Below are 72089 nucleotides of genomic sequence, written 5' to 3'. Positions count from 1 at the left end.
AATCAGACCTGGACAGTCCCCTTCTCAGAAGCCCCCAGTGGCTTCTTCTCATTTTCAGGGCCCGATCCAAAGTCTTTCCCAGGCTCCCCATGCCCTGGATGACCCTAGGGCTCACTTTACCCTTTGGCTCTTGCCTTCCAACCTGCTCCTTCTTGCTGTTCCTTAAATACCAGCTCAGTCCTGGCTTGGGGTCTCAGCCTCATTGGCCCCTCCACCCCAGAGAGTCTCCCCTAGATCTCCACATGGCTCCCCTCTGCCCACAGAGCTGCATCTCCACTCTGTTTCCTCACTGGCAAGGCTTGTCCTGTGACTGCCTGTCCACCCCATCATGAGTCTGCTTACCCTGAGTTCACACATGTGCATGGTGGTTTACATTATATACAGCGTACTAGACGCCATCCTCCACTGTCTCCTTCACCAGAATGTCCATCTGAGGGCAGGGACTTTGTCGGCCTGATTCATTTCTGCATTCCCAGAACCTAGAATTCTGACACACAGTAGGCACTCAATAATATATGTTAAATGATGAATCAAGGATAAAAATATATATTATATACTTAAAGCATTTTAGCTTAAAACACATATATCATATTTATTTCTTTAAAGTAAGCTCTATGCTCACATGGGGCTCGAACTGAACCCCAAGATCAAGAGTCACGTGTTCTATCAACTGAGCCAGCCAGGCACCCCAGTTTGCCAATATTTTGACATAGGGCCAAAGTCTTTTCTTTGAGCCTGGTGCCCTCACTGGGGATCCTTGCTGTCTCTTTTTTGCATAAATCACACCTATAATGTGTTATCCACAATTTTAAATTTCAACTTCTTTAGAGTGGCATGAAATCTTAGAGTCTTAAAAAGGACTTCCAGTACAGAATTCTTCCATATTCTTCTCATTTTCCCCCAATCTCCCCACACTTAAAGCAAATCTTTAAGTCAATTTGCCTTTATTGAGTCTTTCCAAATAATTTCACTTAGTTCTCAAGGAAATAACCTTTTCTTTTCATACTCATCGTATTGGTTTACATAATATTAAGTTGATTGACATAGTAGGTAAGTAAGTCACTTAATTACTATAACATGTACTGTGGACATAAACTGGTTTAGGAACAGACACCGCTCAACTCAAAGGGGTGCGGGTGAGCTGGAGGGCCGCCATGTTCATCGGGCCTGGTGAGTCGACTTAGAGGAGGGAGGAAAATAAAACCTGTTCTGCAGTGTAAAAAGCCTGGCGCCAGCACATGGCCACTCTGATGGAAACCAGTGTGGACCCCACCCAAGAGAATGAGCAAAGCAAAATTAGGTCAGCTCAGTGAAACAAGGATCCAAACAGAACCCGGGCAAGAAATTTCCTTCTGCCTCTCCTGGCCAAAGAAATAACATGCGAAGGAACAGGAATTAAGTTTACAGCCGTGATGAAAGTTGGGTTTTGATAAATGTAATTATCCCGTACCATCAGCTAATAAACTGAACATAGTTCTCACTCTCTGGTAAGAATGACTGAACAGTGATTCTCAATTCTGAATAAATTATTCCCTACAGGTATTTAGACTTCTGAGTCCAGAGTGACCCTCACTTTTGACTCTTGCTTTCTTCACCTGGTAACATTTTATACCAAACCCAGACGTCTCAACCGCCCTGTTGTTCTGCCCATTTGTCACCCCCATGCTAATGGGGGTGTTGGCCTTGGCTATGGACCCAACCACACTCCCCATCCCATCGTTCACTGAGACCCTCTCCCTACTGGCGAGCAACTGTGGGATCAGTAATGGGCTCTAAAAGCAACGTCAGATGTTTATGATCCTGCAGGCGTTTTAGCTACAGCTTTCAAATCCTCCTGTGGAATGAGAAGGATGAAGGTCAAAGCCAAAATCCTTTCCTCTGGGGCATTCCCACGCATGTTTATGACCCTCGCTTTCATCAGACCGTAGCTGAGGTTCACACCCTGCTCTCTGGTGCATTGGCAAGTCAGTTTGTTAGATGTAGATGTGAGCTAGTTCTACTGCTCTCACATTACGGGGCCCACTTCGCAATGACCTGAGGATGGTGGCATGCAGGAGAGACCCTGAAGCCCACAGAAAGGGTTGTTCCAGCAGCAAACCCTGGACGTGCCCGTAAACCCCATTCACGGGTGAGAAGGGGCCACGTGGGAAGATAGCGCCACCAGCCTGCCTGAAGGGCACATGCCCTTGCTGGGCCATCAGGCCAGATGCCAGGCACCATTTAAACTGTGTAACCACTTCCTCTGCTCTGAGTCATTTCTCCATCATTTGGCTTCCTTTGGAGTCTGCTTAAAGGGAGAATACGCTATTCAGGCCAATGCACGTACTTGGTCTGTTTGGCAGGTATATTTTTAATTATAAATTAAAAGCCTCTCCATTTCCTTTTCAGCATGTGTCTGAGTCCGTTCACCTTGAAGGTCTAACAAGAGGGTTTCTGAACTTGGGAGGCCAAAGGCCAGCTCCCTGATAGACATCTCTGCGAGGCTTCCCGGCGTGTGGTCTGCCAGCCCTAGCTGGTGAGGACGCGGGCAGGGTTCTCAGCCTTGGCACTGCAGGGCATCCTGACACCCAGCCTCAGCTCAAATCAATTAGAAGCAAAATCTTTGGAGGCAAGACCAGGGCAGTGGCCTTTCTTAGAAGCTCCCCAGGAGATTTTGAGCTGCCGGAGTTGAGAACCACTGGCTAAGCGTTTCTCTCTTTCTAAGATGGAGACAGAGCCCTCGGATCCTGGAACCAATTTAGTCTTTTAATCTGTATTCTACTAAGCACTTGTAGTCTTGCCCTAGACCGCGGGCCTGGTACGTGCCAGATACTATGTCATGTACATTCATATACAGTATCTGAAACCTAAAAACAATCCTGTAAGGTAGATACTGTTATTCCCCTTTTTAAGTGTTCTATTTTATTTTTAAGCTAAGAAGACAGACTCCGAAAGGTGAAGTCGAACAAAACTCACACAGCTGGGTCAGTAAGGAAGCCAGAACTTCCATCCAGGTTTATCTGATTCCGAAGTCCAGGCTTTCCCCATTAGGCCATGCTGTCAAGAACCGTGGTTCAAATGTTCGGATTCGAAGGGCTTTTTTTCCCCCAAATTCCATCCATAGAAAATCTGGGCTGGGAAGACTGTTCCTCCGGAGGCTGTTGACATGAGAATAACTTTCTGTTCAAGAAGCTCAACACATTTGTTATTGTAATCTAATTTTGGAGAACAACAAACTAGAGGATAATTTGGAGATAAATCACATTTGTGTTTTTAATCAAGGGGCCAATGTTATTGATTATGTAATAACCCATCCTCTTTGCTTCTTTTAATCCTTGAGAAAACAGTAACCTTCCCCATTAAACTCACTCTGGCCCTGATGTTGGAGACTTATTGCAAGGCCTGGATCTGACCACCTCATGCGTGGAATTAGGCGCATAAAATATCGAAACAGAGAGCCCTTCTAATTGCAGAAGTAACTCCTGAGGGATAAAGAATCCATAGCATTACCCTAGAAGAGCTTGTGGGGAGAGGCCTCCCTTCACTCTCCACACCCCCAGATTGACAGCCCTGTTTGGATTCATCCCAGGGTTGGCTGCACCAGCTCTGGGTTCCATAACAATTGTGAGGAAACCAAAGAGCTGAGCTGAGTTACCCGAACACCAGCCCATGTAGAACTTTGATAAAATCACACATTGCTTATGAAGGTAACATCACCTTGTAAACTGGACAATGAGGCTTCCACAGTCAGGCTCAACGAGGAGCCCAGTGTTGGGGATATGATCCACTCTTGGGCTACTCCCAGCCTGAACCCTGAAATACTATTCCATAGAAACAACTGATAAATATAACGGTTAGCGCAGAGCCTCGAGCTTCATGGGAGGTCCATAAATATTTGTTGAGTAAATGAGGGAGTTGGAGGCGGAGATGGCATTCCCTGGGACTTTTTGTATTTATTGCATTATTGCATTGTATAAATCTCACAACGATTCCCAAGTGAGGAAGCCGAGCTGCAGGGAGCACACAGCTTCTACGTGGTGGAAGCAATTTTCAAACCGGTTCTGTTTGCCTTTGGGCCTCATACTCTTTTCTGCACCACTTACTAGGAGTATCGCGAGAGAGGACTTGTCGTCTGTCGGGGATGATGGGCTCCGACTCTTGCCCAGCTTTCCTCCCTACACAAGGTCTTGGGCTTGGCCCCTTGAGCTCAAAACATTCGATCCATACCCGTCTGTCTGCGGGGCATTGTGCCACGTGTGGCCAGGGATGAGCCAGATGTGGCCCCAGCCCTTGCGGAGGCTGAAATCCAGTAGCCAGGCTAGCCCAATTACCAAGTACAGCAGGTCAGGGGAGATGAAAGAAAGCAATTTCGTCCAGCTGAGCCATCAGTGAGGTCTCATGAAGCGGCTGGGGTTCCAGATAGGCCTCGAAAGAGAAACGGAGGCCCCAAAGCGGAAAAGCTCAGCACTTAGGGGATGGCCCACTGTACCATGGATGGACTCCAAACCTGCTTCTCCTGGGTCCAAATCTCAGCCTCGCCACTTCGTGAGCACTGTGACTCTGCCAGTGAGTACATTAACTGTCCCCATCCTCATTTCCTCACCTGCAAAATGAGAAGTAATCTGCCTCCCTTCAAGCTGGCTACACTATCTTCCACGCCACTTATGGACAAGCTGGAGTTCCCACGGGAGAAAACCATCCCGCGGTGGGAGGGTAGGATGAGATAATGCATGTGGAGGGCGAGGCCCGATTCTCGCACATAGAAGTGCTCCACAAACATCAGCTATTATTTTTAGTGTTTGCGGGTCCATCAAGCAGTCCGATTTGACTGCAGTAGGATATGGGCAGAAGTGTCTTTCCATCCAGAGCACTTGGCCCACTGCTTGGTATCTATTAGACATCCTTTAGAACACAGCCCCTTAACCTCGTAGACCCTTCCTGGTAAAACAGGAGCCGTAATAGCTACTCCAAAGGGTAGAGGTAAGGATTAAAGGAGATGATACACCCAAAAGCATGCTGTACAATGTCTGACACGTGTAAATGTTGTGCGAATGTGGCTTCTTCCAGAGCCAACTCCAGGCCTGCCCGTCCTTTCCGAAGCAAGACAGTACAAGCTTAGTATTTCTCAAACTGAGATCCAGGGAACACACGCATTCCGTGGGATGCTAATAGTGTTCTATGACAACCTATCAAAAACCCCAAACGCTAAGCACTGCTATATGGTAGTCTATGCTAGTTTTCAAGAAGGTGCCGCTGAGACTGAGGAGCACGGCGATTCCATCAGGATGGTCCTGGGATCAGGGCCAGACAGGCAGGTGGATGAAACTGAAGACAGGACCCCAAGGAGCCACAGATTTGTGTGGGATTTCAGTACGCGACAGAGACTGTGTTCTATCAACTTAATGGGGAAAAGACATTTTACCCAGTGAACGGCATTGAAAAAAACTAGCTGGCTGTTTCATTTCCTCCTTCGTTCCATACACCAAAGATTCTACGATGTGCACGGAAAACAGATGTAATAATTTTTAGGTCATTTTTTAAATTCCCACCTAGTGACTAGTCAAACTTTCGTGCTCCGCAAAAAAAACTCGCTGTTTAAACACAGCAGTAAAGCCAATCGTGGCTTTAGGATTAGAATTAGGATTCCCAATGAATCAGCCGCATGACCTCGTCCTGCACCGCAAACTTGTTGCCATTTCAGGGCTTGTGTGTTTGCCGGCCACCACAGGGGCCGGGATGCTCTCCACCCAGCACTTGGCATAGCTGACTCTTTCTCACCCTTCAAGTTCAGCTCCTCAGAGAGGCCTTGCCTGTCACCCCATCTATGGCAGGCCACCCCAGTTCAGTCACTGTAGCACACGGCCCCGTCCATTTCCTTCCCACACATAGCAGTATCTAATGCTCTGTCTTGTTTGCCCCCAGTAGAGCATAAACTTGAAGACAGCCAGTCTCATTCACTTCTTTATCGCTTGGAATAATGCTGAGCACACATTACCTGCTTAACCATATTTCTTGAATGAAGCAATGAATGAATGACCCCTTCTTCGGTTTAAGTATCTGTCCAGTGTCTGAGTAACAGTCTCCTTCAAGGAAGCTGACATGTTTTTCTCTTAACCATAATAGAACCCTTACTAATAAACCTGTTTTCAATCTTCTGTTTTATTTTTAAATGCCTAACCACCTGTGCTTGGTTTCTCTCTCGTATATCTTGAGTTGAAGAAATTCTACTTATTGGAGCACTAGGTCTTTGAAAAGGCACGGATTCATAACTTCGGCAACTAACATGTTGGCTGATTTTATTTAATACTTTGACGCCAAAAGATGACAGATATTGCCTCCAAACCAAAGCTTCTTTGTTCACTTTCTGACGCATCCTTAGCCTGCTGTCCCCACACTCAGGAGTTCACGGTGGACTGTCATAGGGCAAAGGGGCTCCATCGGTCAGCGTTCTGTCTCCACAGACTGCAGAAGGGGTGTGACTGTGTGTGCTGCTCACTGTGTACAAGACACACACCCTCTCCCTGCTTCTTTGTCATGTGCTCACAGCAGCATCAGACCCAGACACGTATCCCCCTACATGATGTGACCTGCTCCCAACACCTTTCCCTATTGGCATCTCCAGGCCCAAAACTCCTTTCTGCTCTTTCGCTCTTTCCTCTGCACCTTGAACATCTATGAGGGGCATAACCAAAATGTTTCTACTCAATAAATATGCTCTCTAGATGACAGCTCTCCTCAGCAAAGTCAAACAGAGAAGAAACGGGAGATTGACTCTGGCAGACCGGATTTCCCGAAGATGGCCACAGTATCTCCCATCCCACCTGCTCTTCCTGGGGTGTGACGCTGACACACCTCCCACCACGTGATGGGATTTATGTCTGCTTCCTTTCCATCTGGGTGACGCTGTGGGGACGACTCAACCAATGCTGTAAGACTGAAGCAATGCTAGGTGACTTCCGAGGAGAGATCATTACAACGCCGTGTGCTTTCGCCCTGCTCTCTTGGATCCCAGCTGCCATTCTGTGCGTTGAGTTTGAGGTGTCTGTGTAACACCTTGGTGGAGCTGCCCAGGAGGCACCTGGGCTAGAGGTGAGGCTCTGGTAGTCACTGGCATCAGGTGATGACTGACACTGTCCAGAAGTGTGAAGAGAAGGGGGCAAATAACCTAGAAGAGAACCCTGGAGAACACCAACCCCCGGGGCCCAAGCAGAACCCTTCCCCATGCCGACTTCCCCAGCTAATTCTTCCAGCAGGTCCTTTAGGTTCTACCTCAGTATCTTGTGTCCCAGTGCCCCCACCTCCATTCCTGACACCACCTTGTCTAGGCGCTCGTGCCTTCTTGATAGGACTACTACAAGCTTCTCACTGGTCTTCCCCTTCCAATTTACTTCCACACTGCAACTAAAATGATCTTCCCAAAACGTCATTCTGAGATATTAGTCATCTACTTGAAATACTTCAGAAGTCCCCTATGTCCATTTTCATAAAACCCAAACTTATTAGCTTAATAAATCAGGCCTTTTGGATTTAGAACTCTACCTTTCTTGCTCCATGTTGCCAAATGTAGTCTGCTGTAGCCACATGAAACCCACACTGCCCAAATACGCACTGCCCTTCCGTGCCAGGTGCCCTCCCACATCCTGTTTCTTTAAACCTGATGCTTCCCCCTCTCTCCTTTCCTGGATCCGAATAACCTTCCTTCTTGAAAGCTCCGTTCAAGCAGCATTTCCTCCGGGAGGCCTTCCCTGCCCAGCAATCCGACTTAGATGCTCTTCCTCTGTGTTCCCACATTATCTTATTTATGTTCCCATTATGGCTCTCAACACTCCGTATCACTGCAATCAATTATTGATTTGTCTGTTTCCTTCGCCGACCTGAATATGCAAACTCTCGTTCAACGTTGTGTTCTCAGCAACTGGCGCATAGTAGTAGACATTCAATAAATATGCACTGAATAAATACATCATTGCTAACATTTATTGAGCACCTTCAAAGGAATCCTCACTCCCTGAATCATCGTCACACTATGCGCTAAGTAGACACCCACAAAATTTCTCTATGTTATAGACGGGGCCTGAAGCACAGGAGTTTGCTCAAGCGAACACAGGCAGTGGTGGGGCTGGGCTCTGAGGTGGTCTGCTTCCAGAACCTGCGCTCTTAACCACACTATGCAACCGCTAAACTCCTTCTGAACATTTTACTTACATTTCGTTTTTTTTTTTTAATGAACTTACGTTCTACACTGTAAGCTCCATGAGAACAGAAGCCGTGTCTTTGTCATCTTTACGTCCCTTGCAACAATGGATACGATGCTTTTCCCATAATGCCTCCTCCCCCTAGGTCATTAAGTACCTAAGAAATCAGTGCAGGGGGCGCCTGGGGGGCTCAGTCGGTTCAGCGTCTGCCCTCGGCTCAGGTCATGGTCCCGGGGTCCTGGGATCGAGCCCCGCATCGGGCTCCCTGCTCGGCGGGGAGCCTGCTTCTCCCTCTCCCACTCCCCCTGCTTGTGTTCCTGCTCTCGCTGTGGGTCTCTCTCTCTCAAATAACTAAGTAAAATCTTAAAGAAAGAAAGAAATCAGTGCGGGGTTTCAGCCCAAGTTTCTAGACAATGCTATTCGAGCAGCTGTTGCCTGAAGCGTACCAAGTGTACCTCGAGCCCCTTCACGACATTCCTACATGATACCGTTACTTCTGCCGTTTTACGAATGAGGAATGTGGGCTCAGGGCGCTGCGTCACTTGCTCGAGGTCCTGAGTCTGGAAGGATCGGCTCGCTGTTGGAGCGCGCGTGAGGACGTGACAACGCAAGGCAGGCAGGAGACATCAGGGTCCCCGAGCGAGCAACAGTTCAGGCTCCGACTGGTGCTGGGAAAGACACAAGAGACGTCTGCCAAAGACCCTTGCAGAGATCCTCCTGGAGAGCCCTCCCACCTCCCGACGGGACTGCACCCTCTGCCTCCCACAGAGGCCAGCAGCCGCCTGCGGGGGGTGGTTTCCTCAGACCTCTCGGGACCGGGCTTTCAACTCTCCAGCATCACATTCACTTCGCAAAACTTCCTTCCCAAAGTTTTCAAGTTGCCCGTCAGCTGCATTTTTTTTTTCTTTCTTATCCTCAGGCGTCTCCAGGGTCCTTAAAATGTATCAACTGTCCATAAAGGAAAGGAAGCTTTTTTAATGCCAGAGCAAATGATACAATTATTTCCAGTAAAAGCTTTCAAAAGGCACCCAGCATTCTTCAACTTGAGGCTGCACATTTTATCAGTCTGTCCTCGGTTATTAAATGCCTCAGAATCACTGCGGACTCTGGGAGACATTCGGTGAGTTCACCCAAACAGGGTAATTACCTCCGAAGTACAACAGGCATTTCAGCTTTTTACCAAATCTTAACTCCTGAAGTCACAGCTTTGTACGTGTGGCGCGTGGGGGACAGCCTGAGCACGAGAATTCCTCGTGGCGCACACACCTCCGTGGCCGGGCCTGCCCACCCTGCCGGGCAATGTCCGTCTGTTGAGGGCAATTGCTTGTAAAATTGGGGTACCTCCATACCATGGAGCACCGTGACCTGACCCCCAAGCCTGGTCCTCTTCGTGGGCTCCCAGCAAGAGGCTCCTCTCCTCCCCGTTGTGCAGGCTAAGAGTCCTCCCTGACATGCCTCTGCCCTCGTCCCCCGCCAGCTAACTTAATGCCAAGTCTTGTCCCCCTGAGGCCTCATCACACCCACTCTAGCTCCTTCCACACCACAGCCAGCAGTATGTTCTGGGAGTACAAATCTCCCCACCCCTGCCTGCTTTGGCAGAGGATCATAAACCCGATCCCAGTTTGTAACTAGCTTTGCATTCAGTAATGTAATTTCACACCAGTTCTAATCACTAGCTGTATATAGAGTATACAGAGCATAGATGACGTACAGAAATCAGATACTATGCTGCCCCTACTGTGTTCATGACAGGAATTTAAAAATACATCTGTTGAACAGAGTGCAACAACTGGTAAGACTTTTAGAATGATAGCTCTATGTAACACTGGGGAAAAAAATATAGTTATATTTTCTGAAGCTTCCATTATTACATCTAATAATCTAACCCACTGACATGCGATTTTGCAAATTTACCTTCCTCCTCATTCTATCGTCCCTGTTTTTTTCCTTAAAATCCGTGCAAAAACTCTGGCAGGTTAAACAAAACTAGCCATAGAAGTCCAGCCAAGAAAATGTTCGTTTCTGCAGCCGAAAATAAACGCCGTTTGGAAAATGGTTTCTACCTGAAGGGAAAGGCTCCCGGCAAACAAGTTTCAGTTAAAAACAACAAAATCATTGCATTTGTCCTGAACTGTGCACAGACAGCATGATTTTACTGTCTTGTTTCTGGGCCTTGCAGACGGTGGAGAAAGACTTTGTAATGACATGGCTGAGTATAGTAAAATCAAGATTGTACTTGGCTCTTCTGCAGTTTTACTTAAAAATGACCTAACATGCGATTTCCCAGATTTGTTGGGCGAGCAGGATGTCCCTCACGGAAGGTGAGCCGGTCACACCTCAGTCCGTTTTGAACATGTCTTCTGTTAACGTCAGCCACAATTCAGAGGTCCCTAAATCCAAAGGACCTGAAGGTTCTTCAAAAGAAAGCGTTTGGAGAGAGAGTGGGAAGCGCTGGATTTATGAGGGTAGATTCGCCCAAGGCATCCTGCCTGCTCCAACTGAAGGCAGAATGAATTCCACGACTGCCACGTTTGAAATCTCCAGACTGGTGTTTTATTCAACCCACCTCCCTCCTTTCAAGCTAGCAACTGGGGACGGGCTGCTTTCCATCCTAACGATGAGTGGCAACCTGAAATCTCCCCACAGTAAATCATAGCACCCTATGTCCAACTACGTGTGGATACAGAACTGAGTATGAGCCCTGGAATACAAAACCCGGCTAGCTGCTCATCCCCCGTCTCCTGTCTCATCTGGGAGCACGGGGTTCTCTGGCCCAGCCTCCTAGCCAGCTCAGAGCCCTACCTACAAACAGGCAATGGCAGTAAAAGCTTGACTCTTCATTTCTTAGCTTGTCGGTTGCTCACTGCTGAACAACCAGGCTTTTCCTTGTACATTAATATGGCCTCTGCCCTTTCCACTTCTCTGTCCCACTTGAGCCACAACAGCAAAACATCCTCCAGATGGCAACCTTTCAAATGCTGTAAAGACAAATGTCCCATCCCCACCCCTTCAATTGCCCATGACCATTCCTTAAGTAATTTGGTTTTTTGATAATGCTCCAGGTCAACTCCAGATTGGCAGTGACCTTACAGAAAAATGATACAGAACTTGAGAAGAGTTCTACCCCAGCGAGTCCCGAACCCGGATGATTAGAATCACCTGTGAACTTTCCAGAACTAGATTTCTCCTCCCCAGAGAATCAAAATCGCTGGGGATGGGTCTCAGGCATCTGAGTATCTGTACAACTCCCCAGTGATTCTGCTCATCACCCAGATTTGGGAATGACTCATCAAATCAGTAGAGTGGGACCATTTTTCTTGAACTTAAAACAGAATTTTGCTTATTTGAAAACAATTAGGAGGTAGAAAGTTTTAACTAAGTCTTAATGTCAGGGTTTAATTATGGGGCAAATCACAACAGGTGAGGAAATTCAAAAAAGGAACCAATTTTTAAGGTGAAATATAATAAGCAACATATGATGCAGAATAGCATAAGCTGGTTTCCTCAGGGAATCAGTCCCATAGTAGCTGCCTGGGTGAATTCCTGTGAGTAAGTTAGAGCCTCTCCTTAGGGAACAAGGAGGGAAAATAAGTATTTGAGTCAGCCTTAGAAATTCTATTACTGAAGAGTATTATGAGTTAATATTCTTAATTTCTCATTACACTTAGTATCTCCAATCCCTTTGACTGTTTTTGATTTCCCGATCTCTCTGTGGGCCTAGCAATCTGACTGCATCTGTGTGGACGTTAATACCTTTCTACTCATTTTTTCTCCACCTGTTCTGTACAGTTGTGTATATGTTGAAGCATACAGCAGACTTTCCTAGCAAGCTGTTTCCTTTGACTCTTTCCTAGGTGGTGGATTCCTTAAGGGCAAAGACTACACCTTCACCCCTCTTAATGACCTACATAATGACATACAGTGAGCATGTAAGTATTGGTTATTTGGAAAAATCTTTGATATTCTCCAACTCTTCCAAAAAGTTGAAAAGGATGGAATACTTCCTAACTCATTCTGTGAGGCCAGCATTACCCTGATGCCCAAGCCCAAGATAATTTTAAAAACTACAGACCAGTATCCCTTAAAATATTCATGTAAAAATCATGTACAAAGTACTGACAAAGCGAATTCAGCAGCATATTACAGGGATTGTATACCAAGACCACATGGGATTTACTCCCAAAATGCAAGGATTGTTCAACATACGAAAATCACTATAATACAAACAAAGCAAAAAACAAAAACAAAAACAAACCCCACAGGATCATCTCAATGATACAGAAAAAGCCATTTCACAAAACTCAATACTTTTTTTTTTTAAGATTTTATTTATTTATTTGAGAGAGAGAATGAGAGAGAGAGAGCACATGAGAGGGGGGAGGGTCAGAGGGAGAAGCAGACTCCCCGCCGAGTGGGGAGCCCGATGCGGGACTCGATCCAGGGACTCCAGGATCACGACCTGAGCCGAAGGCAGTCGCTTAACCGACTGAGCCACCCAGGTGCCCACAATACCCTTTCTTGATACAAACACTCAAACTAGAGAAAAGAGAGAAACTTCCTCCACATGAAGGCCATAATGAGAAACGCACAGCTACCATCACACCCAGTGGTGCAAGGTTAAAAGCTTTTTCTCCAAGATCAGGAACAAGGCAAGGATGCCTGATTTCACCACTTTTATTCAATGCAGTATTGAAAGTTCCAGCCAGAGCAGTAAGGCAACAGTAAGAAATAAAAGGCATACGAATTTGAAAAAGATGAAGTAAAATTATCTATTTGCAAATGACGTGATCTGAGATGTAGAAAACCCTAAAGATTTCCCCCAAAACTGTCAAAACAAATTCAGCAACATTGCAAGATATAAAATCAATATACAAAAATCAGTTGCATTTCTATACACTAACAATGAACAATCCGACAAAGAAAATTAAGAGAACAATCCATTTATAATACCATCAAAACAATAATTAGGAATAAACTTAACCAAGGAGGTGAAAGATTATTACATTGAAAACTACAAATAAAATATTGCTGAAAGAAATGAAAGGCAACACAAATAAACAGAAGACATTCTTGTGTTCGTGGAAGACATTGTCAATGCAATCCCTCTCAAAATCTCAACAGCAACTTTTGCATAAATTTTTTTAAAAATCCCAAAATTCATAGGAAATTTCATGGGACCCCAAACAGCCAAAACAATCTTGAAAAAGAACAACAAAGTTAGAGGCCTCATACTTCCTGATTTCAAAACTTACTACAGTAATAAAAACAGTGTCGTAGTGGCCTAAAAACAGACATACTGACCAGTGGAACAAAATAGAGCCCAGAAATAAACCCTCACATATATGGCCAATGGATTTTTGATAAAAATGCCAAGATCATTCAATGGGGAAAGAACAGTCTTTTCAACAAGTAATGCTGGGAAAACTGGATATCCACACGCAAGACAATGGAGTGGGACCCTTACCTAACACCACATTGAAAAATTAACTCAAAATAGATCAAAGACCTAAATGTTTAGAGCTAAAGCTCCAAAACTTTTACTAGAAAACACAGAGGGGAAGTTTCATGACAGTGGGTTTGGTAGTGATTTCTTAGATATGACACCAAAGGCAACAGAAGAAAAAAATTGGTCAACTGGACTACATAAAAATTAAAAACTTCTGTGCATCAAAGGATACGATCTGTAAGAGTGAAAAGAAATGGGAGAAAATGTCTCTCTGAAAACGGATTAATATTCAGCACTTATAAAGAACCACTACAAAGAAACAACCCAATTTAAAAAATAGACAAAGAGCTTGAATAGACATTTCTCCAAAGAAGTTACACAAATGGCCATGGAGCCCAGGAAAAGATGCTCAACATCACTCTTCGTCAGGGAAATGCAAATCGAAACCACAGTGAGATCACCTCACACCAGCTGGGATGGCCACTACCAAGAACACTGCACAAAAGGTAACAATCGCTGGCAGGGACATACAGAAACTGCAGTGCTGGTGAATCACTGGTGGGGAATGTAGAGGAGTACAGAAAACAGGTCCTTAAAAAGTTAAAACAGGGGCTTCTGGGTGGCTTAGTCAGTTAAGCGTCTACCTTCGGCTCAGGTCATGATCTCGGGGTCCTGGGATCGAGTCCCTCGTCAGGCTCCCTGCTCCTCGGGGAGTCTGCTTCTCCCTCTGCCCCTCCTCCCACTTGTTCTCTCAATTTCTCTCTCTCTTGTCCTCCCTCCCTCCCTCCCTCTCAAATAAATAAAATCTTAAAAAAAAAAAAAAAGTTAAAACAGAATTACCACATGATCCAGCAATCTCTTGTATATACCTAAAAGAACTGAAGTCAAGGACGCAGATATTTGTACGTGTTCATAGCGGCGTTCCTCACAAAGGCTCAAAAGTGGAAACCACTCAAATGTCCATCAAGAGATGAATGGATAAAAATGTGGCATATCCATGCAGTGGAATATCACCGAGTCCTAACGAGGAAGGAGATGCTGACCCGTGCCTCAACATGAATGAAGCTTAAAAATGTTATGTAAGCGCAATAAGCCAGATGCAAGAGTACAAATACTGTAGGATTCCACTTACAGGAGTTACCTAGAGCAGTCAAAGTCATAAAGACACAAAGCAGAAAAGGGGTTACTAGGAGCCGGGGAAGGGGAGGAAATGGGAAGTTATTATTTAATGGGTACAGAGTTTCTGTTTGGAAAGATGAAAAATCCTAGAAATCAACGGTGGTGAGAGTTGTACATTGCAAACGTGCTTAATGTCACTCCACTGCACACTTAAAAATGGTTAAAATGGCAAACTGTGTGTCATGTGTATTTTCCACAATACTTTGATAATGACAGCCACAGTGAAGGGCTGGGCAATGAAGTTTTACCTACTTGAAACTTGGGATCTACTACGTCCCAGCTGAGTGACTTTGGGAAAATGACTCAACCTCTTAAGAGTTTTAGTTTCTTCTTGTAAAATGAGGATATCACACATTCAAGAGGTCAAAGTCAAGATCAGCATTAAAAAGGAAAAAGTAAAATGCTGAGCATAGGGCCTATCATGCCATCAACCAACAAATGATGTTTAGCAGCTCTGGAAATAAAAAAAGGTAGTATGTTATCATAGAAAACATAAATGAACAAAGGTTAAAAAAAAAAAGCTTCAAAAGAAGAGAAACAGGTACTGGGTAACAAGGGAACTTGAAAATCAAGGGACGGGCAGTCTTGGATTTGCAACAGTTCCCAAGAAGCTCTCTCGAGTACAGAGAATTTCATTTATTAAAATTTCAACACGAGGTGTGTGATACAGATGTTTGAACGAGACAATGCCGTCTTAGGTCCCCAGTGACAGTCTAGTTCACCTGTTCTGCACGGATTGTAAGAACGCTCCTTCAGAGAGATGAATACACAAGAGTGTTTCCAGGCCAGTCTCCCAAGAGTGAGGAAGGTGGATTACGAATGAAGGCAGTATTAGCAACTACTTACTGAGTCACTCAGCAGGGGAGCAGGGCTTCAAGTACTCCAGCACAGGGGGAATACCCCCAAGTTACAGATTTCGCTGGAGCAATTCACTAGGCTGGAAGGGACAAGGAGCGCTAAAAATAATGCCTTCTAACATATTTGCTCCTCTAAGATTCTATGATCCTAAATTTACATTTTTAAAGACAGTGCTATGTAAAGACAGATGCAAGGTACGAGAGGATCCCATGCGGGCATGGGATTGCAGGTGCCGGGGTACACATGGAATGCTGTTCTGGGACAATCTCTGGATAACAGAAGCGGTAAATTCGCAGCCAAAGCAGTACGGCAGTTGCCCAAGCGTATCCAGTTGAACTGCAACAACCCAGGGGTAAGGGGCACCGTGTCTGGGCAGTCAAAAAAACCTCATCTAATGTTTGACTCCCCAAAACGTAACCATTAAGAGCCTACTGTTGTCCTGAAGGCTTACCGATAGCATAAGCAGGCCATTAACACAGTGTGTCTATGTTTTATATACTGTGTTCTGACAATAAAGCTAGAGAAAAGAAAATGTTAAGAAAAATCCTAAGAGAGGGGTGCCTGGGTGGCTCAGTCGTTAAGCGTCTGCCTTCGGCTCAGGTCATGATCCCAGGGTCCTGGGATGGAGCCCCGTATGGGGCTCCCCGCTCGGTGGGAAGCCTGCTTCTCCCTCTCCCACTCCCCCTGCTTGTGTTCCCTCTCTCGCTGTGTCTCTGTCAAATAAATAAATAAAATCTTAGAAAAAAGAAAAATCCTAAGAGAAACTACGTTCACAGTACTGTATTATCAAAAAAGATCCACTTACAAGTGGACCCACACAGCCCAAACCTGTGTTGTTCATGGGTCAACCCTTCTTCTAATTCGCAAAGACATTTTACGCAAAAAGGAAAGAACACACTTAAAACCCCACAAGCACAAATAAACCAACTTTAATAGATATTATTTTGTATTTATATAGCGCCTTCTTCAAGAACCTTAGATGCTTTACAGACATTATACCTAATTAATCCCCACAACAACCCTGTGAGGTAGGTATTACTCCCATTTTACAAGATAGGGAGACTGAAGCACAGAGAGGTTAAGTGACTTGCCCAAGGTCACACAGTTAAATTCACTGAAGAGCCAGGACCTGAGCGCCTTAGCCTCCCGGCTCCCAGTTAAATACCTCATGAGAGAATCTTTAATGAAAAGTATCCTTAAAGAAAGTATCAAGAGTAGTATGTTATGAAAGTGAGGTCTTTCTACTGCCATCACGGAAAAGAAAAAAAACCCGATACTGATGGTTAAAGGCAACAAGACCCATATATTACACATTTCCTTTTTTTCCCTTTTCCTGAAGTCTCACGGCCCCCATCTTAAGCAATCTTCTAAAGGTAAAGTTTCCAAGACAGAAGCCATATGACTTAGCAGTGAGACTTAATTTAGAATATTTACTTTCAGTTACGATAATTTATAGAAATTTTTATTCCAATATACAAAAAATATGGGACAGCCATCCCAACAAACATGTACATGGTTAGAGAGCAATCAGCCACCATTTACAACCTAACCCCGCCCCTCATTTCAATCACAGTCAACCAACATACAACCTCACAATGCTTTCTACATGGGTCACTTCTCTTACTAAATACCTGCATTTTTTTTCCCCACCCCTAGCCCTATGTTTTTAAAGTATAATGAGTTTCTGATAAGCTTCAAAACATTTTATGTAGATGCAGCTGTACTAAGAGTAAAAAGGAAATTGAGAACCATCACCCCACAGTCCCTCCCCTGACAAATCATACTATTAAACACGGTGTAGATGTGAACAGTGTGTGACTACCAAGGAACTCAATAAAAATGCTAGAACTTACTTTAATATGAAATTTAACCTTGCTTTTACTGTATTTTCTTAAATGCAAAATGTAGAAACAAACACAGCGTCGTATTCCAATGCTGTACCTCTATGCAAATGACTTCATCTATCTCTCTCGTCCATGCTGTGGCCTGACTCAAGTAAAGACTGACTCAGCCTCACTTTGCGTCTCTCTGCACTGAACGCTGCAGAAACACAGTCTCGAATTCCAAGACAATTTGGATTAAGCCCTCAAAATAAAAAAATGTATCCACTTCCACGTCTGTGACCTTCCCCACATTCTCAGTCGTGATTCTCTGTGCAATGTTGTCATCGGGCAGGCTACGTAATTTGTATAAACCCACTCCAGCCAGCGTAAGGCTTTAGCGACTATAATCTTAAAAAGCAAGTTGTCAAAATACATCATCATTTTCTCCCAGCGCATCTGCTTAAACAGCCCGATTAGCCAAATGACCCTGTTAAAGATCAGTTCATGGAACGAATAGGTGAAGTCATTTCCTGAGCTAAAAGATACAGATAATAAATGTTAATAAATAGCAGCAGACAAAAATTTTTTTTTTTTCATATTCAACAGTACTAGTAAAAGAAGTTTAGAAAATTACAGCAATTAAAAAAAAATTACTGCCTAAAAGGATTTAAAGAACATCCAAGGCCTGGTCGCTATTATTTTGAATATATATTCAATCATTTCCTGCACGTTACATTTGGCCACCGTCAGACAACTTACTGATGCGTGGAAAAGTGTCGACCGCAATGGTTCACATACGTTTTACATTACATATATCAATTCTTAAAACTCCCAACAGAAGGAAGTCTTAACAAATGCAAAGTGTAATTTCTCAACACTCTTCCAGTAAGATTGGTAAAGATGGAGGAGGAGGGCAGGGGGAGAAAAGGACTTGCTCGGTGTGTTCCTGGACTGTGTCACAAACACTTCGTCCTCGTCGGGTTCGCGGCGAGCCTCGTGGGCTGCTGGGGTTCTGACACATTACTTCTCTCCAGGGTAAAGAATGACATTTGAAAAGAATGTAACTTGCTATGACACCAATTTTCCAAACACGGCCTCAACCTGACACGTGAGAGTGCTTAAGACTTCTCAAGACTGATGCACCACCACGGAGCCACAACTTCTTTGTCGTCCCAACCGTGACACGGAATTTTGGATAGTTTTTTGTGGTACTGAAATTAAAGCTGAATAACTGATTTATAAACTATAACAAAAGGACAAATATTTAGCCAGAGATATCAGTTCCTCCTGAAAAAGAATATTTACCTCCTCTCGTTGCAAATTTTTCTTAAGGTATCCTACAATTTAAAATAGAGCTTAAAATTCGCCTTAAAAATAGAAACAAACAAAAGGACTAGTTAAACTGACAAAAACTACTAAAAATATGCTCAAATTTACTGACAGAATCATGGGCACTTCACACAATACTTAGACTCTACCAGTTTTAAGTAAAATAAATAAGAAAAAAAAAATTATAATTACAAAGCCAGTCTTTCCCCTTGGGGAAACAAAAAGCCACTTTTGACCAATTGTTCCCTACATATACATATACTGTATATTATTATAAGCTTCTTCAGAGAAGCAAAACATATTTGTCTTCCTGACACTGGATTCTAGTGATCTGTTAGTTCTTACATCAGGAAGGCAACTGCAAGTGTTGGGCCCAAATGAAGTTCTGGTTTACGCTTGAAAAGACCACCGAATATTCCTTCTGTGTATCTTCAACACGGGCAAATTTACGCAGTGTGTTCAGTATGATCTCCTTAAATGATCAATACAACCTAGCACGGATTCCTAGTCTTTCTACTGCACCCCAAGGAGTTCAAATCATTACTGGTGCAATTAATAGAGAGAAATGCATGTCAATTACTGGAAGGCTGTTTTACAAGAGGAGCTGCTATCTCTGATTTCACTTCCTTGTTGTGTGGAACTGCACAGACAGCATGATACCTGAGCAAATAAATCAACTACCATGATAGGAAGAGCGTGTTAATCCATAGTCTTTGCTTTATTGTGTGCAAAGTGTGCTACTGCCCCCTGAGCTTCCTGCATTTCTCTTGTCTTGAAAAATCAGTGCTTGATCCTTTCCAAAATAACCAGAGAAGAAATGAGGCAGAAAGTATCTCTCTTCATCATGGTCCCTTCTCAGTCCCGAGACTGATAGAAAAGGATGTAACCAGACTCAGAGTTCTTTGAGATATCTGATGTCAACCCGTAGAATTCTTCAATAGCTTGCGCATCTATTTTCTGTGAGGCAAAATGGAAATATTAGTACAGAAATGAGCTCTTCAGTCCAGTAAAGTCTTCCACATTTCTTAGAATCATGCCTTTCATTTTCTTGTTTATAAAACGGCTCTGCACAACAAACTGAGGGTTGCTGGAGTGGGGGGTGGGGTGGGAAGGATGGGGTGACTGGGTGATAGACACTGGGGAGGGTATGTGCTCTGGTAAGCGCTGTGAATTGTGCAAGACTGTTGAATCTCAGATCTGTACCTCTGAAACAAATAATGCAGTATATGTTAAGAAAAAAAAAAAGAAGAAGAAGAAGGTAGCGGGAGGGGAAGAATGAAGCGGGGGAAATCGGAGGGATAGAGGAACCATGAGAGAGGATGGACTCTGAAAAACAAACTGAGGGTTCCAGAGGGGAGAGGGGTGGGAGGATGGGTTAGCCTGGTGATGGGTATTGAGGAGGGCACATTCTGCATGGATCACTGGGTGTTACACGCAAACAATGAATCATGGAACACTACATCTAAAACTAATGATGTAATGTATGGGGATTAACATAAGAATTAAAAAAATAAATAAATAAAAAATAAATAAAACGGCTCTGCACAACGAGAATGGCTCAAATTAAAAAGACTAATCATGCCAAGTACTGGTGAGAACGTGAAGCAAACAGCGCTCTCACACATAGCTGGCAGGAAGGCAGGATGGGACAGAGACCTTAGGGAAATGTTTAGCATCATCTTCTAAGGCTGAACATACAAATACCCTTTGATCCAACAATTCTATTCCTAGGGAACAGAATTACCTGAACTATATGAAACCACCAATTCCCAACCATTTGTGACCTGTGAAAATGGCAATGTCGTATGGTCCCATCTAACATACACCCAAGAAAAATGAGTGCATATGTCCAGCATTAGACAAGGGTGATCAAGGTAGTTTTATTGATAAGAGTCGGTAAGAGACGAAAAGGCAAATTTCTAACTTGTTATATTCTTACAATGGGAAATTACACAGCAATAAAAAAGAACCACTACTACAGGCAACAAGAATGAACTGCTAGATACAAAAGAAGTCATACTGGACAAGTCCATTTATAGTCAAACAGAGGCAAAATTTATCATAATGATAAAAGTCACAACACCGTGGGTTCAGAGGACGGTGGGGAGAGGGAAGGAAAGCTGCGAAGACTGACCAGGAAGAGGATAAGGGGGCTTACTGTAGGGTGTGAAAATGTACTGTACCTTGATCTGGAGAGTGGTTACAGAGTGTGTGTGTATGTGCACGTACATACATGTGTGTGTGCACACTCACATGTAAAAAATTCAAGTGTTGCTTAAGATCTGTGTACTTTCTGTACGTATGTTACAGCTCAATAATTCTTTTCAGACAATGAAAGATTTTCTTTAAACTAGCTCTCTTATTGAAAGCTTTTCTTTGTTTTACTCTAAGCATTTTGAAGGTCACCTGACCATTCAAGCATTGGGATTGGCTGTTGGGGAGTAAGAAGTAGGAATCTGACTACAATCTGAAGACCTCGACATTTGTCCAATATTTATCACCTGTGATATTCACAGAATGAGAGGCTGGGAGAAAAAAGAGAAGAGTAAAATAAACAACTTTGAAGAAAAATAAGAAATTCAGGAACTACTTACTTCTACAATGTCGTCATCAAACAACAACCAAAAATCATGACTCTTAACTATTGCAATATAATGTCCTCGATTGGGACCACTAAAACAAAGAGAAAGAGAAGTTAGTTTTACACAATGTTTATTAATATCACTCTTCTATGTCCTCAACTTCATGTTCTATAAAGGAGAATAACTGAAACCGATAAAAATACTCCTTATCTATTCTTCCCCAAAATATCAAGCTACATTGATGTGACTTGGCATTCAATTTTATAACCAAATAATTAGTACTCTACTTTGAGAGCTATAACCAGCATTCTATTTATATAAAGCTATGCTATTAAAATTATTTGTTGTCTTTGTAATAATTTAATTATAATTTTTAAAATAATTTTCAAATTTGCTTCTATGAAAAATTTAAATAAATTTTTTAGCATTTGGGGGGGGATGATAGAGGTCACAGCCCCCTGAGTTTAACTACAGAACAACACATGTAGAATTTTTTTTCTAAGTCTTATTCCCTTGGCCACAGTTTTTCTCTTGAGGAAAGATACCATACCATGTGATGCCTAAAAAAGCAAAGATATCACATCTATAGTTCTGAAATCAAGCCTGGCCTTCATAAACTTCTTTAAAAACAAATGACATTTTGTTAGTATTATTAGTGCTATTTTTAAGTACCTGGATCTTAGCACCACTGTAATTCTTAGAATTGCCTCTGCATCTCATTTTAAACAAATCTGGAATAAAGAAATCTAGAAATGCATAAAAATGCAGGCGGGATTATTTCTTTTCAAAAATATCCTTTGCTTTATAAAGGACATGGCAAAGATTTTAACCTCTCCCAGCTGAAACATGACTCATTATAAAAGCTTCTATAATTCTTTATTAAGTTATAATTCCATTGTAATTATTACATTATAGAATTTGAGATAATTTTCAACATACACTGCTGTTTCTGGTGAACAGCAAGATCAGATAACAGAATCAGCAGCCTCCTGTGTGTCCTTGTCTCGGCCCCTCTGACCCTGGCAAAATGACAAAAACAAGAGTACCTCTCTTTTTCCACAGAAGAAAATGCCTCACAACTTTTTTTTTTTAAAGGCTTTTAATGCTAAAATAAATTTAAAAATAAAAACTAAAAAATATATATATATTTTCCCCATTTCTATAGGGTTCATCTAAAGAGTCTTGTGTTTTATAGTGAGAGGGTTAAGAATTTTTATTTTTATTTTTTTTTTAATTTTTAAGGTGGTGAACATAAAGAAAAATCAGAAAGGCTGAGGAACAGAGCCTGAGAGGGAAGGAGACAGGTGGGCTGAGGGCCGGTAGGTGTAAGACTGAAAAGGGTAGGCAGCTGTTTCCTCTGGCAAAGAGGTAGTCTGAAGAACAAAAGACAAAAGTTAATTACAGGGGCGCCTGGGTGGCTCAGATGGTTAAGCATCTGCCTTCGGCTCAGGTCATGATCCCAGGGTCCCGGGATCGAGTCCCGCATCGGGCTCCCTGCTCCTTGGGAGCCTGCTTCTCCCTCTGCCTCTCTCTCTCTCTCTCTGTCTGTCATGAATAAATAAATAAAATCTTTAAAAAAAAAAAAAAAGTTAATTACAGAAACCAGTAAGATGAGGAAGGGCTGAGGCTGATAAACTTCTACCTAAGAAAACCGTGGATCAGGGACTTGCATTCTGAACATGAGACATGCTCAGTTCAGTATGTATGAATGCCTCGTGTGTGCAAATAACTGTGCTGGTGGCTGTGGGGATTAGAAAGGCACCAACAACTTCCTGCCCCGAAGACACCGTGAGTACAGGAGAGAGCCCTCCCAAAACACAATACAGGGTCCAACAGGATATAAGTTGGCGTAGTGCAAGCCACAGACCTCATCCAGCGAGAGAGGAGAGAGGAGAGAGCAGGTGGGAGGGAGAGGCCTGAGGAATCGAGGCTGGAGATGGGCTGAAAGGATCACACATAATCATTCTGCAAGCACCTGTTAGAAATCTACCAAATGCCAGACATTCAGGAGAGAGAACGCGGGAGCTGGACTGGCCCAGGCTTGCTAACAATGAGCATCGTCCACAGGTGAAGGATGCGGGCAAAGTACACCCTTTCTACTCTCACCTGAAACAGAACTATGAGTAAATCTGATAAGTAAAAAATAAGATTTGAAAATGTTTTTAATCTTTGTTAATGGACAAATCATTTCCTGTTTTAAGAAGTGCCTGTTCTCATAACGGAAACGGACCTACAATCTGATAAATACTAAATACGGTAGCAGTTATGTGAACACGGAGGCAGGGCACCAGATGGAGCCGGGTTGGAGAGAAGAGCACCCAGCACGGCTTCCAGAGAGGCTTCTGGAGAGGTTTAGAGAGGCCGGGAGGGGAGGAAGGCAGGGGGGAATCACAGTGAGAGAAGAGGAGTAAAGAGTCGGGGAGGGGGCCCCGATTGTGATCAGGAATCTCAGAGTTCATGGTCTTGTGAGTAGAACAATTCCAAGAACCCTAGTATAATCTAAGTAGAGTGAAATAATAACTGTCCCCGAATTTGAAGAGGCTAAGGAACAGTTAAGTTAGGACGTGAAAAGGTAATATTATGATGTTGTTATTGTTAAGAAAACAGTAGCAGCAGCTAAGTGATTTGCATTCCCCCTTTAACCCTAATGCCACAGCGAGGTCGGTAATATGATTTGCATTTTACACAAGAGAAAGTAGACACTCGGGGAGTACTGTGTGAAGTCACACCAGCCCTAAATGGCAGGACAGAACCGAAAGCCAGGTTTCTCTGACTCTAAAACCTCTGGTTTGAATCACTCCACCAAGGTTAAGTTGTCTGGTAAGGTTTTCCTCCATTCAGAGGTCTCCAGCCTTCCTTTAGAACAGGATGTTCCAAGCATGGAAAAGAAAGATTACTGCTGAGGATGGAAGACAAGGAGGCAGGCTGAAAGGGACAGTGGAGTTACAGCAAGGTTACCACCCAGGCTGTCCTTACATTTTCTCAACAGAAAGCTGGGAGGGGCAGCTTAAGGTGAGAAGGCCAGGGACTTTTTTCATTGGCTGAAACATGCTGTTAGTACAAGCTTCCGCAAGCCAGGGGGAAAAGAGCGAGTGTCTCTCTTTAAATTGTACAGGAAATTCTAAACAGTCAATGAAGACTGCATGTTCCAAATAGACATTTTCACTGTGTGATGCCCCTGTAGTTTTGAGAATTTTTTGAGCTATTTTATAAATGCACATATATAGAATGATAGATAGCACACTAAACTATCAAAATAAACATATTGATTGATAAAATCAGAAAACTTGTCTTTAAAGATTATTTCCAAAGCCATTTTAAATTTTTTCATAACCACTGTAATGATGAACATATGCAATTAATCTCAGAAAGAATTTATTTTGCAAAATCTATTTAGGCATCATTTTTACTGAAAAGAAAAAGAGGAAAAGAAAAAAGAGATGAAAAGAAGGGAGAAGAAAAGAAATGAAATAAAAAGAAAATCTAAGAGGTCTTAAAGTTCCTTTAGAGTAATATTTACAGAGTAAGAGTGAAAATCAAATCTGGGCGATAATATTTCAATATATAAAAGTGTAAGGAGGAAATGATAAATGCACTGTATCTGAAAGATCCCATTTTGCAATCAAGTTATCCTGATGCTAAAGCCCCCGGAAGGTCTAGAGTGGAAGCACTCGGGCCCATCCTGAACACCTGCCCCCGGACAGAGACCCTCGCCCGCGCGGCCCACAGTTGCAGTTACCTTCCACAGTGAACCACCACGGCGACAAGGTCGTACATTCTGTCAGGGTTGGTCGCATCACCAGAGGTGTTAAACAGACGAAGTTCTAAAGGAAAAACTACCCGATAAGACAGTTTTGTGTATCGATGAAGTTGATCCATGTATTTAAACCTCTTCAGGTGTAGGGCTAGAATCATGGGCAGTTTTTTAACTTTCATCCTATTCAAATAAACATGAAAAAAAAAAATTTCATGAAAGGCACTCATACCATGTCCTTAAAAGAACTATCAAACTTTATGATTCCATTAACAAATAGTTCATGGTCGGTTTTAATAGCCCAGCACTGCCCACTTTTGCATATTCCTACCAATTATTTTTATAGTGGCAAAGGAACATTCTGAACATCTTGACTATCCCACCCCACCCATCATCACTAAATGACATAATTTGACTTTGTACTCCACGGACGGCTTCAAAGTAGATGGACCAGCATCAGTCCTTTGTTCAGAAATCCTTATTCTGAAATACAGGCCCCTGAGGATCAGGCTAACTGCACATGAGGCCGACGATGGGTGGAAGAAAACCAATTCCTTACAGCTGCTAACTCCTTTGGACGTGAGTGCAGACAGTCATTTGTTCTATCGGTCTATATAATTCAATAACGGATGGAGAACAGGACAAACGATGAGAAAGCATTAAAGACCATTCTGTGAAAGGTGTTTGCCAGAGATTAAGAAATAACTCCATATCAAGAATGATGACTACATGTATTCTAGAAAGGGAGTTAATAACCTGCAAATCTAGGAGATAAATTTTTAACTGGCTATCTTCCACATTTTAAATAATCTTTAGTATGCCCTTAAATGCCATTTCTCCCTGATACGACCTCTGCACTCCTACTTCATCTAACGACAGTTTATTCTTCTGAAGGTTCAGCTCACGTTATAACCCCTGGCATAAGGATCTCCTCCCTTCAATCCCCCATCGGCACTTCACGGATTGTGTGTGTGTGTGTGTGTGTGTGTATAAAATATTTTGTGTGTGTGTGTGTATAAAATATTTTGTGCTTCACGGATTGTGTGTGTGTGTGTATAAAACATTTTTTTTGTGTGTGTGTGTGTACCATTGATAACACCATAAAATATTTAGATGATTATGGGTCTTTCTCTTCTTCTGGGATCTGAAGTCTTGGCAGGTAGAAACCTTTTTTTTTTTTTTCCCCTCATTATATTTCTCTATCGAGCAACATGCCTGGCACATGACAGATACTTGACAAATGTAGCAGAACCGAATTCTATATGTGTTCAATGAAGCATAACGCTTTTCATAATTAAAAAATGAAATTTACTAAGCCATTGCCTCTAATGAAGTGAAAACAAAAATCATTTTGTAGCATTTACTAAATCTGCATCCTACAAATCTTAAATGTGGTGGGCAGCTTATTATCTCAGAAACATTTACTATTCTACCCTGGCCTTTGAAAAACATTAGCAAGAATAAACAGATAGTCATTCCTGGAAAGAAATCTAGCAGTATACAAGTCTTTATGGCCTTTGCCTCAGGAATCCCACTTATAGAACTGAAATATATCATCTCAAATACAAGACTTCTGAAAAAAAAAATTCACTTCTAGGGTTATTTTATACCGTGAAAAACTGGGAAAGTCCAGGAGACAGGCATATCACAGAGATATTGTGCGTTCAGTTCCAGACCACCACAGTAAAGTAAATATCGCAATAAAGCCAATGAGGTGAAATTTTTGGTTTCCCAGCGCATACAAAAGTTAGATTTACACTATACTGTATCTATTAAATGCACAATAGCTCTCATTCCATCTCCCCGGGGACATCACTTTGCTTTTCCCTAGATGCTTTACCCTCCCATTGGGTAACAGCTTATGGTTGTTTCACCTACATTTACCAAGCTGGTATTTTTCCTGGGCTGTGCTATATATAGTTCAACAGGTGCGCCATATAAAAAGGAATCTATGTGCAGATAAATTCTGTATGAAGCTAGATAAGAAGATAAATTTCTCCTATTCTGTGGGTCCTCTCAGAGTCTATAATATGAAGCATGAATAAATAATGAAGAGGAAATTTTATTATACAGAAAATTCATTTGATCATGGAATACTTATTTTCAATTTCGTTGTGTCTCAGGGAACAGAGAGGCCAAAGGAGAGGAAAAGAGGTGGGGGAATGGGCAGTGGGCAGAGCAATCAGAACACACACATATTATCAGGTAAGTTCATCACCTCATACGGGCACAGTCTGTGGTACCCCCAAACAATTACAATAGCGACATCAAAGATCACTGATCACAGATCAGCATAACAAATGTAATAATGATGAAAAAGTCTGAAATACCATGGGAATTACCAAAATATGACACAGAGACATGCAGTCAGCAAACGCTGCTGGAAAAGGGGCAGTAATAGACTTGTTTGCTTCACGGATGTCATAAACTTTCAAGTTGTAGAAAACACAGTATCTGTGAAGTGCGATAAAGCAAGGTCCACCTGTACCTAGCTTATACAAACTCCTTTATCCAAGAGGGAATCGTCATCAGCTCATTTTTGAGACCAGCATGGACCTGATACCAAACTCTGACAAAGGTATAAGAGAATTACAGACTAATAATACCCCTCATGGTATTTATTTCAAAGATGTGAAAATCAAGACAACATTAGCAAACTGAATCCAGCAACATATAAACCTCACTTGGTGATGATATACTAGTTCTACTAAATGAAATGACGATGTGTTTTCCTCAGGTTCTTTCTAAATAAAGACCAGTAACTGTAAAAATGGAAAGATGCCTTTATATTTCTAAATTAGCAAAATAATAATAATAAATATGTAAGGGGCATCTTAAAATATTAGTATAGCATGTTTATCCTCCTGAAAAAAGCAACCTTGCCCCCTAAATTTTCCAAGAAATTTTAGATCTCGGCAGAAAACTTACGCTTATCAACAATGTGATTTTTAAGAAAACATGAGATGAAGCCCAAGAGGGACAGTCTATAAAATAACCTACAATTTTCAAAAGTGTCAAGATTTTTAAAGTCAAGAAAAGACTGTTCCAAATGTAAAAAGACTAAACAGACATGAATACTAAATGTAATGTGTGTTTCTGGACTGGATCCTTTTGTTCTATAAAGGACATTACTGGGACATCCATGCTAATGAAGTAAGTTCCACGAGAACAGTTAACGTGTTAGTGTTACTTGCCCCATGTGGGTGAATATGGCAATAGGAAAACTTCCTCATCGGTTGAAAATAGCCACTCAAGTGTCCAGGATCATGGGACATCATATCAGGACCTTATTTTCAAGTGGTTTTGGGTAAAAAAAAAAAAAAAAAAAAAAAAGGCATTCTTGGTACTGTTCATACAACTTTTCTTTGAGCTTGAGATTATTTCAAAATGAAAAGTAAAGTAACAAGAATGATGATGACAATTCCATTCTTTGACACCAAATACCAAATAAGAGAAGGTACAAGATCCTGTGTAGGATTAGCAGAAGCTAGGGTAGGGGCAAGGAAAGGATTTTCCCCCTTCTCTCTCTTCACCAAGAAAAAGTTTACTTAAGCAGGCAAGCTTCAAAGTCAAATATTTTAACTGTACTGGTTTATGACTCTTAAACGACTTTTACTAAGTGTAGAAAATCACCAAAGGTTGCAGAGCTGAATATTGTTTATCTAGTAATAACTCAGTGAGTCTTAATTACTTAATGATAAAATTAGGAATTTTTACTCAGTGTAAATTTTCAGACATCACTTTCAGCTGGAAAGGCCCATCTACAACACCCACTGCCGGAGAATCACTAACAAATTTTTAAAAACGCTGAATTACCGTTTGTGTGCTTCCTGTTTGCTGCGACATTCTTCACAGTAATATTTGTATTCACTGCACAGAGTTTCTGTGTTGCTGAAACCCCTGCGTAAAATTCAAAATAAATTTATTTTGTCTATACCAGAAAACCGTGTATTCATTTAAAAATACTCTAAACCAAAGATATTCATTAAATTTCAAAATAACTCTCCAGTTACCTTAAGCAGTGAGTGATCGATGTGTTTTGTTCCACGTCAACAGAAAGGTCTAAAAAATCTTCATCTTTGCTGCTTATCTGTAAAAATAGGGAATTACCTTTGATTTCTTTAAATACCAGTAAATCACTGCTCTGAAATGACAGAATTAAATGCATTCATTCTCTTACTAGTCGTAAGTACATGAAGAATTCACCTTCCCCGAGTTCAAAAGAAATCTACCGAATCTGGATTATCCAAAAGGACACTGAGTAAATGACTCTCAACACACGTACAGATTAAACAGCAAAGTGCACCTGTGACTGATTCCCTTTCTGGCAAAGGATAGCACGTGAAATCCCATTACTTTCCAAAACCTCGGTATTATGGTAAAGCATGAAACAAACTGCCCATATATACTAATTCTTAAAAAAAAACACAGGCTAAGACTGAATGGGGATGCTTGGCAAAGGGCATCAACCTGTGTTGTTTCATCATTCAAGGAAATCATTTAGCCTAAAATGCCAAATTACAATCTTCATTGAGGACCTTCTTTAATCCTTCTCCAAAAAAAAAAAAAATCTAATATAAAGTTCTGTTTGAATTATGGGCAAACCCTCTGATAAAAAAATTCAAGTTATTACTTAATTCATTTGAATTGGATTAGGACAGAACTTCAGACATCGATTTTCCTAGTTCTTTCCTTCAAAGACTCTATGCTTAAGGTGAGCACACAACAGGAGATCTCGGACTGTGCCTCTCACCCACAAGGGCTATACATCTGGTGTAGTAAATGCCTTCCTGCCTCAATAGTGCATCAGTTTTATAAGCTCAGTATCATTAACTTGTGACAGATTATGTGGCTGTATCAAAGAGAAGTAGCTGGGAGTACCATGTATGCACGGCCTAGGGGCACCACAAGATAAGTGATCTGGGTCTCAAAAGATTCAGTGAAAAAGAATAAGAAAGACAACACAGAGAGAGGAAAGGGAATGTGAGGTGCTGAGGAAAAAGAATCAGCCCAGTTTTGGAGGAAGGAGAGCAGGGTGGCGAGGGACAGTATGGTAGAGACAGGCTAACGGCAGACTGAGCAGGGCCTTATATGTAAGCTAAAGAGAAATAAAGATTAAAGAGTCTGGTTGTTTCTCAAAATGAGGTTTGTGGTTCTCAGGCACTGCCTCAGGGGTCTTCATTTTAGATTCCCATCTTTATTATAACATAAAAAATTTGACATAAGGATTGTTCTGGATCATCTGGATATACCTGAGTTACTACGTTTGGGTTTACAATTGTGTTGGTACTGGGAAACCACCAAGTGGGGCAGTATTTAACTTCTAAAAGTGTTTGTAAACACGTCTGGTTGTTGTTGGGACTCCCATGTTCTAAGGTCAGGTCACAGCCAGGATGTGGGAGCCTCAGTAAAGAAGTGTAGGCTGGAGATGTGGGTGGGGAGTCATGAGCACAGGTGGTAAGGAAATGGAACATGATCCTCCCAAGGCAGAGTGAAAAGCAGCCCAAAATGAAACCCTGGAGGATGCCCACATTTGAAGAATAAACAGCAGAAAAGGCATGGGACCAGAAGAAAGCACCAAAGAACAAAAGAACACAAGAAGAGGGTGCTGTTACAGAAACCCAACCTCCTACCAAGTGGGATATTTACAACTGCGTTACTAAAATCTGCCATACAAATACTGTCTCCTCCAAGAAGCCCACTCTGAACCTTCACAACTCCTTCCCACTCCCTTATTCATCTTCTGCCAGCCTCTACCCATCTTCTACCTGGCATAGCCGGTACCCAAGTATTTGTGCAAAACTAAATGAAGAAGTGATATATATTCACTCTGAGAAATCCTCAATTTCATCCCTCTAGCTGAAGTTGATAAAGGCATGGTACTAATGATCATTTCCTGAATCTGCAAGATGATGATGGAGATTTTGAGGAAATATTCTCAAGTCATACCGTTAATTCTTGGGAGACTATCTGCAAATATATATTGTTGACCACAGGAGGACCTAGTGAAGAATGGGTGGAAGGATCACTATCCATCCATTACAAATAAAATTAATAAATATTTGAGCAAACAAGGATGGGTGATATCACCTTCTCCATCTAATCCTCACTCCCCATCATCCTCAGTAAACTTCAAAGGCCTTACACCATAGTATCCCAAAGACCTCCCAAATCTACTATGCCAGCCTCACCTATTACTGCATTTCTCAACATGCAATGCAAATTTAACTATTTTCTCTTTTATTGAAGAGGATAAATTACACATATCTTCTAACACGGACCAAATTCCATCATACCAAACATGAAGCAACTGCCAAATTCTCTGATTATACCTACTATTCCAACTGAAATACTGCTCTAATAATTGGACAGTATATTTATTTCCTAAAGCTTAGAACTCAGCTACAATAAAATTTTTCTTTATAAGATGTATCTACAAAACTTCTGTTGAAATAACTGGAGTTGGTTAGATTGAACAAATATGAGTACTGAGACCAATTCCTGTCATCAAACATTGCCCAAATTCTTACTACAATTAACTAATGGCTGCAGCAATGAGCAACAGTCCTTACTCTAACCCAAAAACATCTTCACGGGATGTTAATGTATTCAAACACTCAATTATACCTCTTTCACTTGATGTGAGAGAGGGTCACCAATAAAAATGTATTTCCACAAGAGAATTTTATTAATTTATGACTACTGTGTCCTTCATTAACTAAAATCACACTACTGGCAACAATCATTTTCCAAATGCCTGGTTATAGTGGAAAAGATCAATGCATAATCAACAGTCAATAGATCACTCATCGATACGGGTTATAGTTCTATTTAAAGACCCTAACTTTTTATTCATGGTTGAACCAAAAGGGTCACCATCTGCTTTAAGAGATAGAGAGAAAGAAACCACAATACTATTTACATTAGCACCAAAAACAAAAACCACACTTACCTATATAAACATAATAAAATAAGTACAAGATCGACATGAGGAAAACTACAAGACGATTTCTTTCTAAATCAAAGAAGATGTAAGTAAGTGTACAGTCCATGTAAATGGACAGTCAGATTCAAGACTGTCAAGATGTCAGCTCTTCCCAACTTGATCTAGAGATTCAACGCAATCGCCTTTGAAATCGCAGCACACTGTATTACGGGTAATAAACTAGTTCTAAATTTCGTATGATTCCATAGTGTATATGGAGAGGCAAAAGGCCCAGAGAAGACAAAGCAATAATCATCAAAACTTGAAGGCAAGTTGTCCTTCAACAGTGTCCTTCAATAAATGAATGGATAAACTGTGGGATATCCACATAATGAAATATAATTAAGTGATAAAAAGAAATGAGCTTTATAAAGCTACAAAAAGACATGGAGGCACCTTAAATACATACTGCTGGGGCGCCTGGGTGGCTCAGTCGTTAAGCGTCTGCCTTCGGCTCAGGTCATGATCCCAGGGCCCTGGGATCGAGCCCCGCATCGGGCTCTCTGCTCAGGGGAGAGCCTGCTTCTCCCTTTCCCTCTGCCTGCCTCTCTGCCTGCTTGTACTCTCTCTCTCTCTGTCAAATAAATAAATAAAATCTTTAAAAAAAAAAAAAAAATACATACTGCTAAGTGAAAGAAGACAATCTGAAAAGGCCTCATACTCTACGATTCCAAATATACGACATTCTGGAAAAGTCAAAACTATGGAGGCAGTAAAATGATCAGTGGTTGCCAGGGATTTGGGGAGGAAGGAGGGATGAATTTGTGAAACACAGAGTGACACTACTCTGTACGATACTGTAATGACAGACATGTGTCACTATACATTTGTGAAAATATACGGAACCGAAGAACAGACAACACTAAGACTGAACTCAAATATGAACTACAGATTTTAGTTAATAATGTATCATTACTGGCCCATCAACTGCAACAAATGTACCTCATTAATGCAAAACGTTAATCATAGGGGAAAGTGGAGGAAAGGAGAGAGATATTTGGGAACTTCTGTACTTCCCACTCAATTTTTCTGAAGTCCATTAATTAAAAAAAAAAAAAATACAGTTTCTTAGTAGCCTCCACTAGTGTTTATTTATCTGATTTAGTCAAACAAGTAACTATGCCAGTCTTCCAAACATCTATAAAACATCTGTCTTATTTTCTTGCTTGTGAATTCTCTTTTCCAATGGACGATGCCACTCTTCTAAGCTATTAAAAACTAGTCATAGAACCATCATAGTAAAACTGGATCAGGCAAAAAAAAACCCATCCATTTAGTGGATGCTAAATCTCGGGGGGAGATTTAATGAACAAGATATTTGTGTCTCCCCACAGACAGCCTACTAGTTACCAGGGCATAAAAGCCAGTCATTATCAATCGGAGAAAGTGAAGAACACCTTGAATGAGAGATCAAAATTAATTTCACCAATGAGAGGCAGACGGATATCGTGTGCCCGGATGTGAGACCCTGAGAAAGGCACAACATTAACTGAATCACTCCAGCCAAGAATGCATACCTGCATCTCAGCAGAGGGAAACATCAAACTCAATATGAGAAATGTTAGATTTTTTTTAAAAAAAGACATATTCTTTAAAAATGTAAATGTCATAAAAGACAAAAACAACTATGGAAATGTTCCAGATTAAAGGAGGCTAAAGAAAACACGACAAGTATATGCAATGCAAACTACTAAACTCTAAACTGGATCCTGTGCTGAAGGGAAGACAGGCTGGAAAGGGTATGTTGGCTCCACCAGCAAAGGTGAATAATGGGGGGCGCCCGGGTGGCTCAGTCGTTAAGCGTCTGCCTTCGGCTCAGGTCATGGTCCCAGGGTCCTGGGATCGAGCCCCGCATCGGGCTCCCTGCTCGGCGGGAAGCCTGCTTCTCCCTCTCCCGCTCCCCCTGCTTGTGTTCCCTCTCTCGCTGTGTCTCTCTGTCATATAAATAAATAAAATCTTTGAAAAAAAAAAAAAAGGTGAATAATGGATGCCTGATCTTTCACTCCTCAAATGAGAAATGAAGTAACAAGGCAATGATACAACAAAGGGACTGGGCTATCTGATCCCACATAAAATCCATTTTCACGCTTCTTCCCTACTGCTCATCTTCACAAAGTATCCAGCAAGTGGGTACTTCCCCCACTTGAGTGTACACAGTATGCTTTAGTTTTTATTCCAACAATAAACATAATTGTAGGGAAAGGGAAAACAAATTAATGTACCTCCCTAACCTGGAAGTTTCTTATGAGCTTAACTAAGACACAGACATAGAAACATATAATTTCCAGAACATGGCTCTATTGCTTCTTATACTGAAATAAAATCAAATACAGTTGACCCTTGAGCAATGCAGAGGTTAGGGGTGCCGAAACCTCCTACCCCCGTCCCCGCAGTCGAAAATCCATGTGTAACTTTTGACTCTCCAAAAACCTAACCACTAATAGCTTTCTGTTGACCAGAAGCCTTACCAATAACATAAATACTTGATTAACACACATTTTGTATATGTATCGTAGTATTACAATAAAGTTAGCTAGAGAAAAGAAAATGTCATTAAGAAAATCATAAAGAAAATACATTTACAGTACTATATATAAAAAAATATTCCACAAATAAGTGGACCCATGCAGTTCAAATGCCTGTTGTTCAAGGGTCAACTACAGTCCAAACCGCAGTAAGTATTTTTCTGTCACCTCAGGTATTCACTGTTAATAAGCAGCATTACAAAAGAGTATACAGAGTCCTTTCAACAGACAAGTACATCTTTGATAATTCATTTATACTATACCTAAGAAATCACAACCTTCACGTTCATCTCTCACACTCATCCTCAAAGAACTTTTAATAAAAATGAATTAAATCTGCTCTACACAAAATTTTATGACATACTTACAGTTTCACAAGTAAGACATCTGGTTTCATTTGTCAATGTTCCCTGAAAAATCTCATGAACCCACGTTGGGTCTGGTGTGCTGTTGTTGTTGTTCTCACTGTCAATATTACCGTTAGGTAAACGGCCATTTTGTTTTTCCTGCTTTCTTTCTTCTTGTAAAATATCAGCAATTGTATTTAGTAGGTAATTTAAGAATTCATGGGCATCTTGCTGCATGTAGTTATCAAAAAGCTCTAAAAATAAAAATAGATAATTACTTCAGACTTAGTAACTTGATTAAAACTAAATTTAAAACAAATATCCAATATTCTATCAGAACTAAGTACAAACGTTTGGTATTGTCAGTCATGTACAAGAAATAGATTAGCTTTCACATAAAAATATGACTGAACTTGGAGAAAAATACAGTTAAGATGAATGAGAATCTTCTTTTTAAAGCAACAATACTAAGTGATCCATGAGAAAAAGGCAAAACTTTTAGCCTCATACATTTATACAATATATGGAAGAGATCAAAAACTACTACTTTTTATTAGCTCATCTTATTATTCCACAATGATTAAAACATGGCAAGTTTTATTCTTTATTTGTTTGACACAGCAAGCTTTAAAACAGAAGCTGGACAACCTCTTGTCAATGCGAAGCCAACTGGGTAAGAACTACACAGAAAGGTTGTGGAAATGATGATGACGGGGCCATGCATCCTAGGGACTCAGTCAGAGGTGAGGCCTGGAACCTGGGACTTTCAAAGTTCCTCCAGGCGACTCTGATCTGCAGTCAAGTATAGGAAACAAGGGTATCACAAATTATCTCTTCAATCCAGATAATCTCTAAAATGTGCGATTTTATAACTCTATGATTCCCTGTCACTATACAAATGAATAAATATCACGGAAAAACAGTCACGAACACGAAGTGCTTTATACCCCGAGCTTGACATTACACAACCTGAAACTGAAAGGTAAGGACTTCACAGGCAGTATCCCATGTGATTTTTGAACAACTCTGTGACACTGTTATTGTCATCTTCCAAATGAGGGAATGGGATCAGAGAGGGAAAGTCATGCTGCCGGGAAGTGGCAGTCCGACGCCGCAAGCCGCATACAAAGCAGCGTGCCAGGGAGACCCAGCCACTCAACGGCCCCTGCGGCTTGGCCATCCAGCACACACAGAAGACAATCCGCTCAGCAAAATGTTACCTTTAGATCCTCGATGCACATTTAATACACTCCAGAAAGATTACAGCTAACATTTTTTAAATAAAAGGCAAATTAGGAACAAAACTTAGGGAAGGTCTAAGATAAAAAGAACAAAACATTACATTTTAGAAGAGCTACAGTTATGACTGCATAAAATTAAGTTCTGTGCATTAGAAATCATTGAAAAAGTTAAAAAAAAAAGTAAAACAAAAACTATTAACATCTTCAACACAGAAAGAGCTTATACAAAAGGAAATACAATGGGTGGAAATCAACAATTTATAGACACAAAATTCAAAAGGTTAAGAAACATGAGAAAACGTTCACCCTCTCATGGTAATCAAAAAAGGCCTTGATTCTGCAGTCTGTAAAATGGAACACCATCTTCCTTTGCAAAGGGACTGTACAAATAGAATGGGAACAAGTGAAAATGGGGGTACAGTCAAAGAAAATAAAGACTGATTTTTAATCTTGGTGTCAGTAAGACCTTTAAAAAGCCTCAGATGTAAGGTGCAGCTGCTAGAGCAAGACTGTCTGGATTCCTAGGATGGTTCTACCTTTAATTACGTGTATGTCACAGGCAATTTATTTAACCTCTTTCTTGGAGTTCAAGTCAAACACAATAATATTAACGCAGTTAGAGCCACACTTCATTTCTATGCTGTAAGTAAGCTTGTCCTAAGGGATTTGATTAGCCTGAAACAAACCCCTTATGTTATTTTTTAGAACAATAAAAGCCCTGGGTCCTAAGAGATACTGCATTAGCCTATGTGGACTTAACATCTAACTGATGATAATTTGGTAGTGTGTGTGTCCAGTGGTTTTTGCCCATGAGGGATAGATCCAAGCACTGTGGACACCATTCCCCGTCCCCTATTCCCAGCAAAAGTCCGTGTGTCACTCCCGACCGACACTGTGACACAGCTCACCGCAAAACCTCCTGGCCGTCTACTCCATCTCCCCGAGACCAGACCAAGTCACGCTCAGAACTTTTAGATGGTTCCACCACTGGACTGGTCTAGGCCAAGGCTGGGATAACTGAAGTCAATTACCTTTCACTTTGCCTCTCAATGCAACGATACTTCATCCCTGAAAATACTAGTCCACCTCCCAACCCTACTCTCCCATCCTCTACTACTTTCAGTCGTTTATTGTTCCTTATTTCCTTCCTCATCGTTGGGATGTTCTTCTTTCTCAACCCTTTCTGCTGTTCCCTCCAGAAACCACTTTCTGTTCTAAACTCCCCATCTCTTCAACCTTTGGCATTTCTGAGCTCCCTGCAGCCACTTCTCAATCATTACCTTTCCTTTGCATATGAAAAACTCGCCCTCAGTCAAAAAAGCTATTAAGATCTTTCTGTGGTCACCTGCCAACTTCCCCTCACCCACTGACGGCCTGATTCATGGTCTCTCTGTCCATCCCAACTCCCTCACCAACCCTGACACTTTGAGTGTCGGGGCAGCTTCCAGAAGGGCACAGGACACCCTTAAAAGTCCCCTTTTCATCTCTCACTCACCCATCCCCAGGTCACAAATCTAGAACCACCCAGGTCTGCTAAGATAAGAACTGAAAGGAAATATGCTAAAGTTGATTAGGGGGCTCAAGGAAAATACAAACAAACTGGAAAAGTCAGGGAGGAATCTAAAAGGAAGGATAATGGGAGAGGACCAGTAAAAATATTTTATCAACACTCTAAGGGCCTAGTTAAAGTGAGATATGAACAATTCATTGAGGTGGATCTCTATCTGCTGGCTCAACGCCACAGTCTAAAGTAGTCTCTTTTCCACTAAATCAGGTTTTTTATAACCAAAGTTTTAAAGAATACATTCTCGCCATAAATATTTAAAATAAACTACAAAATTAAAAAAATAACTAAAAAGTTCTAAATAAAAAAATAACAAAGAAGTCTCATTTTTTTTCCTGTTTAAAATTATTTTAGCATCTATGCATGTCTTTCAAAATAATTTGTAAAGCAAAAATGTACAAACATTTTTGTTTTTTTAAAAACTCGAAACATCTTTTTTTGGATGTTCTTTTAACACAGAACAATGACTTCACATTCACAAATATACCTCACCTGACTTGAATGCTCCGGAAATAAGATGTAAAGTAAACCAGAAAATACTCTTTTTAAGCATTTTGTTGAAATATTTAAAACAATTTATACTCCATTTTCTATAAACACAGTATGCTGAATGTGCCAGACTCTCGCTGTGCCTAAGAGTAGCCAATACAGATTTAAAAACTTCAGCCAGGACCACATAAACATCAAAACAACATCAACTAAATGGCCGCAGACAATCCCCATAAACTGTATTACATTTAATTTCTAAAATCTTGGTTTCCTTATGCTTTGCTTTCTTCTCTGCTAAGTAGCATGATGGGAAAGGTGGACTTCAAAGTTGCTTTGGCAAATTAAACAAATTCACTCATTCATTCACTCACTCATCAAATATTTAGTAAGCACCTACTATGTACCAGGAACTGAATTATGTGCTGGGAATACAATGGTGAGCAAAAACAAATGGGATCCCTCCATCATGGAACTGACAGTCTAGTGGGAGAGACAGACAATTTCATTATTAAATAAATGTATATGAAAGGTATAAATTATTGAAGTCCTAATATAGCTGCAACATTAACGCAAAAAAAAAAAAACTAAATCAATGCTTAAAAATGTTATGTGTTCTTCATAATTCAGAAATAGGTAGCTTTCATTAATACAAAAAATCTTTCGTGCTCTTCTGGAGAAAAAGGATTAAAATGAATATGGGAAATTATTCACTCAAATCTACTTAACAGGTATTATTTGTAATTATATCCTCACTTAAGGAATACCCATCCTTAAATATATATACTATTAATATCTACATCACCTGAAGCATCGCGATGTACATACAGGTTTCTTGAGAATAAGGGTCTTTTCTATCTCATTCAGTACTGTATTCCCAGCACCCAGAACAGTCCTTGCCACACATTTAGATGTGCTTGACATTTTATGAATGAATGAATGAATGAATGGGCGAACAAATGAACTACCAAATGAACAACAGGGGCTGAAACAGCTACAATGACATGAGAATAAATCTGGCCCCAGACAACAGTGTGAACAGGGTGTGCCGCGAAGACTCGGTGACTCAGAGCCCACAGCTACCCGTGCCAGCTGATGCGACTTTCAAGCCCACCGTAAATGATCCCAAGCTGAGTCACTACTAGCTAGCACAGAAGTAGATCATCAGTCCAGGTTTTAATTCTTCCACAGGAAGTTAGCAGTGGGCAACAGAGGGCTTCCGCTTCATTTCTTACCTACATTAGTGAAGCAGCCTCCTGGCTGGTCTACCTGTGTGTACTCATGCGGCCCATGCCCACTCATTCCCACCACCACACCACCCAGCAACCAGAGGGATCGCTTCCTAATGCAGATCAAAACACATCACCCACCTGCTCAGCACCCTCCAATGGCTTGCCATGGCTTTCAAAATAAAACCCAAGTGCTAGGCCCTTACCTTTTTTCTCTATCTTCATCTTACTCCACTCGAGCCACATTAATTTCCTTGTCATCCTTCAAGCACTCAGGGCAACTGCAATTTCTATTCTATCCGCTTAGAACGATTTTGCCTGAGACCTTTCAATGGCTTCTCCAACTCTCTGAACTAACATAACCTACCAACTCCCTTTCCATGCTTAATTTTTTTTTCATGGCGAGAATACATTATTTTATGACATGATTGTTTGTCTTCTCCCCTAGTTTATGGCACTCAGCAGAAGCTAAATACATAATCATCAATTCAAACATTCAACTAGTTTCCCATCATCAAGGATAACACATTTATGGAGCAAGTGTTTTTATCACACTGTAAAAGTACTATGCTACAGTTCTCATATGCTATGATTAGGTAACATGAATTAAAATTTTGAACACAAAAATCCATCACTGAAATTAAAACAGATTCTTCCCAAGTAATATCAAAATGGTTAGTTATATAAAGTAACAGTGTTGAACACAATATGGAGCTAATATCTACTGAAAATATAAAACATGATGTTTACAGCATACCATGGAAGAAAACTGATTTAAGAACTACAGTCCAACAGTGAAAGTTAGTGGAAATTCTGAAATGGGCAACATCCGTTTCTTCCAGAGATTAAAAAAAAAAAAAAACCTAGCAAGCATAATCTCAGAAGGAGAGTTAAGCAACGGATAACCCATTAAATCCTCTTTAATTTGTATGCTCTCCTCTACAAAATTATCAGGCAAAAAATCAAAAGGCAAAACTGTATTTCAAAACATAAAAATGTGAGCAACATCAAATAATAAACATGTTTTTCCATTAAATATTGTTTGAGGTATAGAAAAATGAAACAAAACTATGAGAAGATAAGTTTGGACTATTCATTCTGGAATCAAATTTCATTGAAAAAAATATTTAAGAAGTCTACTGTATATCAATTTACTCTGCCTAAACATATAAAAAATTTTCAGAAAATACTGAATTATTAAAAAATAATAAACACAGTAAAAACATCCCAGCTTTGCCAAGCAAACATATAAAGCCACACATACACAACTTTCAAAACACAGTAACTTGAGCTCTGTGTTCAGCATGACTTAATCTAAATTTAAAAAGTCACTGCACACTTAAAGATCATGTTGAGGGCCACATGCATGTACCTCCACCAAAATTCACTTTGAAACCCTAACCCCCAGTGTGATGCTCTTTGGAAATGGGGCCTTGGGAGGACCTGCAGGTCTTGAAGACTGGGATTAGTGCCCTTTTTTCATGACAGACATGAGAGAGCTTGCTTCTCTCTCTTCACCAAGTGGGGACACGGCAAGAAGGTAGCCATCTGCAAACGGGGAAGATGGCCCGCATCACACTGAAGCTGCCAGCATGTTACTGTGAGAAATACACGTCTATTGTTTAAGCCACCCAGTCTGTGGTCCTTTTGTTACAGCAGCCCAAACTAAGAGCACATACAACATATTAAAGAATAAGGTCAAGGGGCACCTGGGTGGCTCAGCGGGTTAAGCGTCCGACTCTTGATTTTGGCTCAGGTCACGATCTCAGGGTTGTGAGACCAAGCCCTGCATCTGAGCCCTGTGCCCAGCTCCACGCTTAGCGGGGAGTCTACTTGAGATTCTCTTCCTCTGCTCCTCCCACCCCCTCAAATAAATAAATCTTTAAAAAAAGAATAAGGTCAAGAAAAACGCACTATTAACTGAAAAAGAAAATAATGCGTATTCTGTGTTTCATGTTTCTGATGCTGAACATTTCTAAAATACTAACAAAATCACTGAGAAAAGATGGCACATTCAATTACCATGCTCATGAATTTTCTACCAGGACAAAATTCTTGAAATTTCATGCCAATACAGACAAAAAGACTGAGAGGACTTGAATCACTCAGCCGCATTCTAACAGAGCTGTATATGGTGTTCTTAAAAATAGAAGATACTACAGATTTATAATTTAAGAAAGATGTTTGGCTTTGATAGGGAAAACATAAAAAAATGTATTTTTGTGAATAAATGATAAACTGCTTTGTATCTGTATACGGAGGAAATGAATAAAATCTTTAACACGTGAATCAGCTTCAAGAATAAGAGCCTGTCGCCATATTATCTCAGTGTCTCCTTACATTTCAGGAAACAGATATGACCCAGGCTTATCTCAGTTCATGGAATAATGAACACTGTCAACTCAGTTAAGGACAGGATTATTCAATGGTGTGTTTAATAACCAATCTTAAAGACTTCTCAAATCTTATTTCTGTGGGCATCTTTTGATAACAAATCAAACTAAAAATATCACTCAATTTTATTTCTACAATGACTAAAATGCCTAAATCAAACAAAACACAGAATTCTACATGTTATTTAAACCCCACTTGAATTTTTCGAGGTAACATACCACACTAGACAGAATATGGGATTTAGATGTCAGGAAGATGTGCGGGACCCTGACAAGCCATTTTAACTTCTCTGAGCGTCCACTATCTCATGTAAAGTGAGGTAATAACATCTGACTTCTGGGCTTGCTGTGAGCATTAAACAACATTTAAGAGAGAAAAGAGAAGTGGGGCTTAATCAGTAACTAAAGAAGGGGGTGAGTGGAGTTAAAACCACTTACCCTAGGCCAAAAAGTTTTATTGTTCTGGCTCTTTCCCTGGAGTATGACTCCTGGAAAGCTTTTTAGCCTCTGTTCTTTGCATGGCTAAAATGGGGAAAATAACATGCTCTCTAAATCAGGGCAGTGTAAGGATCAAAGGGGTCAACATACATGAAAGAACTACAAAACAAATAATGCGGGGTGGGGAGGGAACCCAACTACATTCTCAACAGAAAAGCCAAGCAAGCAAAAAAAAAAAAAAAAAAATCATTTCTCATTTCCTGGCATACAGAATTTGGTCTTTGTAGAACATACTTCCAACATTAATCACACCTCATATTAATTACTGCGTGACTACCTCCTCACTAACCTAGCACTTCCTTAAAGGACGTCAGCTTTGGTTTTTCAGTGGCTAAAATACTTTCAGGCTTAGAAGATGCTCGGTCAGTGCTTGCTGAACTGTAGTGTGCTGTATTTACCCTTTCTGCTAGGTAAGAATACATTCAGAAGTAGAAGAATTACCATTTTCCTTCCGTAATCTTGTTATGAACTTCTTAGGAGGAATCACCCCAACCTTCTTCTTCTGAGTGGCTATGCTATGGAAGAGGTCTGCTAGGCAGGTAAGAAGGTTCTCCTTCTTCCTAGGTTGGCTCTTGTATGCTAGAACTTTTTCCCGAAATGGACGACAAAAATAAAGTGCTTGAAGAACTGAATTACAGTAGCAGGTATTCCCAAACTAGAATAGAAAAAAAAAAAAATCTTGTTAAATTTGGGGCAACACATTTTCAAGAGAAAGAATTTCCATGTATAGTTAAGAGAACAGAGAGGAGATAGGGAATTTATGATCCTCATAAAAGGTATCTGAGAGTAGAAATAATTATTCTGACTGCAAATCTGCCATTTTAACATTAAACGGATGCTCTAGGCATTGGTTTCAGGTTAAAATTGAAGGAAAATATATGCAATAAATTTGGCCTTCATGAAAACGGATTTAAAAATTCTCTGTAATTTTTTTCTTTTTCAATTCCCATGGTTACATTCTGGATATTAAGCATTTCATATATTATACATTTTAAAATATAACTCTCAAAAATTCTTTTAAAAAAACACAAAAGTGAGGTTTCCTATCAGATTCTTAAGTGCCACTCAAAAAATATAAACAAGGGGCGCCTGGGTGGCTCAGTCGGTGAAGCATCTGCCCTCGGCTCAGGTCATGATCCCAGGGTCCTAGGATTGAGCCCCACATCAGGCTTCCCTGCTCAATGGGGAGTCTGCTCCTGTCTCTCCTTCTGACCTTCCCCCGCCGCTCGTGCTCTTTCTCAAATGAATAAAAAATCTTAAAATAAAATAAAAAATAAAACCAAAAAGCGAAATAAAATTAGATCCTCTGAAATGTTAGATTAAAAATATCAGGGGCGCCTGGCTGGCTCGGTCAGTTGGGCTCCTGCCTTCAGCTCAGGTCATGATCCTGGGGTCCTGGGATCGAGCCCCACATCAGGCTCCCTGCCCAGTGGGGAGTCTGCTTCTCCCTCTCCTCCTCCCCCCAACCCCGCTCGTGTTCTATCAAATAAATAAATAAAAATCTGGGCGCCTGGGTGGCTCAGTCGTTAAGCGTCTGCCTTCGGCTCAGGTCATGATCCCAGGGTCCTGGGATCGAGTCCCACATCGGGCTCCCTCCTCGGGGGGAAGCCTGCTTCTCCCTCTCCCCCTCCCGCTGCTTGTGTTCCTGCTCTCGCTATCTCTGTCTCTGTCAAATAAATAAATAAAATCTTTTAAAAAATAAATAAATAAAAATCTTAAAAAAAAAAAAAAAAAGCAAAAACTTCAATATGCTAGCATAACCACCACTGAAATGCTGAGATGCCCACACATCATTCTTGATACATTACAAAGAGACTTCAGGTGCATTACATCCTCAACTATAACTGACTTCTTACCGGCCATGTGATCTGGTGTGTTTAACTACAGCCGACTGAACTTCAACTTCCTCCTCTTTAATAATGGGGAAAAATAATCCCACCTTATGAGAAAATGACACACAGTTTGATAAACATTTATTGTCTTCCTTTTCCCTTCTCATTAATAGACACTGGCTCCCAAAGCCAGCTGACAAAACACCCAAAAGTTAATCGATGAGGACTTGGGGAGACTTTGAAAGTATAAAAAAAGGAAAGAGGACAATTCTCACAGCGCTACCATGCGTCCAGGTCACACACTCACTACCCAAAAAAGCCTAGGCAGAGAAGACTTTTAAGAATGGGCCATGTCGAGGTGCCTGGGTGGCTTTGAAGGTTAAGCGCCAGACTCCTGGTTTCTACTCGGGTGCTCATCTCATCACGATCTCAGGTCGTGGGGTCAGGCCCCAATTCGGGCTCTGCATTCAGCGCAGAGTCTTCTGGAGATTCTCTCTGCCTCTCCCTCTGTCCCTCCACACACCCCCCACTCGCACACACACTCTCTCTCTAAAAATAAATAAATCTTTTTTTTTAAAAAAGGGCAATGTCAAACACACATCCACAGACATGTACATATTTGCTTATATTTAAAAACCAGGAAGGATAAATCAAAAATAAAAATGGTTATCTATAGAGAAAGAGGGAAGAGTGCAGAGGAATCAAAGTATATTTTTAAAAACATTTGCTTTGCACCGATTTTTTTTTTTTAAGATTTTATTTATTTATTTGACAGAGAGAGAGAGAGACAGCGTGAGAGGGAACACAAGCAGGGGGAGTGGGAGAGGGAGAAGCAGGCTTCCCGCTGAGCAGCGAGCCCGATGTGGGGTTCGATCCCAGGACCCCGGGATGATGACCTGAGCTGAAGGCAGACGCTTAAGGACTGAGCCACCCAGGCGCCCCAGCACCGATTTTTTTTAAAAAAACTAAATTAAATTGAAAAGATTTCAGAGGAAAAAAAGAAATTCCTAAAGTTGAAAGGCAAAAGAGATCAGGGAAACCTAACTGTTTATCCAGTCCGTGGAGAACTACACAAAAAATTAGTTCGAGCAACTTTAAAACATGGAATTTTTACTATACATGCCTACTGAAATAGTCTAAGAATAAAAAAAAGGAATTTTAAGTGCATTCAGTAATCACATTGTTAGAACTAATCTAGTAACATTATTATTTTGAAACTACTATAGATTTCTGTAGGACAAAGCAAGCATTAATATCCTTAGGAACCAAAATTGTTAATGCAAAGGAAAAAAGATACAATAATAAAGATAAGAGTAAAAGCCCTATAAACTTAAATTGGAATTTGAGGTATCAGTATAAACTCATGTCTTTTTATAAGTGTGTGTGTGTGTGTGTGTGTGTGTGTTTTCAACCTCTATCCACTGAAAGGCCTAGCAGCACCAAGTTTCCCTGGCGCACAGATTGTAGTCTCTAAAAACCTTTTTCCCACAAAAAGGAACTAGGAGGCCTTGCAGATATGGATACACTAGGTCTGGGACAGGAAATATACAAATGTAGATCAGTCTGGAATATCTTTTTGCGTAGATTCAAGAGCCACTTTCATCAAAAAGAAATACCGCAATTGATAAAAAGCATATCAACCACATAAAAATTTATGAATTAATAATGACATTTTAAAAAACCTTTCATTAGTCTCCATGGAAGTCGTAAACTAATATATAAAAGGAAAACATCAAAGTTTTATCTTGTCTTTCTTTTTTTTTTTTTTTGAGAGAGAGAGAGCATGAGCATGGGGTGGGGGGTAGGGGCAGAGGGAGAGAGAGAATCCCAAGCAAGCTCCACACCCAGCGTGGAGCCAGACGAGGGGCTCGATCCCAGGATCCTGAGATCATGACCTGAGCCAAAATCAAGAGTCGAACGCTTAATCGACTGAGCCACCAGGCGCCCTTGTCTTTCTTATAAGAACAGTATTTCACGGGGAACTAAATAGTTGATGAAGAAAGTTCCAGCTTATAGAATAAATCCAGCTAATAAATTTGTAAGAAATGACTGTAAATAATGGATTAGGAAATAATTATCAATGGATACCAAAAGCATTAAAGGCTGAGGGGTAACTTTAAAAAGTTCCTGAATCCCCGGTGCATTCCAGCATCATTAAAAATGAGCAGCCAAACTTTTATGTCTCTTGCAGGAGATATATGTAGCAATTCTTACAAAGTATTCTTATCTTAAAAAACAAAACTACTGGGGTGCCTGGGTGGCTCAGTCCTTAAGCTTCTGCTTTCGGCTTAGGTCATGATCCCAGGGTCCTGGTATCGAGCCCCACATCGGGCTCCCTGCTCAGCGGGAAGCCTGCTTCTCCCTCTCCCACTCCACCTGCCTGTGTTCCCTCTCTCGCTGTCTGTCTCTGTCAAATAAATATATAAATAAATAAATAAAATCTTTAAAAAAAAAAAAAACTACTAAATTTTAATCAAGTGTCTAGACCTATCTACCAATTTACCAGATATTCAAGGAACAGAGAAATGAGTTAAACAATACCACAAAAAAAGAATAGAACATGAGGCCCAGTGAGGATACATGATTTTTACATTCATATTGGTGGTCAGAGTCAATAAGGGGTTTCATAAAAACGGATGCTTTAAAGGCTTTCCAGGGAAATGCTAAAAGAAGTAGATGATAAGCAGATGATGCACTGATACTACTGATAAATATAACTACAGATATACTTTAATAAAACCTATCCAGGGGCTAAGTACACCTGCAGTAGAATCTACAATATTACTAAGATTAATTTATCAATTATTCAATATTAATTAGTCTAAAAAATACTAGTATTTGTATCACAGTTTAATGATGCTAATGACCAACAAACTATGCCTCTGTCCATTGAAGAGAAGATTCAATCGCCATTATTTGGACATTTTTATTAAAGAATAAGCAATAGGGAAAAAATAAAAATTAAAAATTAAAAAAAAGAATAAGCAATAGGGATTCTAATGACTTCCAAAGAGTAGGTAAAAACAAAAGATAGCCTCTCACAGTATATTAGAAAAATTTATAATAAAGGTTGACCAACGGATAAGCTAAGGAACCAGAGGGAGTCTATTATTTTGTACAGAATGATGGAAGGTAGACTCTTGCTCATCTTCTGAACATAAAGCAATAGGTAACATTATAATCAATTCTTTGAGGTCTTCTCTTACAGTCTTGCACTTATCTTCATCAATCCCATTAAAGAAAAATTAAAGCTTGAAACTACTACAATTTCTGCAGACTAAACAATAACTTTCAATCTTAATCATAACTCTTATTAAACTTTTCCTTCAGCTTCCCTGATAGTTAACTTTCTTTCAAGTTCCTAAAGCCTAGAACTATACCTTTCTAATGTGTAGCTTTCATGCAAAAGATTGTCTGGGATGATTTCCCCCACACTCCTGTTTTCGAATGCTCAATTTCTAAAAAAGACATTGCTTGGGGCGCTTGGGTGGCTCAGTCGTTAAGCGGCTGCCTTCGGCTCAGGTCATGATCCCAGGGTCCTGGGATCGAGTCCCACACATCGGGCTCTCTGCTCAGCAGAAGCCTGCTTCTCCCTCTCCCACTCCCCCTGCTGTGGTCCTGCCCTTGCTATCTCTCTCTCTCTGTCAAAAAAATAAATAAAATCTTAAAAAAAAAAAAAAAAAGACATTGCTTTAGGGTTGAAACCTACCCTGTGTCTTCTCAGCAGTTCTGAAGATCAAAGGTATAACCAGGTTTAAAATCAGGGGAACCAAATTTTAAAAAGCTGCCACCCTCCTCAAGGTCTGAGCATTGATTTTTCAGTTGCTTATTGAACACAATGACCTGTGCTTGCCTTCTCTAATGCCTTTTTTCTCCTAGTTTTAAAATAAATGCCCCCTCCACAAATATTTATCGTATCCCCATCTCTAAGATCATTTTGAGCACACATTAAATACAAATAATGTACGTGCTACATCATAGACATCAAAATATACTTTTATAAAATGCAAAACTCATATACATAAAAATATACATTACATATAGTTGGCCTTTCAACAATGTAGGAGTTAGGGGCGCTGACCCCTCAACACAGTCAAAAATCTGCGTGTAACTTTCGACTTCCCAAAAACTTCACTAATAATAGGCTACTGTTTACCAGAAGCCTTACCTATAACAAACAGTTAACACATATTTTGTATGTTATATGTATGATATACCATCTTGTTACAATAAAGCAAGCTAGAGAAAAGAAAATGCTATTAAGAAAATCATAAAAGAAAATACATTTACAATACTATACTGTATTTATACCAAAAAATCTGCATATAGATGGACCTGGGCAGCTCAAACCTGTGTTGTTCAATAGCCAACTATACAACAAATGTGATTAAGACAAAGTAAATGCGTACAATTTTTATCTTATTTACATTGATTTTGTTTTTCACTAAAAATTATTACTATTTAAGTGAAAGCAATGAAACGGAGTATGCCTTTTGGTAAACTGTGGGTTACAGATTTTAATACTCTGACTGATAGATAGTCTGAGTTTATATTCAGTTATTTCGGTATGTGCGTTTAATGGCAATCAAAGATAGGTACACAGATACATAGATAGGTCCAAGGGCCTTACTTTACTTTCTAAATTAAATTCCCAATCCTACCTACCGAATTTGTTTGAATTCATTTGAGTAATTACCTGCCTTGAGAGCAGCACAGCACAGTAACTAAGCGCCCAGGCTCTGAAACCAAACGTAGGTTCAAGACTGGCTCTGCTCTCTGACCTTGGCAAACTACTAAACCACGCCGTTCATCCGCTTCCTCGTCTGTAAATGGGGTTTATGATACAGTGCCCACCTTCTAAACTCTTATAAAGAATTAAATTAATAATCCACATGAAGCACAGACAACGGTTCCCAGGACTTCATCATTGCACTGTTATTTTTGAAACCATCTTTTTAAGTCATTTGTCCATTTTGGAAAAAATAGATTAACCAAAATTAAATCATATGATCTCTAAATCTACATTGAAATGATAATAGTTTGTAACCACATAAATGAGTAAGAGACGGTTATACTGTCAAGTCTTTGGCGCTATGGAACTTGAAGCGTCATAGGACCACTTCACACATGAATGGAGTACAGAGACCTGTATCATCCATGTATTAGGAATCAGTAAAGCTGGGGTGCCTGGGTGGCTCAGTCAGTTGAGCATTTGACTCTTGATTTCGGCTCAGGTCATGATCTCAGAGTCCTGGGATCGAGCCCCACACAGGACTCCACACTCAGTGGGGAAGTCTGCTTGAGATTCTCTCCCTCTGCCCCTCCCACCACCCTCCCCCTTACATGCTCTCTCTCTCTCTCTCTCAAATGAATAAAAAACTTTAAAAACAAGAATTCGTAAGGTCTATCTCTCATTTTTAGATAAAAATAAACATTAGCAATTCTATAGTTCTTCCCAAAGCCCAATTGTTCATCTTACATGTATCATTTGGAGACTACTGTTGTTTACCATTAGCTCAACAATTTTGCCTTCAAAAAATGTTTTTAAAATGTTTAAATGCTCCACTGTCCCCCACAGAGGCTGGTGATGATGATGCCTGTCCTGTGAACATCCCCTTCTAAGGAAAGACCCTCTTCCCCTCCTGCAGTTTGTTTAGGTGGCTCTGTTTTTTTTAACACTATACCCCACATTCCCCTACCCACCATTCTCACTACAGCCAAGTGGACCTAATCTAAAAGTGTCCTTCCACATGCTAGTGGACATCCATTCCTCACTCCACACCCTTACTCCACTGTCCCACCCTTCCTTATAGAAAGCGACTTCTCTACATAAATTCTGGGGTTGTCAATCACAAACCCTTTTATAGACCCTGCAACAGGGCTGGACACCTGATCCAATCTCAGCAGAGTACTTGGGGCAGAGTTGTTTTGTCAAGTCTATTATGAACATTCTCTGGGATCTCTGATAATATAACCCTCAAGTAGCCTATGGCCATCAGGTGGAGAGAAACTAAATGAGAATGAATCAATTCAAACGAAAACAGAACCAAGAGACGTTTGCCTAATCAACTTTATAACCTACAAAGGGAAAGAAAGTTTCATTTTTATTTGTCTCTCTCCTTCATGATGGCTCCTGTTCCCTGGATCCAGAATTCCAACCAATGACTACCAGCAATTCAGGGTTAAATGCCTTTTGTAAGATGGTCTAAGGAACACAGTTGTTATTTCGTAACAAAGATTTTACGGAAAAGCACATTCCACCGTAGCCTCACAAATAGATTTATTGAGGCCATATGTCTGTTGGCTCCTACTGTATTAGAGAATTAATACAGAACCATATAATAAAACAATGGAAAAAGGCTATTTAAAAATGGAGACTGCACACAAAAGTAGGAAAGAGATACTACTAACTGAAATCACTCCTTTTCTTTCAACTTTACGAAAATAAGTACTCACTAGCTGCAAGATATAAGGTGAAACAGGCCATCTCATTCATCAGATCAAAACAATTCATTTTCAAAGAATTTAGCTGACCCTATAAACAGGTGACATTTAAGTAGGATATTCTGCTGCAAGAGAAAGCTTCCAAAAGGCTCCCTTGTCTACTCAAAAGACAGTTCCTGAACCCCCACACCACACTAATATTTCTCATCTCTGAAAATATTAAAGCATGCTCAAGAGTTAAACCAAAAGGAAATCCCCACTCTATGTATTATGCAAAGTACAGTGATAGACATCAGAACTATTAAGAGTGAACTGCTATAAAAGGATCATTTGTGAAAACATTCTTCCAAGAAAAAGATAACTGCAACTGAAAGTAATGGAAAATAGGTTATATTAAGAATGTCGAGAGTAGGGCGCCTGGGTGGCTCAGTTGGTTAAGCGACTGCCTTCAGCTCAGGTCATGATCCCAGGGTCCTGGGATCGAGTCCCGCATCGGGCTCCCTGCTCTGCGGGGAGCCTGCTTCTCCCTCTCCCACTCCCCCTGCTTGTGTTCCCTCTCTCGCTGTGTCTCTCTCTGTCATCTTTAAAAAAAAAAAGAATGTCGAGAGTAACCCCTATGTTGAATTTTGTGCTAGTTAATCAAACTGTGGTTATTTTTCTTCTGCCCATTAACAACAACAAAAAAAAGTCTGATTTTCTAACTGCCCAAATACATGTACTATTTCCCAAAGGCAAGTGCTACTGAATGACTGTGTCACTCGCCAGTCACAAAAAGGCTCCAAAAGGGCAGGTCTAATAGGAACTCTTCTCGGGGTAAGCTTTTTGTTAAGAGCAATTAAAATGAACCTTGGAAATGCATACTTAGCTGAGAACATACCGATAAAAAGAAAATATATGTGTGCCTCATTTTAACAAAATCCAGTTATTGGAAAAGATAAACCACAGTTTCTTAAAGCAGTTACATTCCAGTGTTGTTTCAACACTACCTACCTGGCAGACAGGTACAGAGAGAGAAAAAGAAGTTAAAATGTTGATCTCTGAATTAAGTAAGCTACCCTCCCCTACCCACCCCAAAGCTCCACCCTTCATTTTTAAGGGACTCCTATAAATAGAATGATTAACTCCATAAATTTTTTTTTTTAAAGGAGGAAGGGGGAGGGAAACAAAGAGAAAGAATGATGATATTTTAAGAACTGGAAAATAGGACCTATAGCAAAAAGTTAACAGTACAGAACACAGTTGCAAGGTAGCCTGAAAGTTTAAATCACAGAAAGAGTTAATCACTATACTAGTTCTGCTGCATCTACTCTGACCCCCAATTAATTTTTCAATTTAACTCAGGTGTTCATCAGTCTTTCATAGTTGACTGAGCCCTGGCTACCTTAGAGATCGCAATTCTTCATCATAGTAACTAGGCACAGAGATCAGAAACTACATTTCTACCCATCAAGTGAGTCTCTGGAAGGGGTAAAAGACAAAGCTTCCTCTAAAGGTCCCTTACTAACTTCACTCCCTCCTGTTTCTCTTGGGTTTTACTGAATCTCGGTTAGTCAGCTTCAGGGAGAAGCACAAATACTGCCCTTTTAATTTGGATTGATCCACAGGGAATAATAAAAATGAAACCTTCTTAGAAATCCTTTTTTTTTTTTTTACACAATTGACAATGGTATTCTCAAAGTGATATATGAGAGTAAAAATAACGTAACAAAAAAAAAGACTTTTAAACTCAATTTATAATAAGATTTTTCTCAAGGATGTTGTTTTAGTTGTTCTGAGGCTATCTACAAAAAGAGTTACAGTCAGACACAAAACGGAGAGACTGAAATATTTAAACTGGAGAAGATTAAAGGTAAAACAGCCTTCAATATATAAAATACTCCTGTGCTGAAGAAAATGGGTTCTTCTGAGACACTATCAGTGAGCACAACTTTCCTACAATTCAAGACCATTAGCTTTAGAGCGTGAACCGAGTAAGGGTGGGAGCCGCAGGGAAGTAGTTCATGAGAGTGAAAAAGCTGGGGTTCTGCCATTGCCAGAATGGACACCAGGCTTCTGATCACCAGACGCCTCTGCACGTAAGCACGAACATTTTAGATATTAGAAGTAGAGGCCAGGTCATGTTAAACCAGGGAAATTAAATAGTCCATTAACTCCCCGCCCTCCCCACAAAACCCCAATAAAATGACAGTAAAAGAATAAATTAAGCAAAAAACTCGAAAGGCCAAAAAAAAAAAGGGGGGGGGATAGGGGTTCACCTAAAAACAGAGGTCTGGTTGTAAGTCTTTTAAAAGGACCATTCAGACCCCTAGATACTTAACCTCTCTTTCAACTGCAGGTTTAGTCTCCACAGAAGCTGCCCAGGAGAGTCTGGTTCAAGAGCCCTTAAGGACAGCAGAGGACAGCAGCGAGGCACCGGACAGAAAACAGAGGGCTCAACAAAACCCTGAATAAGCCACCCCTCGACAGAACCTGAAAGTCCCCCAGCACAAAGGAATAGCCCCAGAGGAAATGCTCTAGCCACTAGAATGGGGGATGGGTGCAGCTATTTCTAAAGCCTGCTTGCCAAGGGGTCACCCTAGAGGGAAACCCATAGCAGACAAGCTCCACCCATAATACACCAAGTCCCAGTCAGCTTTTCAGAATTTCACTTTTATGTATGGATGAAATTTGAGGAAAGATCCCATTAGGAAAGACAATTTAAAATAGTGGGGGGGAGGAGTGGGGGCCTCAAAACAATCCAGTAAGCATAAGAAAACCTCAACAACAAAACTTATAAATAATATCCTGAGAAAAATAACAGAGAATACTGCCTCCATAAAACAAGATCAAAAAATTAAGGTAACACTCTACAAAATAAAAGCGCAGGGGCGCCTGGGTGGCTCAGTCGTTAAGCGTCTGCCTTCGGCTCAGGTCATAATCCCGGGGTCCTGGGATCGAGCCCCACATCGGGCTCCCTGCTCAGCGGGAAGCCTGCTTCTACCTCTCTCACTCCCCCTGCTTGTGTTCCTTCCCTATCTCTATCTAATAAATAAATAAATAAATAAAATCTTTTAAAAAGAAGTGCAATGAACTGGACAAAAAAGGGCAATGTAGAATAATATCAGATGATCAAAAAAATGGAAAAAATAGGAAAAACAAAGAATCAGTCTGCATTTCAATATGCAACTGAGAGTATATGAAAAAGGACAGAACAAAGAGATAACACTGATAGGAAGGAAATTATCCAAATACTAGTATCAGAAATGTTCTAGAACTGAAGAAAATGAAAAATGTCTAAATGGGTTGATAAATAGCCAATGCAACACCAGTGGGGGGGGGGCGGGGGGGGAGCACAAAGACGCATCACGAAATTTCAGAACCCTGTGGATATCCATCCACATTCTGAAAGCCTCCCAAACACTTTTTTAAAGGGGAAAAGGCCTCACAGAAGAGATGAAGAATCAGAATGGCATCAGCCCTGTTGATGCCAACAGAAGCCAGAAAGCCATGGAGTAATCCCTTACAAATTCTAAAGGACGGTTATAACTTAGGATCTATATCTAGCTTTGACAATAACCAAAACAAGATAAATACACAAGATCTCAATGTTTACCTCCTAGGCACACTCCCTAAAGAAGCTACTACAGAACATGTTCCACAAAGCAGGGAAAAACCCAAGCAGAAGAGGGGATCTAGGGAAGGGGAGAAGTGAAGGGATGTCTAGGGTGAAGGGAAGAGAAGGCCGCAGAGGCCGCATGGCGGGATGACAGGGCTCCAGGGGGATGTCAAGGCCTTGAGGACGACGCGGTGCAAACTGGTACTGAGGAAGTCTTCTCAGCTTTTTTAGCGCTGAAGACTTTGGGAAGGATAAATGAAAATTAAGGACATGGAAAATAAATGGTTAATTCCATACTGGAGAATGGGCAGGGATGGTGGTTGGAGAGGGCGAAGTTTCTTACCTACCGTAACAGGAAGTCAATGGACTGTTTTTAATAGCAGAACAGGCACTTCACTTAGAATGTAGGAGTAGATTCCAGGAAAACCAGCCCATGGAGGAAGGAGCAGCCTCCTCTGGGGAGGGGGCACCGTGGAGTGGGGACTGCTGAATGCCTTACAAGCTTCACACCCACGAGGGGACTCCCAGAGCAAGAGGAAACACCCTCATCACTTTAACTATTTTCCTCAAATCAGACAAGAAATCCACCTCCTATGTTACAATTACGTACTAGTGTTCAGTGACACACAGGTGTGTTCGATGGAACTTATTTTGTCACCTGTATTATCACCTCTCTATGTATAGTTTAAAACACTCATCATGGATCTACCTAACAGTACACAACAACACAGACCTGTGGTGTGTGCTGATGATTCAGAAAAGAGCTGAAAATTCTAAAGAAAGTTCTTCCAAGGTTTTCATGATGTATAATTGCTAGAATTACTTCCACAAGGACTGGGGAATGTACCCTTTTCCTATATTTTGCACTTGTATATCTATACTAGTGGGACACTGCCAGAAGTAAGTTGACAAATATTCTACAGACACACGGAGGCACTTGCAAAAGTTTACTCTATCTGTACATTTGGGCCACTTATATTTAGACATTTAAAGGATTCTCAAAGAAGCAAGAGATCAGGGGCACCTGGGTGGCTCAGTCAGTTAAGCAACTGCTTTCAGCTCAGGTCATGATCCTGGAGTCCCGGGATTGAGTCCCGCATCGGGCTCCCTGCTCAGTGGGGAGTCTGCTTCTCCCTCTGACCCTCCCCCCTCTCATGCTCTCTCTCTCTCAAATAAATAAATAAAATATTTAAAAAACAAAAAAAAGAAGCAAGAGATCATTTGATGTAGGCCATACAAAATTTTGGTTATGATAAATTCTGACACAAAACGGGGGAAAGAAAGGAAAAAAAAAAAAAAAGGAAAAACGAAACTGTTTTAAAACTCTTAAGACCTTGGGCAACTTTATTTCCCTTCCATTAAAAAGAGAATTCAAATCAAGTTTCTTGGCCTTAATCCTACTGATGCGAATAAACAATTTTCTTTTAATAAATTATGAAATGCATTCATCATTTTTAAAACTATTTGCAACGATACTGGTGAAGGCTAAGTATCAATGGATACTTACATTGACTAATCCAAAATAGTGCTCATTGACTGGAAACTGTTCTGGACCAATCTCTTTCTCTAATGCCGAGGCATTGGCGCCCTATAAAATAAAAAAAACAAATGTTAGTATTTGTAGTATTTTCATAGTTATATAGGCATTACAGAGAAATCCTTTATTTTTTAAGATTTTATTTATTTGACAGAGAGAGACACAGAGAGAGAGAGAGCAAGCAGGGGGAATGGCAGACAGAAGGCGAGGGAGAAGCAGGCTTCCCGCTGAGCAGGGAGCCCGACGCGGGACTGGATCCCAGGACCCTGGGATCATAGACCTGAGCCAAAGGCAGACACTTAACGGGCTGAGCCACCCAGGTACCCCAGCAGAGAAATCCTTTAAAAAACTATGTTCCCTCTGACTCCCTAACATTACTGGAGGAAAATAAAGGAAGATAGTGAAGAGTAAAGGATATCAATAATATGACTAAAAACCAGTTCACAAGAACTTCCTCAGGAAACCGAAGCGTGGATCAAGAAATTTTATTTATAATGTGCTACTTTTTTTCTAGGTAATGGACTAAAGCCCCTGCTGTAACAGGAGAGCTGAAATCAAGTATGCAGATAGTCAATGACCTAACAATTCTTTGGCGGTATATACCTGAAAAGTCCCCACACAGAGCCCAAAGTGACAAGAATGTTGTGTGAAGTAGCACTGATGACTGCCCAGCAGACAACCAGCATACTACGTAGCAGAGACAGAACAACGGAACTGGGTTCACATACAAAAGCATGTCTCAAAAACATTATGTTAAAGAAAAAAAATGAGATTAACACATATATAAAAAACAGCACATGGCCAATGGGCTGAAGAACGTACATGAAACATACTTGAATGGGTGCCGAAAGAGGACTGGGACATGGAATTGGGGATGAAGGATAAAAAAGGAAAAAAATAAAATGAAACCCAACAAAAGAAGGGCCTTGCCCAGACAACGATTGAGTGTCATGGTCTTGGGAATACGACTGACTCAACTCTGTGCACAGAGGTCCCTGAAAAAGAGGGCGGGGGCAGGGTGCCCCTGAGTACTGACACATGCCACTAATGGACTCCAAACACAGCTGGAAAGAGAAATGACAGCAATTCTGAACACATAACTCTGGCTATGTTTACTTGAAAATTCCCAAGAAAACATACCACCACAGACATGACACCATATCAGTTTTATTCACAAACTACCTGAACACCACTTTGCAAAGCTGCACACAAGAGAACACACACTCTAGGCCTCCTCCAAGGCACTGACATGAGGTTAACACCCCGTGCTCAGAAGCCCACCCCTGTTGTTTCCTGACTGAGCTCCACTCCTGGACTGGGGAAGCCCAACCTTTGTTAGACAACACATCCTCAACTTCCTGATTGTAAGTACTGATTAAAGGGACCTGGTGGACTGGTGGTCAAATTCTACCAAAACAAGACATTTCCTTTAATATCCTCCAGCCATCCAGCACTTGTATATAAACACGATACTGCCTTTATTTTTTTTTTTAATTTAGAACTTATTTTAGGCTTTCTACGAAACCTTGATAATAATCGCTAGTTTATAGATAACCATTTATTTCTAATTTGGCCATCCACTGTTTTGTAACAACATCCAATTCAATTATCACAGCAACTTCAAGATCTACTGAACAAATCTGTCTTGGTGGAAATGTTGCAAGCCCCACTCCCCATCCCTGCCAGCTCAAGTTATCACGTCATAAAATTTCCTCACATACATTGAAAAGTATCAATAAGCCCAGATGTTTACCACTTACTATAATAATTCAAACTGATATTAGTTTATTCAAATTAAGTATAACCCCTTCCCCACAAAACAGAAGAGGAGGAGGGGGAGGAAGTGGGGGAGAAGGAGAAAGAAGAAAGGTTCTATTATCCAAAATACAATCTTATTACATCTATTTATGTGGAACAGTAAAACGCCAGTACACATAACTCAGGAAAGCATTTCTGGCCCTTAGGATGAACAGAATAACATGTGAACATTCTCTGCCCAGGCTAATGCCAATCACACACAACAGACCGTGTATTCTAACCAGGCCAGACGATCCACTTATCCGCGTCCCACCCCCTCCCCGCCCCCACCACCCACATCATAGACTTTCACGCACTGCTTAAAAAATCCTCCAGCTGTCCTGCATCCTCAAGGTAAGTCTCACTATGGATCAAATTATTAGCTTCTCTGCACCTCAGTTTCCTTAACTACAAAAGGAAAATGTCACCAACTCCTTTATAGGATAGCTACAAATGAAAGGAATTTAAACCTCTCTGACAGCATCCTGCAGTGCCCGTTCCATAGGCAGGTGTCCCATAAACGTTGGTTTCCTTCTTCCCCTTCCCTTCAAATTCAAGGGGGCAAAAAACTACCCTCATTAGCCAGTAATGGTAATAAGTATCTGCTCCGTGCAACAGCTAAGAAATAAGAGAAGAAAACAAGTCAGAAGAAAAAATGAGATAGCTATTATTAAAAAACTGGCTCTCCTCACTCTAGCCAATTCCACCTAGAGGCCCAGACGCACAGTCACTGTACTCTCCAAAGGGCTGACAGTAAAGCAAAACCACAATCCAATCAGAGGTCTGGGAAGAGGATGCTAAGTGTGATAAAATGGAAACAGCCATAAACCATAGTCATTTAACCTTTCTGGATTTAAGAAGCTTCATTTGCGAAATAAAAGGGTTCATCTCCTCACTGATTTTCAAAAACCCCAGCTCTAAGTTTATCTGTTGGGTTTTCAAGTAATCCTTTACCCAAATTAAGGTTTTCACAGCTAAGTATGTTTAGAAAATTAAGACTAGGTAATTTCTAAAGTCTCTTCTAACTCAACATTCTAACATTACTAATCACTTTTATCAACATTTCTGAGGACATTTACTATATCAACACAAAGCTCCATGGAAGTCCAAGCCAACCAATATATGCCAAACAACACAGTTCAAAAGGGAGAGATTATAGCGACAGATGGAGTAAGGGGAGCAGATCTAAAAAGAAAGTTCAAAGAGAGAATGGAATTTACTTCATGACAGTTCTAAATTAAAGGGCAGCATAGTAACATACCTTACCATGATAATGATGCTGTATAATGCAGATTCTGTGAATGTGCAGGAGGTTATTCTTACGGCATGAATTCAAGATTTTCTCTGCAGAAACAATCAGAGTACATCTCTACCTCTAGCTGAATGCTAACTACAAAGGCAAAGAGGAGACTAAGTAATTCAGACTCTGGTGACTGGTTTTCAGCACTAGAGTTAGATATAGCTGGGGAAAAACAGCCACCAAGCCAGAAGTTTGCTGTATAATTTTTAGTATCTTCAGAAGAGTTCTCAACGTCATCCCTTGAAGATTTTGTTGAAGGCTGACAAACCCTATCATGTCAAATAATGGTCAACGAAGCACCCCAAGGTTTAAATTGAACCTAGAACAAGTCAATATCCAACAGTAATGGCTCTGAACAATTCTCCATCTCTACACTTGAGAAATATGATCCCACCACAATTAACAGTGGTTTATTAAATCAGTGATGATTTACCAGGAAAAAGGAAAGAAATGGTGGCCATGCTCAGGTTAAGAATTTCTGCTCTAGGGGCGCCTGGGTGGCTTAGTCGTTAAGCAGCTGCCTTTGGCTCAGGGTCCTGGGATCAAACCTCGCATCGGGCTCCCTGCTCGGCGGGAAGCCTGCTTCTCCCTCTCCCGCTCCCCCTGCTTGTGTTCCCTCTCTTGCTGCGTCTCTGTCAAATAAATAAATAAAATCTTTAAAAAAAAAAATTTCTGCTCTAAAGCTCTCATAGGTATCAGGATTCTTCTCTTTCATATGAGTACACGACACAGAGAAGGAAGAAGATACACTTTTCTGATCATTCTGTCTCCATTTTTGTAACTTACACAAAAGATTATTTTAGAGTCAGTACCTATTACTACAGAATTCATCATAAAGAAGCAATGAGGTATTCATGACCCTCCTGATGAAAACAACAAGAAGGTGGATGAATTTTAATATTAAAAAAATAATAATTTACTGAGCTGGTGAGAAAATGAGGACTCTGCAGGAACCAAATGATGGGAGAACCCTGGGAGATAGGCCAATGCCAAAGACAGATTTTACACTGAGGGTATTTGTCAGCACTAATGACCTTTACACTCTTTTCTGACAGCTGAATGAAATGGGAGTGCGGGGAAACCTAAAACTTGGGACGACAGGAAGGCTAACAGAAGACCTGAGCATGACACTAAGATTCCAAAAGGGCTGGATCTTCATGTCAGGGGGAGCAAGAAATAATCCTCTACCACAAGAGGAGGCAGCAAGGAAACATGCGTGACATGTCCTTGGCACTGGGGGTGGAGGATAGCTTCAAAAAATTCATAACCCCAAGCTGACCCTCATGAAAGACTGTAACCCAAATCCACGCAAGCTGCATGATCTTAAACAGAACCACTCAAGCAGGTAATGATATTCAGAGGGACCCTGAGCTGATGGCACCCTCTTCACCCAACAACTAGCAGAACCACAAGTTCAATCTGGAAGATGAAGTTAATCCACCCCACAAAAAACTCCCATAACTAAAACTCCAAGAGATTTGGGTTCAAAATCAAAACTCCTACACATACACAAAACAACGGGAAAACAGAGCACTGTGAATAAAAGCCAGCAGAAGCACAGACAGCAGAATTAGACTCTCAAGATATTAACTATCAGAACTATTTCAGACAGGACACAAAACAAATGCTTACTATGTGCCAGGAAATAACAATTGCTTGATTATAAGAACAGAGATGAGACTCTAAAGCCTAAGCAGATTTTGTGAAAGAACTGAATCAAACTTCTAAATATAAAAATTATAATAATTGAAACTAAAAACTCAATGGTAACTATGGAAGGCAGTAAAAAAATTGGAAGTTGGGGAGAAGGAGGGATGAACAGGCAGAGCACAGAGGATTTTTAGGGCAGTGACAATATTCTGTATAATACTATAATGATGGATAGGTCATTATACATTTGTTCAGAACATATACCAAAAGTACACAGTAACACGAACTATGGACTTTAGATGATTATGATGTTTCAGTGCAGTTCATCAGTTATGACAAATGTACCACTCTGGCGGGGGATGTTGATAATGAGGGAGGCTATGCACGCATAGGGGCAAGGCTATATGGGAAATCCCTGTACTACCCTACCTCCCCCGCCAAAAAGAAAGTCTTAATAAGATAAATTAATTAAATCAGAAAAAAGAAAAAACTCAATGGCTGTGCCTAAGAAACAAGATTAATATTGAGTAATATTTTTTCTTTTTTTTTAAATGGAGCCCAACGTGAGGCTTAAACTTGTGACCCTGAGATCAAGGCCTGAGCTGAGATCAAGAGCTGGATGCCTAACTAACTGACTGAGCCACCTGGGCTCCCCTGGGTAATATTTTTTTAGTCAACATTCCTGTCAATATAATGCTAGTAATTCAAACTACCATTTTATTAAAAATAGGAAATGTTGTTTTACGGAAAACATTTCACAGAAGAATGGGTCCGTTGGGAGCTGCTGTAGCAAGACCATGGAACACTATCATGGCACTGACCTAGCAAAGCTACAGACTTGGGTCTGGTCCGGGCCTTGCCACTAACTCACTGTAACCACTTGAGGCAAAATGCTTCTCTCTCTGGACCTTGGTTATCTCATACGTAAGACCTCAAAATCTACAGTACCTCCCATCCCCATGTGTCTAGCAATGTGTGAATCTATTGGTTCTTCTGATCTCATTAAGACATTAAGGAAAAATGTTTGGACAGTCTATTAAAGGTCAAACATTAAGTTCTAAATAAAAGTTAGGATATATGATCACATCCCCAGAAACAGTCATGCAGTCCAAGAATGTAAAGGTCATGGAGTTAAGTGCCTCCTTAAACCTGCCTACTATGAATTCTTAGAAAGCTGAGCAACGCTTCTTTTTTCATGCCAAAAAATAACCATCCAAGTGAAGGAAGAGTAAGTTGAAACTATAAGGATGTCTTTGATCTACCATTCTGAAGATACCATGTGCCAACAGGAAAAAAGAACATAACCCAGGGGAAGGCTGTTTCTGATTAAACAATTTTTACATGGTCAACCATGGAAACCACGCCTCTCTGACTGCCCTCCATTCTGTCATTATGAGAAAGACACAAGACAACACAATACATTTGAGCAAGAAATTAAAAATGGTAAATTATAAAAAGATGAATATCTACTACCTAGAAAATATACTTATCAAGAATACTTCCTTTTTTTATACTAGACAGGTGCATTGAACTATTAGTTCCCAGACAACTTCTTGTTTAAAACAAATATGATAAAATACATTTTCCCCCACTCTCATGTTTCAAATCATATCTTAGAATTCAGTGTTTATCATTCCAAGTGTAACACCGAAGGGTCACACCAGGTCAGTACCCAAAGGAGAACTGCCAAAACAGGCAGGAAAGGCTTCCCGAAGAGGAGACAATCAAGTGACCTGGGTAAAACTAAGAAAAAAGTTCTGGAAGCACAGGAAGAGCCCATGTGAGGAGATGAACAAACACAGAAGAAGTGAATCTGAGCAGTGAAAGGATGAATCCAAAATAAAGAAGATACAAGAAGCAAGTATCTTAAATGAGAGAATGGAAAAGAACAGGAAGGTTAAAAGCCCACATCTGCTCTCCTGGAAGATACCACGTCCCTGAAACTGTATCAGAGACAACAAAATTTTGTATTTAAAAAAAAAAATTTCCACACCCTAAGTTTCAGGCATCATAAAAATAATCTCAAAGCAGCAGTCCTTCACAAAAGGTGAAATTCACCAAGTATCTGAATATCTACTTTCTCCCCAGCCCTGTGTGAAAACTTGTAGAACATGACTGTCAAATTGTAATACACGTAGTGGACAGTGAGATCAATGTGGTGGATCTACCATTTGCTTTTTTAGTAAAACAGAAGAGGTCATGGTATATCTCCTTACAAGTAAACAATGGTTTGTGAAACTTTTGTTCCAAAACATTAAGTATGTCTACATTAGGTCTAACTGTAAAATCTGTTTTCATTGTGAGTTTAAATAAAAAAAGTTTTGATATATACAGTGCTACCAAAGATTTAAAAGAGTAAGAAAAAACTACAAAGTCATAATCCAATTGGGGAGTATACAGTAACTAAAAATTGGTTTTCAATTTGTTTTAAAGTTACAGAGGGGAAAATAAATGTCAAACTATGCTAGTATACAGTATGTACTATAGGATATCAGGACAGGAATGACTCCAAGAGCTGGAGAATTTGGGAAAGGCTTCAGATGTAACTAAAAGAGTCAAGCCTTAAATTTTTCTTCAAAGTATTTCCATTATAGCTTTCCATGCTGGTAAAATGAGAGCCCAGAGAACATGAGTAGGCACTTAACCATTCCACCTGCTGGCTGCGCAGTGGACTGAGTAAATGGCCTGTAATCAGGAGGCCTGCATCCCCCGCCTAACAGGACTTAACCATAGCGTAACCTTCCAAAATCACTCCGCCTTGCTTTTCTCATCAGCAAGGTAAGCCAGACCAGATTTACGGCATCTGTTGCCAAATCTAAAATGCTAGAATTCTAAGACGGTTAGCAGCAACATAGAATCACAATCACAGTGTGAACTTAGGGCAAAATATTTCACCCCTTTGTGCTCCAATTTCCAAATCTGCAAAACAGGGCAGACGATACCCTTACTTATTATGTCCTGTTTCTAAAAACTGTACAGAAGATTTAGAACAATGTCCAGCACAGCAGGCACTAAACCAATAGTTTCTTTACCCCTTCTGACTCCCACCTTCAGATCAACCCCCCAAGAGACTGAAATTGTCAAAGTAACTGAGAAAGTATTTGGAGGTTCCACACTGGTGTGCCGTCATTCCAAGAATCTTGGTCTAGGACCTCTACACTGGCCTCCTCTGGTTTTAACTCTGCCATCAAAGTGAAGATGTGCTCCACAGAAAGTACACGGGATTCTTAAGATTGAGCCAGACCTAAGAGTGGAGCAGCACCCTCGAGGCATTTCACAGAGGGCTGCAAGTGCTGAGAATCTGAGATGGGCACAAAGCAAAGCCACCCCTGGCAAGACAGCATATGGTATAAACAGCATACACAGGGAGGGAGGGACGGCCTCCAACACGAAGGGAGAACTCAACACGCCTTCCTATCTCTGAACTACTATACAACCAATTATCAACCTCTGGAAATGAATTACACTCCTGAAGGGCTCTGGCCTCTGTTCCATCACAGGTCTTCTGAAAGCCATTTGCGTTAAGTTCCACGGAGAAGGAGAAGCCATAAAAACTTTCTTCCAATGGTGCTCATGTGTACATGCTCATGTGTCCCTCCCATTTTCCCTCCATCCTCCACACCACCCCAAAAATCTTCAACCCAGCAGGGAAGACGTGTGGCGAGTTTTCAAGAATTCAGAAGAAATTAAAGCAGCTTACTCCCTTCTTCAGCTGCTGCTACAGGAGCATATATGCAACATGTAAGTTACACAGGTAACATTCCCCAGCTAAGCAATTAAGGAAAATTCAATTCTATGATTAATCACTGGCATGATTGCAAATTTAAATTTACTCAGAACTACACTTATATAATCCTTTTCATCTAACAGTAATATATATACACAAACATACCATGTAAGAAACAGAAGCTAAGCAAGTTACGTATCTGAATCATTATTATAATCCAATGATAAATGACCAACCCCAAAACATTAGACATATCATTTTAACCTCCAGAAGTTCACATATCCATTAGAACATCAATGTTCCTATTAGACATGTTAAAAGCTATGATCTTTTTATTATTTGATCTAATATCTTCAAATGAAAAGCTTAGCTATGTCATTCACAAGCAAATGTGTTATTTGTAGAGAACATTTATATGTAGAGAATAATATAAGATTCCGATTCATTTTTAAGTCTTTTAAATCAGTCAAGGAATGAGAAAGTAAGAACACTGACTTGGTGCCAACAACAACAACAAAAAACCCCTATGTTTTTAATTTGTAAATGTTCACGAGACAATGAGTTACTGAATATGCTCTCATTAATTCATCTCTGGCAGAAAGTAATGGTGGTGATACTGGGCTTAGCAAGAATTACTCTGCCAAGCCTTCACATTTAGCTTAACAATAACATCAAAAAGAAAATTCTCAAGTATGACCAAACTTGGCATAATGACATACTTAATTTGAGTGAGTACACTGAATTTTACAAATCCTATTCATATCAACACCAAAAAACTTCCCTGAGAAATTTGTAAGACACTCTCATGAACAGTTACATATTTAAAACTTAACCATATCTGAAGTCCCTTCCTGGCACCTTACCTACAACAAAAAAAGGTTAAGATTTCGTTTCTACGGCCTCTCTGCAGAGATTCACCTACTCTGGTGAACAAATAACAAGAAATGTGACATTGTTTTAAGCCCTTTCTACCATATTCTTTATAGTTTTTATATTCTATTTTCCCAAATAATAGAACAAAATATTTTGCCCTATAAAAAATAAGGAGCCCTGGACTAGTACTAGGCCAACTTCAGACACCTGACTTGGCTAAGTGATTGTATGATAATGCTCTTTCAGAAAACACGTGTCCAATGCTTTTCCACTTACAGAAACAGGAACACTTCTATTTTTCCCCAACTCCTAGGTTATAGTATAATGACCTATATGTAAAGTCTCCCACATTCCTGTGAAGAAAATCACTACACAGATACAAGGTATTATTACGTTGAAGTGAAAGCAAAATTATTTCCGGAGTAACTCTGTTACTGCAACAGCGTTCATACTCCAGATTCCAGAGGCTAACAGTACTCCTGCTCACCCCAATAAAAAGTAGAAGTATCACCAAACTTAAATGGTTTTGTCAAACACAGAAAGGAACTGAACGCCAGTGCCACCACGGCACGTCCAAAACATAACCACGGGTGGAGCGACGGCGCACAGGAAATCCAAGCTCCCGGGCTCGGTGCCTCCACAAAACCATTAAGCTGGAAAACCCGTCCGAATCACCTAGTTCAGAACACTTAACACCAACCAAGACAGAGGCCGCTCAACCCAGGGCAGAGGGTGGAGTGCACCAACCAGCCACCAGTCCCCGTCGCCCCACCCCGCAGCACAAGGAGGCACAGGGCCCATGTGCCTCGAGCACTGGCTGGTGCCAGGGTGGGCAATGGGGACCCTGCCCTCCTAACACTGGGTTGTCTATCCTGTCATACTGGAGGGAGCCTAGGGAAACAACACGGACGCTTACATTTGTTTCCACCCACCTGGGCTGCATGAACTTCCCCTTCTGGATTTTCTGAGTGGTGGGAGGGGAGACCTAGACATTTAAATAAACCTCCACCAGGCCACAAGCTGACCACAGATAATGTAAAAGAAACTGCAGTAACCACACACACAACAAAGAATACAGAGTTTGCAACGTTATTTCAGAAAAGTCACCACACAAACAGAGACTGCAACCCTCAACAGCAATCACTGAGAAAGGGGAGAATCGGATTCCTGAGTCACCACACTGCAATATTCAAAGGTCCAGTTCTCAACAGACAGTTACAAAACATACAAAGAAACAGAAAACCACAGCGCTTTGGGAGGAGAAAAAGAATCTGACAAAAACTACCCCTGAGGAATGCTAGATGTCAGAATTACTAAGATGTTAAATCAACGGTCCTAAATATGTCCAAAGAACTAATAAAGGATATCAAGAGAATGCTGTATGAATAAACAGGGACTGCCAATAGAGATTATAGTAAAAAAGAAGCTGAAGAGAACATTTGGAATTACTAAGTAGAATCTCTGACGAAGAAATTCGTTAGAGGGGTCCAAAGGCAGATTTGAGCAGGCAGGAAAAATAATCAGCAAACTTGAAAATAAGGAAATTAAAATTATCCAGGCTGAAGAGCACAATGAAAAAAGAATGCAGAAAAATGACTGAGGGACCTATGGGACACCATCAAACATACCAACATATACAACAGGAGAATCCCCAAAGAAGTGGAGGGGGAGGGAAGAAGCAAGCAGTAAAAAAAATCTGAAGATTATTATAATGGCCCCAAACTTCCCAAATTTGATTAAAGACCTGCATCTACATATCCAAGGAATTCAACAAATTCCGAGCAGGAAAACCTCAAAGAGAGCCACACATTACAGTCAAACTACCAAAGGACAAAGACAGAAAAATCTTGAAATCAGCAAGACAGAAAGAACTCATCACATACCAGGGATCCACAATAAGATTAAGAGCTTCTTTTTCAGGAATCAAGTGCTGAAAAAGAAACAGTGTCCAACAATTCTCTAACTGCAGACCGTCTTTCAGCAATAAAGAATTAGGACATTCCAAGACAGGCCTAGTAGACCTGACCTCCAAGAAAATACTAAAAGGAGTCCCTCAGGTCAAGATGGAAAAAAAAGCTAGGAAATCACTCAAAGCCATGTAAAGAAATAAAGAACACAGGTAAATACAATAGCCAGTATTACTGTACTTCTGCTTTTAACTCCCCTTTTCTTCATATAGGATTTAAAAGACAAATATATTAAACAATAAATATAGATTTGTGTTAATACATGCAAAATGTACACATGTAGTCTGTGACAACAATATAAAGGTGGAGGAACAGGGACATACAGGCACAGAATGTTTGTATACTACTGAAACTGAACTGGTATTCAAACTAGGTTGTTGTAAATTTAAGATGCTAATTCTAACACTCAAGAAAACTAAAAAAAAAAAACTAAAATATATACAGGAAATAAGGGAATCAAAATGGTACATTAAAAGAAATCAAGTAAATACCAAAAAGTCACTACTAGAGGGATTAAAGAACAAAAAACAAAACAAAACAAACCACAAATACTTAAATGCAGAGTCCTTATCAGTAATTACTTTTCAATGTAAATGGCTTCAGCTCTCTAACTGGTAGAGATTGGCAGAACAGATAAAAAACATGATCTAACTATAGGATGTCTACAACAGACTCATTTTAGATAAACAGACACCAAGAGATCGAAATTAAAAAAATGCAAAAAGATATTCTAAGCAAATAGTAACTAAAAGAGGGCTGAAGGGAAGGAAGCTATTATTATCAGACAAGATAGATTTTTAAGTCAAAAAAAGTTATATGTACACCTGAAACCAATGTAACATTGTGTGTGAAATACACTCCCCAAAAACTTACAAAAATACTGTATTATATACTTGAAAGATCTAAGAAAGTAATTCTTAAATGTTATCACCCCCCCCACACACACACACATGGCAATTATGTGAGATGGAGTTGTTAATTAATCTTAAGGTGGTAACCATTTTGCAATACACACATGTATCATATCACCACCTTAAACTTGCATGTCTTACATCAATATCTCAGTAAAGCTGGGGGGGAGGGTGGGGAAGATAAGAGACAAAGAACATTATATATTAATGAAAGGTTTAATCCATCAAGACAAGGTAACAATTACAAACATAATATGCACCAACCAACAATTGACAAAATTGAAACAATTAAAGATGGTCTCCTAGGAGAATCCTGAACTTACCTCCTTCCATGGACAAAACAAATCTACAGCTACATATGCAACAATTTGGTGGGGGAGGGGGCCTGAAAATTAGCTGAACATATCCTCCACAACAAAGGATAAAAAGGCCACATCAACCAGGGAAAGAGAGGCAGAGAGACACTATCTTTCCAAAAACCCCACCCCTGGTGCAATGATCCACAATCGGAAGGAGTTGAGAGAGATCTCACAAATATGGAGCTTTCCTTCAAGCACCTGAACCCTTGGGACCTGCACCAGAGAGACGAACCCTCAAAACATCTGGTTTGGAAAACCAATGGGGCTTACATCCAGGAGAAACACAGAGCTGTAGGAAACAAAGATTCTGCTCTTAGAGGGCTTGTGTGCAGACTCATTCACTCCCAGATCCAGGGAAAAAGCAGCAGGTTGAAAAACACCTAAACCATGTGAAGGAGATTTATTTGCAGGCCAGAGGGAGTGGAATGATATATTCAAAGTGCTGGAAGGAAAAAACTTCCAACCAAGAACTCTATCCAGCAAGGTTATCATTCAGAACTCAAGGAGAGATAAGAGTTTTCCAAACAAGCAATAGCTAAAGGAATTTATCACTATCACTATTAACAGACCTAAAGAGAGAAACGGACAGCAATACAATAGTGACAGCAATGGATAGATAACCCAAAACAAAAAAATCAGTAAGGAAATAACAGTCTTAAACAACACATTAGATTAGGTGAACTTAATAAACATATACAGAACATTCCATCCAAAAGCAGAATAGACATTTTTCTCAAGTACCCCTGAAACATTCTCCAAAACAGGTATGTTAGCCCACAAAACATTCTTAATAATTAATGTAAGAAAACTGAAATCTTATCAAGTATTTTTTCCAACTACAACAGTATGACTAGAAAGCAATTATAAGAAGAAAACAAAACCAAAATATCACAAGTATGTGGCGATCAAACAACACGTTCCTAAACAACCAATGGGTCAATGAAGAAATCAAAGGAAAAAAAAACTTTTTAAAATCTTGAAACAAATTAAAATGGAAATACAACCCACTAAAATCTATGGGATGGAGAAAAAGCAGTTCTAAGAGGGAAGATTATAGCAATACAGGTCTACCTCAAGAAACAAGAAAAATCTCAAATAAGCAATCTAACTTTATACCTAAAGTAACTAGAAAAGGAAAAACTAAGGCCAAAGTTAGTAGAAAGAAGAAAATAATACAGATCACAGCAAAAATAGAGACAAAAAGTAGAAAAAAGATCAATGAAATGAAGAGTCTCTTTTCCTTGAAAAGATAAAAAAAATTGAAAATGCTTTAGCTAGACTAAGAACAACATAGACAGGGCTCAAATAAATAAAATTAGAAATGAAAGAGAAGTTACAAATGATAACAAAGAAATACAAAGGATCAAAGAGACTATTATGAGCAATTATATGCCAACGAATTGAACAACTAGAAGAAATGGATAAATTCCTGGAAACATAAATCTTCCAAGACAGAATCCTGAAGAAACAAGAAGTCTGAAAAGACTGATTACTAGTAAAGAGATTGAATCAGTAATCAAAATCCTCCCAACAAGCAAAAGTCCAGGATCAGATGGACTTCACTGGTGAATTCTACCAAACATTCAAAGAACATTCAATACCTACCCTTCTCAAACTCTTCCCAAACTTCCAAACCCATTTTACAAGGCCAGCATTACTGTGATATCAAAACCAAATAAGAACAACAAAAAAGGAGAAAATTACAGGTCAGTATCCCTGATGAACACAGATGCAAAAATCCTCAATAAAGTATTAGCAAACGAAGTCAACAACACACTGAAATGATCGTACACCATGATCAAGTGGCATTTATTCCAGAGATGCAAGAATGGTTCAACATCTACAAAATCAACATGATACTCCACATTAACAAAATGAAGGATAAAAATCATATCTCCACAGTTGCAGGAAAGGCATCTGACAAAATTCAACATCCATGTATGATAAAAACTCTCAAAGTGGGTATAGATGGAATGCACCTCAACATAATCATATACAGTACAGAGGTTCTTCAAAAAATTAAAAATTGAAAATAGAACTACCATATGATCCAGCAATTCTACTTCTGGGTATATATCCAAAGAAAATGGAAACACTGATTTGAAAATATGTATGTACCTCAATGTTCATGGTGCCATTCATTATTTACAACAGCACAGATATGGAAACAACCTAAATGTCCACTGATGGATAAATGGACAAAAATGTGATATATGTTTTATATATATATATATAAGTATATACACACATACATATACACACACACACACACACACACACACACACAAAATGGAATACTACTCAGCCATAAAAAAGAATGTAATCTTGCCATTTGCAACACCATGGATGGACCTTGAGATTATTATGCTAAGTGAAATAAGTCAAACACCATATGATTTCACTTTTGTGTGGAACTGGAAAAAAAAAAACCAACAACTCACTGACACAGATAACAGACTGGTGACTGCCAGAGGGGTGGGAGGGAATGGGCAAAATGGGTGAAGAGGATCAAAAGGTAAAAATTTCCAATTATAAAATAAATAAATCATGCGGATGTAATACACCTCATGATGACTACAGTCAGTAATATTGCACTGCATATTTGAAAGTTGCTGAGAACAGATCTTGAAAGTTCTTATCACACACACAAAATTTTTTTTGTAATTCTTTATGAAGATGGATAGTAACTACACTTATTGTGATAACTGCTTCACAATGAATATCAAATCATTATGTTGTACACCTCTATGTTATGGGCCGATCATACCTCAATTAAAAAAAGACATTTTAAAAACTGACAAAATTGAAGGGAAAGGGGGCAGTTGTACAATAGGTGGATAACTTAATACTCTCTTTCAGTAATGGATATAACAACCAGACAGAAGCTCAAGAAGTAAACAGGACTTAAATAACACTGTTAACCAAATAAACCTAACAGACATAAATGGAACACTCCACCCAACAACAGAATATACGTTCTTCTCAAGTGCAGTTGGAAGATTCTCCAGAATACATCACGTTAGACCCTAAAACAAGCCTTAATGAAGAGTAAAAGACTGAAACCATACAAAGTATCTTTTCTGACCACACCGTAGTAAGACTACAAACTGATAAAACAAGGAAAACTGAAAAACTCACAAGTTGTAGTGGAAATTAAACAGCATACTCTTAACCAAGAGGTAAAGAAAAAACCAAAGGGAATTAGAAAATACCTTAAGATGAATGAAAACAAAAACACAATATATGTGTAACAAATGGGATACAGCAAAAGCAATGCTCAGAGAGAAATTTATAGCTGGAAAAGCCTACATTAACAACGAAGAAAGATCTCACTGTCCAGCATAAGAAAGTAGAAAAAGAAGAGCAATCTAACCCAAAGCTAGCAGAAGGAAGGAAGTAATGAAGAGTCACATGTAAGTAAATAAAACAGAAGTTAGAAGAATAGAGAAAATCAACAAAACCAAAAGTTGATTCTTTGGAAAGATCAACACATTTGACAAACCTTTAGCTAGACTAATGAAGAAAGAAAAGATTCAAATTAATAAAATCAGAAGAGAGAGAATATCACTTACCAACATGACAGAAATAAAAAGATTATAAGAGAATATAATGAACTGTATGCCAACAAACTGGAAAATCCAGATGAAATGGATAAATTCCTAAAAATACAAATTGCCAATTGAC

General features: G+C 40.2%; 1 protein-coding gene across 2 annotated transcripts; it reads right to left on the bottom strand.

The window, feature by feature from the left end:
• Positions 1 to 16570: 16570 nt before the first annotated feature.
• Positions 16571 to 64608, bottom strand: USP12 (ubiquitin specific peptidase 12). 2 transcript variants are annotated; one of them, XM_044913213.1, is made up of 10 exons: positions 64588 to 64608; positions 57032 to 57046; positions 55788 to 55872; positions 42855 to 43040; positions 35024 to 35256; positions 29159 to 29235; positions 28962 to 29045; positions 25131 to 25328; positions 21404 to 21482; positions 16571 to 19766 (listed from the first exon to the last, which is right to left on the bottom strand). In XM_044913213.1, the coding sequence occupies exons 1-10, from the start codon at positions 64606 to 64608 to the stop codon at positions 19665 to 19667; spliced, it is 1080 nt and encodes a 359-aa protein (XP_044769148.1). In that variant the 3' UTR covers positions 16571 to 19664. The 2 variants fall into 2 exon arrangements, with proteins under 2 accessions (XP_044769148.1, XP_021533923.2); XM_021678248.2 differs by having other exon boundaries at positions 42855 to 43068; positions 55792 to 55872.
• Positions 64609 to 72089: the final 7481 nt, after the last annotated feature.

This window comes from Neomonachus schauinslandi, chromosome 3, assembly GCF_002201575.2.
Source record: "Neomonachus schauinslandi chromosome 3, ASM220157v2, whole genome shotgun sequence".
Lineage (NCBI taxonomy): Eukaryota > Metazoa > Chordata > Mammalia > Carnivora > Phocidae > Neomonachus > Neomonachus schauinslandi.
The sequence above is the reverse complement of the archived record's forward strand: the minus strand, read 5'-3'. Positions and strand labels throughout refer to the sequence as shown.

Bases quoted from the DNA above. Each gene is read 5' to 3' on its own strand.
- USP12 (XM_021678248.2), bottom strand. From the start codon at position 64,608: ATGTCTAATAGGAACATTGAT. The intron at 29,236-35,023 runs GTAAGTATGTCA...CTATTTTTACAG, and splicing joins GATGTCTTACTTGTGAAACT to ATAAGCAGCAAAGATGAAGA. The intron at 25,329-28,961 runs GTAATTCAGCGT...TTATTTGAATAG, and splicing joins AAACAGGAAGCACACAAACG to GATGAAAGTTAAAAAACTGC.